Source organism: Cibotium barometz, chromosome 32 (assembly GCF_041138505.1).
Source record: "Cibotium barometz isolate CiBa-2024 chromosome 32, ASM4113850v1, whole genome shotgun sequence".
Lineage (NCBI taxonomy): Eukaryota > Viridiplantae > Streptophyta > Polypodiopsida > Cyatheales > Cibotiaceae > Cibotium > Cibotium barometz.
In genome coordinates, this window is record NC_141077.1 from 36,319,942 (window position 1) to 36,392,030 (window position 72,089).

General features: G+C 40.6%; 1 protein-coding gene across 1 annotated transcript; it reads right to left on the minus strand.

The window, feature by feature from the left end:
• Nucleotides 1–10,362: 10,362 nt before the first annotated feature.
• On the minus strand, nucleotides 10,363–58,240 carry LOC147620143 (homeobox protein knotted-1-like 7). Its single transcript, XM_086772592.1, has 7 exons — nucleotides 57,820–58,240; nucleotides 57,412–57,689; nucleotides 26,214–26,334; nucleotides 25,824–26,008; nucleotides 25,596–25,727; nucleotides 10,656–10,785; nucleotides 10,363–10,504 (listed from the first exon to the last, which is right to left on the minus strand). Exons 1-7 carry the CDS (start codon nucleotides 58,238–58,240, stop codon nucleotides 10,368–10,370), a joined length of 1,404 nt encoding a protein of 467 aa, XP_086628718.1. The 3' UTR covers nucleotides 10,363–10,367.
• Between the last annotated feature and the right edge of the window lie 13,849 nt (nucleotides 58,241–72,089).

Genomic DNA, 72,089 nt, shown 5'->3' on the forward strand with positions numbered 1-72,089 from the left:
TTGTGGAGAAGGATAGAAGGAAAAAATGGTTTGATCGCCATTTAAAGGACAAGGACATCAAGATTGGGGATAAAGTCCTGATGTATGGAGTGCAAAACGAAAAGAAGAAGCTCAAATATGCTGGTAAGGGACCGTATAGAGTATGTGAAATTACACCGCAAGGTACCATCAGAGTGGAGACTCTCGACGGAGTTGAAACCATTGGATTCCTTAATGGGAGTAAATTCAAAAGATACTATGACCCCCTGAGCCAGGAGGAGTTACACACAATCCATCAAAAGAAGGCAGCTAAAGAACATGCTGAGCTTAAAAAGATACAAGCAAGAGTCGAAGCCAAAGAACATCAACAGCGTGCTAGGAGACAACGAGAAGCCAACTTGGGAATTACGCAAGTATTTTTCGAGGAAGCAGAGGAGGATGCACTGGAATCTGACCCACCTCTAAGATACCCAATTGAGTTACAGAGTCCTTACGGGGAGGTGCTGTATAATGCATTATTGGATACAGGAGCTCAACACAATTTGCTATCATATGGCGTGTGGTGTCAACTGGGAAAACCACCTTTAACCAAGAGTTCTATCCAAGTCCAAGGAATCAACAAGAAGAAAACCCCTGTCTCAGGAATTCTGCACACTCCGGTTGCTTATGACAAGGGAACCATAATTCAAAGCTTTTTGGTTATGCCTGTTGGCACCATGGAAGGGACTGTAATCTTAGGGCGCAAATGGATGATGGTCACCAAGTGCAATATCGATTGGGCAACCAAACAAGTCACAACGCAAGAACCAACACTAGGTCTGACCGCTCAAAATCCCGCACCTAAGTCATCCACTCAAATATTAGATAATGAAAAATCACAAAGTCCAGTGGCAAAACCATCTTCGATTGTAGGCCACCCCTCTAACGCTTCAACGCCAAGAGTGGAAACAGGCAAGGCGGTCCATAAAGCTTCGCTTACTATGCCAAAGAGTACATACAAATGGGTCCCCAAAGCTTCGTTAATAGCTACTTCCCCTGCTCAATCTCGTTCAGCCACCAAGAAGCCTCGTAAAAGGAAAGCAGCTACCCACCCGAGAAAGGGCAATGTAACATCGCGATGGATCCCTAAAAAATTATTAGTAGCCCAAGGGTACTATGAGGGAAATGACCAGATTTGGGTCCCTAAACATAAGCTGAATCCCTCTACATCACCTATAAAACCTTGCAAACCAATTGTTGCCACCCCAACGATAATTCAAGATCGTGGTAAGGGAAAGGTAACAGAGTGCTCCACACCACTTCTTCCAGAGTTAGTTTGGATTCCCAAATGATATCGATCATTACCACCTAGCTCAGGAAGGGGGGAGCCACATGAAGCTTCTAGCTCCTCATGCCAGGCACACGCTGATATAGAAGTTTCTACATGCTCTACACCTACTCTTGTCAACACCCAACAAAAAACTGATGAGTCTACGTCTCCCCTTGTAATAGTATCGTCGGAAACCATTTCCTCCATTCGTCAATGGGAGCGTACACTACCATCTCTACAATTGGATGTGGCCACAAGGGTCATAAAAAGCTATCTGCCCACATCACAACCTATGACCCGCTGGACAAATTGGTTCCAAGAGGCTGCAACATCATTGCAAATAATATGATCTACCCAAGGAAAGGGGGAGCATGTACTCATGCTCGACATTCTAATGCTTCCTCCTTAACCTTCTCACCTGACCATGTAATTGCCAAATTCAAGGGGATGTATATATATAGCTTCATACATTATAAAAAACAAAAAAAAAAACAAAACAAAGAAAAGAAAAACAAAAAATAGTAAAAAGAGCAAGAGCACAAAAAGAGGATAAATATCCGTATACAATCAAGAACTAGATTGACCTGTCTCACAAACCTACTGATGCTATATCTGTGTTTGCAGATATGGCAGATGCACGATCATCATACACTTCATCCACTCCCGCCTTTGATGAGAGGTATCATCTGTACCTTTCTCAGATATTTCACATGTGCTATCCTGTAATTGAAACTGAATGGGATCATATAGATGTATTAGCCAGAGAGGAAAATGTTGAGGAATTAGAATGGCTAATTCGCCTATTAACCATGACTGACCCCTACTCCGTAGAGGACATATCCCCGATAGCCCAATGCTTTCCTTTTCCACAAGATGACTATCCTCGCATCGTTACATTCTTGATGAGTCTATGTGGATGGGAAAATGAAAAGGAAATATCTGACAATGATGAATGGACGGATGAAACTCATGGCACTACTGAGGTTGATTTTATTTATTTGGATGATGCGGATAGAGGCTTAGCCTTAGGGCTAGAGCCAGGACTCTACAACATCCTCTTACCGTATCCTCAGTAGTAGTGTGGTGACTGGTAGGTAGGTTAGTGTTTTCAAGTTTTTTCTAGTTTAGATTCTTTAAACGAGTCTTGAATTTTCACACTCATGTGCCTCTCGAGGTATAGTGCTTGTTAGTTGATTGTATAGGTTAAAAAGTTTGAGGTGGGTTCGCTTCCAAGTCCAGAGACTGCCGCAACGTTCATCAAAATATATCTACATCAAATTGCAAGCTGTCTCGTCAAATCAAGGAGATCTCCAATTACAGGTGTAATTCTTCCATACCCACTCTCTTTCGTTTTTACTGTTCAATCAATTGCATAAACTATAATGCATGACCACATGGAAATTATCAATGTACTACTTAGTTTTTGAAGTTGCTTGCATGCTAGTGTAAATCATTAATGAGCTTAACTTTATTGGAAATATTCCTAGGCAGCATGACGTCTTTAGTTAACCTTGGAATACGATTGTCTTAGGTCTAGGGTCAAACCATCTTAATGTTTGAACACCTGGCTGTGTGTGTGTTGACCTCTAGGACATAGATTTTACCCCTTGTCGAAAAGATGTAAGAACACATTTTAGTTCAGGAGCGAAGATCAAAACAAACTTTAAAAAAAAAAAAAGCCTACAATAAATGGCAATACAAGTCTATGATGTGCTTTAATGTTGGCCTATCGCCTTATTGATACTTGGTAGGCGAGGAGTATTCTACTCCAGACCGATGCCTTGGTTGGTAGGGGGTAGCCTTGCCTAAAGTGAGCTAATAGATTCCTGGATAATGCCTTGTGTTAAACATGGTACCAGGATCGATGTTAGTTTTGCCTTAGGAAGGTCGCCATTGTGTATAAAAATTGTCATGTGCAAAAAAAAAAAAAAGAAGGCAAAAGGCTCCTGTAACTCTGATGTTTCTTGTGTCCCTAGGCTCGTGGTAACTACTTGTTCTTAGAGTAGACACAGTATGGTCATCTGTTTATTTATTAAGCTTGGTTATTTTCCTTGACTTAGGCCAATTATAAACCTTGATTAACCTTTGACACCTTGCTAACTCTTGAATTCCTTTCAATAATTTTAAACTCCTATTAATTTGCTACACTAGCTCACTCATGTGACTTTTAAACTAAGTTCTCATAGCAACATCCATTGTGGTCTCACATGCTTGAATTTATACACTTTATATCTTTTGAATTCTAGCATACCTTCACTCTACTTCCCTGTTTTGCAGACGGTCTATCACAACAACCCTCTTGAGCTTACCATACCATAGCTTCCGAGGACGGAATCTACATCAGGAAGGGGGGCATGTTAACCCATGGCGGACATTGCGACATACTATATTTTACGTCATTAATTTAAATATTCTGAGTCATGGGCTGGGCTTGTCGGCACCATATGTTAAGGATGAAGGGATTGGGTGATCGCCGATGAGAGGCGCACCTTGGATATCAGTAGGATAAGGGTTAGGGTCGGCCGGCCATGTATGGGCGCCCAAGTGTGAACGGCCAAGTCACCTATATGAGTCAAATGTAACCCTAAAATCCTCATTCTCATGTGTTGTGAATAGAAGAGTGCTCTTGCCTTATCTCCTTGTTTTCCTTCTCCTGCGTGTGTGAGAGAGAGAGAGAGAGAGAGAGAGTGAGAGAGCGATCGATTCTGAGTCCATCGATTCTGCTTGGTCAGCCATTCGGCATTGAAATTTGGTGTCCGTAAATTCTACATGGTCAACTATTGTCAACTATTAAGTTGTGTTTGTCAACTTGGCCTGATAAGTAGATCACAACACTTGCATATTCAGCATTCAACTTTAGCTTCAATTGTACTTGATCATTGATCAGCCATTCAACTGCATCTGTCGATTTTGCCCACTCAGCATTGAATCTTCGGCTTTCACCTCATGGCATTGGACTTCCTCGTCCATCAGCTAATTAGTCAGCTTTGCTAGGTTAGCCTTCAACATTTGGGTTTCCCCATTCAGCCATTGTGCTTCATTAAAGCATTCGGCTTTAGCAATAAGCTATTCAGCTGTTTTGACTTCAGCTTTGAGCATTCAACGCTTGGCTTACGACATTCAACGTTCGGCTCTTCATTCTCCTTTAGTGTTTAGCGCTCGGTTTTTCGCTTTCAATGTTTGGCTAGGCATTTCGTATAGTCAGCTTTCAGCGCTTGGCTATTCAACTTTCAGCCATCATTAGCGTCGTACGACATTTGATTGTGGCCTCCGTGTGTCAGTAGCTTAGCAAACAATCAACTTTCGGTGCTTGGCATTCAGCATTTAGCTTTTACCCATTAGTGTTCAACATTTTATTGCAACTTCCACATCAGTAGATAGCTTTTAGTCCTTTAGCTTCAAGCTTTCTTGGCCGGGTTTACCCATCAGTAGTCGCCTTTCTACTTCGACACTTTGCTTTCGGTCAAATTTTGGACTTCCGCCTTCCGCCTTCGGCATTCAGCATTTAACTTTCAACTTTTGTCACAGCTAATTCAATTAGCCGATTGATTGGCATTTGACTTTCAGCTTTTGTCAATTGATTCAGTTAGCCAATTTAGTGTCCATCCATCAGCCGATTCAGATTTTGTCCGTTGGCTCCTTTTACGTTCATCCACCATCAGCAGCTTGCTCAGTGTCTGCGAGTCAGCTAATTTTGACCTGACAACTCTGCCTTAAGCTGTGGACCTACTGATGCCACATCAGCTTCTGACCTATTGATGCCACATTAGTTTTCAACTTGCTGGCCTGCTGATGCTACATCAACTTCTAACTTATTGACTCCATGTCAGCACATCTGACCTGCAGATTTTGTGAGACCGCCAATTTCGCCTATAGCTTCTGACTTTGTAGATTGTTGTTTTGGTTATGTGTCGCTCATTTTGGTCATTCTAACTACACCTATCTTATGCGGTTATAATGTCAATTTTTTGGTTCAGGAGTTGCCACCTATGTAGCTCCCACACAAACTCCTGACATTGCTAACCAATCAATAGAGGGAATACTGGTCACATGTAGGATTATCAGTTATTAGTTCATTTGATGCAGAGTTGCATGATGTTATTATGCCTGACATTGATCCTGGAGATGATCGATACTCTGAAATAGGATTATCAGTTGGTGCTATGCCTAACATTGATGATCTATCCTCACTTGATTATGCTTTATAGTAGTTTTCAATAGAGTTGTCTCTATGGCTTATTGGCATTTAAGGGGGGACACATGATGTGCATTACTGATTGGTGAATGTTTTTACTTATGCAATTGACCCCTAAGTTGTACTATGTCTTGGAGACATACCTGTATGTAGTGATGTTATACTTGTTGAGATGTATTACTTATTTGAACCAGCTCCTTGTTTGAGTCACGGCCTTACCTTTGCAGCTCATTAACATGGATGCTAATGGAGTTAGAATGTTACATTGTGTTCAGCTTGGTTGCCTTGTCACTATGCATAATTCAAAGTTTATTTACATCAATCTGTGTGGGATTCCACATTCTTTTTACATTTCCATGCTGAGAGGTTGCCTTATACTCTCATGGTTTGGTTGGATGTATGCCTTGCTACCCCCACTTGTTAGATTTGTTATATTCACCCACTCCTTTGCTGATTCTAACTTGTTAGCTTGTCCGTGTGAGACAAAGGTTATTTTTTAGATGTATTGGCACTCAATGGACCTTGACAATTTATCTCTTGCTATTGTTCATAGTGCTCACATTATCTGTTTCTTCCTAACTCAGCTCAGCCTGTTTTAGATCTAAATCACTCCTTTGCTACTGCTGCCATTCAGCTAGATTTAGCATTCCAACTTTTCCATATTGCTCTAATGCCATGGATGATGCGTTTCTTGAAGAGGATGCAGCCATTATGATCTCCCACTGACAGCAGTCGGACACGCGCTGCCTCTGGTCATTCATCTTATTTTATTGATTTCACCCTTGTTGCTTCCACATTACATGAGGCGACACCTTCTCTTCTTGATGCATTGGAAGTTGATCATTAGGTTAGAATCATGCATTCAGCCTTCTACTCTTGTCATTCAGCATATTTAGCAAAAATTGGCCTTGATGATTTGATCATGACATTATAGCATGCATTTGATGTTCAAACATTAGGCTTTTACACTATTTAAGTATCTAGTTCATAGCAATCAAGAGGGGCATCCTACTACCTCCAATCAAGCCTTTGATGTTGCGGCTTATCAGCAAACTGTCAGATGCCTTATTCCATATGTTGTACCCATCTTATTCCATGCTGTACCCATCTAGAAACTCAGTATGCAGTGTCATAGTTGAGTAGATTTTAGCATTGCCCCAGCTTTGGCATTGGCATGCTATGAAGCAAAAATGGTATTTCTTTACGCTTGCCACCTCCATTGATAGCTATTGGGTATGATGTTCTAACCAATAGTGGCAAACCATTTTTGACAATAGGCCACACTTCAAGTTGTGAAGCTGAGTACAATATAACATTCATACCTATTGTGGAATGTGTGTGGCTCCACCGTTCGCGACAGATCTTGGTATTAAGACAACTATCTTCTACCACCATTTTTTCTTTGACAGTTAGAGCACATATAAAGTCATGCAGACATAGCACATTTAGGTCCATTATCGTTATTTTAGGAAAGGCTCCATGCAAGTGAGATTGCCTTGACTATGTGCCTATAAAGGCCAATGTAGAAGATGGGCTTACCAAAACTCTTTCCAGGTAGTCTGCTACACCCTGTACACATTCACACCATTCACTTTAGGGGGTTTATTAAGCCTGGTTAGCCTGGAAGTCCATGGTGTGAACAACCCTACACATGGGCACTTTTTACCCTATGATGCTAGCAAGGTTTTTTCCCTCGTGTGAACACACTCTTGTGTATTAGCCACATTAGCCCTAGGGCTAGGTCTTCTATTAGTTCTCTTGTATTCCACTTATTTCTTATCATTATCATCAAGTACTTTCCAGCTTTTCTTCTTGTCTTTGTCTCTCATTCTTTGAGCTCGATTCGACTGTGTGTGCATGTGTGTCTGTATGAGTGTGCAGAGCATCTTCTCCCTCATCCAACACCATCCGCATGTCACGATCCCAAAATGAGGACCCTCATTAAACAACCACCCTCTTGTATTGGTCAAAACTTTACTGGTAGCTATCTCCACAAAAAGTACTTTTTTCTTCATGGGCTCCAAAATAGAAAAGTCATTAAATAAATTTCATAACTTGGATTCACTCTTCTGTTAAAAAATATGGAGTAAGAAACAATATTAAATAATACTAGATCACTATCTTTGGCAAACAAACTTGTATTAACTATTGCCGTAGTCACACTCCTAAATGCTTGATATTGACTTCTCTATTTAGTATTATAATTAAAATTTATGATCATCTAGGCTTATAGACACCAAATGCGAGCAAGTATAGTAGCTATATATCGCATTAGATATCACATAAAAATTAGAACTTCTTAGATCATTCAATTCCTTACAGTGGATAGGTTATTCTAGTGGACCAAGACAATAAACCCTAATTCAATTCCTTAGAGTGGATAGGTTATTCTAGTGGACCAAGACAATAAACCCTAATTTAATCCTCGTGTTGAGTTTACTATGAAACCATAACTTTGATCCCTAAGTTGACTCAATGATCTAATATGACCGTGATTTCACCAAAAACCTTTGGCTAACCTATGGCTCATCTCTTTTACTCATATTAAACTATCCCAACATATGGTCAAAATAAGTTATATTAAAGAATCTAATGATCTTTATGGATTGGAGTCATGAGTACGCAAATATCCTTGTGAGTGATCGAAGTAGTCAAAATTTAATTAGTTCTTTAACTCAAGCCTAAGTGTAGCAAAACTTAAAGAAATGTCTAAACATTAGAAAGTGATTAACTTCATCAATTAATCCTCTTTTACAACTCCTAAAATACATATGGGTACCCTAAGGATTTTGCGGTTATTGTCATTTGGATGCATGCCTAGGTTCCAAATCTTTATGGGTGTGGTATAAAAGCTTTAACTTCATGTCGATTAGATATTTTAGAAATGTTATTGAAATAATTTCTTATTAATCTATTATCATCTAAATACACTTCTTTTAAAAATTGGTTTGGAGGGAATCTACACATAACCATAGTAACCAACATCGAAAAACCATCCATGTCCCAAACCATGAGTAATCACACCTAAGGGTGGCAATTCTGTTAGCACTTGCCATGCACTCAAGCTATAAATTTTACAAAGAACACTTTGAGTAGAATGAATCAAGTGCTCCTAAAAAGTGCCCTCTTTTATAGCCAAGGATAAGCTAACAAAGAAATATTGTTTAAAGCTTTTCTCTAACCTTAGGTAATTGGGTCAGTTAACTTAACCCTCTAGTATCAAGCCAAACCCCTAACACTTTAGACATTCACTGTAGAATACCAACACATTCTAGTGTACACCCTACTAATCTTACTTCGTGTGGCTAGATCTAAGGATGTAACACTTAGGGTGTTTTATTTCAAGGGTTAATATATCAAAACTTATTAACTATGAGAAAGACACCTTTAATATAAGGCATAAGTTGTTATATTTTTGGAGTGTCACTTTTTTATATAGATGTGAAACATAGTAGCTTTGTGGACAGACAAGGGCAAAGGACCTTTGTGCATAGAGGAGGGCATAACACCTTGTGCATAGAGGGGGACGTAGCACCTTTGTGCACAAAGGGGGCATATAAGAGGGGATCAAATAAATAGTTATCTAATGTGAATTATTTATGTAAATTTATAGAGGGGCGTTTTTTAATTTAAAATCCAAACATGTATACTAATAAAAGGGGGCAAAAAATTGTGTTAAGAAACATAAAAAATTAAAGATAGGGGTATTTTTAATACATGCTTGAAACATAAAAAATAAAAATTAGGGGTATTTTTTAATACTTTAGTGTCCTCAGGACACTTTAGTGTCCAATTACAGAACTAGTGTTAAATACATGCTTAAATGCATGTGCCATATGGGTTTTTATAAAGTGACCTCCTCGAGGTTATACTTGGATCATTTTCCTTTTTTCTTCTCTTTAACTTCACACACACACACACACACACACGCACACACACACACACACACACACACACACACACATTTCACAACCATGGGGCAAAATTAGTATTTGATATTTGGATTCTAGAAAGAGGTTATAGTTTATTTATTTTGGAAGTTGTTGATTGGTGGTGGTGGTGGTGGTGGTGGTGGATGTACAAGTGCAAGGGGAGAGTGAGTGAGTGCAAGTTGAGAACAAGAGGACTTTTAACATGTTTCCTTGTTTGGAGATTCCATGCATAGACCACAATCTTAATGTATGTAATGTGACAAAAAGATGCACACACCTATGTGTAGTATCACACCTATTGCATCACCATCACACCTATGCATACTTGTGTACCTCAAATGAGCTCATGTGACATGCCATACTAGTGAAAAAAATATCATGATGAGGAATGTAGGGGAAGAAACATGTCCTTAATCAAGGTAATCATATTAAGACCTTGATTGAGGTCAACAAATCTCCCTAGATTCTCAAATGGCCATTTTTTGTTGATAAATACCTTGTTTAAGGTATTACTACCCTCTTGCTACCATGATTGAGATGGTTAATATCAATTGAGATTTGCAAAAATAGAAGTGATGTTAAAATTAAGACACCTTATTACGTTACTATCTTGAAGTAACCTTCTAGGAAGATGTTATTTGTTGAGCAAGTTATAATATGGACATATGAAAAAGTTAGAAAAAAAGTTCTTTATATAACACCATACTTTGAAAGTGTTTTCTTGAATGATTTTTTTTCCCATCTAGTAAAGCATCTTTCTAGATAAATTTACCATTTAAACTTTGTAGCACACATAATGAATACACATATATACAATTTAATAATAATGTTAAAATGAAAAAATTGTTGTGTGAAAAATACTTACATGCATGACGAATGTAATAACAAATATGTCTTTCACAAAATATTTTTGAGTATGTCTTACTAGAAGCCTTCTAACTTTCATTTCACTTTATAAAGTCTCTCCCAAACTACCTATAGTATGAAAATTTGTATCTTGCACATTGCCTGGTAGCTTATCTACTTCACAACTCAAACTTAGCGAGATGTTTGATGCTTGTCCAACACTTGCACTTGTGGATGTATCATCTGGATTAGAAAAAGTACAAAAAAGATTGAAAATAAAAGATATCCATTTCTTGTAATAACTTAAGGAAAAACAATGTGTTTTAAAATGCTTCAACATATACACTATGTTTAAAATTTGCAAAAAGTGAAAAATAAAAATAATAAGGCTTACTTTTTGGTAAATTTGTTGATGAGGTTGGGGCATGGCTATGCCAGTTGCGCTTCCTTTGATTGATAAACCAATTATTGATTTGCTTAAGCTCTAGACCTGTTTCTTGTACCAAGCGTGCTTTCTCATCTTCCTGGAAAATAAAATATAGTTATTGAGAATATCAAAAAGTAAACTATCAATATTTGATGTCAATTAGTTTTACTTAACTACATATGGAGCCAAAAACCATCAAATATGTATATGATGTGTGCAAAAACATTTGTAAGACAATGCTCTCTCTCTCTCTCTCTCTCTCTCTCTCTCTCTCTCATTCTTATAAATATTTTCTAAGATACTGGGTTCATGGTACAAAAACAACTACTATCAAAGACAAAAAGGTAACACTTCCTTGTGCTTTTATGTTACTACATGATGGCATGACTTGTTATTACAAGCTACACAAATGACTCCACTATGTTGAGAAACTTCTCCCACCATTTCTTTGGTATGTTATGAATAGTATAGATTTACATTTAAATCTTTTGCTTAGAGATATTAGGTTTGTAATTTCATGCTTAACTTATGACATTTCCTTGACCACTCTTAAATTTTCATGTATCTTTATGCCATGAAACTAATAAAAACTAACAATGATAAGACAAAATCATGCTTAAGGGAATACCCCACATATACCTTAGAATCTATAAATCATGTTCATGTGTATTTAACAAATATCAACCCAACTTTCCTACACTCAAAAATATAATTTTTATTTCATATGGTGTTAGGTATCTAACCCTATTTTCCCACAATCCTAGAAAACATGGTGTGTGCAAGCAAGAAAAGCCTCAATATGGATGGATGAGATGCATGACAATAGGGGTGATAAAATAGAGATTTGAAAGAAAAATAAGCACACACAAACATAAAAATAAGAGTTAATTTTTTTGAGAAAAAAATAAGAGCTGAACACAAAGCCATAATCTATTTCTTGTTCAAAAAGATCCAAATAAGAGTTAAATACGAAGCCATAATCTATTCCAAGTTCAAAAAGATCCAAATGCTTCCTTTTCATACTTATCATACCCATGCATCATTGCCTACATTACTCATCCTCAATCTCACCCACTATAAGACATTTTAACCAAATGCACTCACCTAGCTCCTCATAATCTCACATAAAAAATGCATCATTTCTTACATCACTCATCCTTAATCGCAACCACTTTAGGAAATTCTAACCAAAAGCACTCACCTAGATTCTCATAATCTCACAGAAACCAAACAATTAATCACTCTCATATTCACAATCGTATGCTCATCCTTAATCTCACCCAATTAAGGAAATTCTAACCAAATGCACTCACCTAACTTCTCGTAATCTCACATAAACCAACCAATTAATCACTCTCATATTCACAATCATACCACATAACCCACTCTTGCTGAATCTTAAATTTTAACAACTCTAAAGTATGATTTATTTTTCCTATCTAGCATACCATTTAATATGCTCTTATAAAAAATTCCAGACACCCCCCACAACAATGACCAAAGAGAGGTAGTACCTCTTGGTAGTGCTTCATCCACCATCCAGGAGTCGAAGCACGACCCGGTCTCTCCTCCCCTCTATGCGATTCTTCCCCCCCCCCATCCTTGCCTTTGCCTATGCCGTCTCCTTTAGCTTCGCCTCCCATTGTTTCCCCCCTCCCAGCCCCTGCTTGCCATGTTTTACATCTCTCCCCCCTTGTGCATGCCCCCCCTCTAGTGCCAACACCCCCCCTTTCTGCACCGATTTCCCTGCCTCCCCTTTCTTCTAGCGCCCCCTTCCCCCCTTCCCTCACCGCAAGTGCCCCCCCTCCCTCTTGCTTTGCTAGTTTGCCCTAGCCCCTCCCCCTTCCCCTTTCTTAGCCTGCACCCCCCTTATTTGTTTCTTCTCTCGCCCTGCCTCCCCTCCTTCCATGTCTCCCCCTTCCTTCTTGGTACACTCTCTTCAGTTTCCTTCACCTCCTCCGTCGGTTTCAACATGCAATTTTCTCAGTTCTCCAAGGATTTCTTCTCTCGCCCCGCCTCCCCTGCTTCCATGTCTCCCCCTTCCTTCTTGGTACACTCTCTTCAGTTTCCTTCACCTCCTTCGTCAGTTTCAACATGCAATTTTCTCAGTTCTCCAAGGATTTCTTGTATCAAGGCAAGTCTCGACTTTTTCTGGTCTTCACCCTAAGGAGGACTCTATCGGCAACCGCTTTGTCAACCCCAATCGAGGCTGCATTACTTGCTTATCATTTTTTGAAATGGACCTTCAGCTCCTCGCTATGACTCTTGTATCATTAGAGGCCTCCACTCTAGTATGCAAGATTGTTGGTATGCGGACAACTCAGAGATCTTTTGCAAGTGAGCCTCATTGGTGGGCCTGCAAAGATCATAGACATTAATCCTCTAGGGCATGGCTACTATTAGGTGGAGTTTGACTTGCGCCAATGGTGTCATATCGAGTCATGAAATCGAGCTTTGTTGCACTGCGTACGACCCAGGCCTTCTTTGCACGGTGGACATCATGACTTTGATCCCATGTCCGAACCTCTGGGGCTGGCATGTCAGGATTCCTAGTGTCACTCTACTTTCAAGGCCTTAGGAAGGAATACCTTGCTCTTCTTTGGTGATTGGTGGAGCCATAGGGAGAATGATGGAATCCCCCCACTGTTGTCTCGTCTCTCACATACGGGCAGTTGTGATTCCATTCCCTTGCATATTGCCTCACTAGAGACAGTGCCTTATGTCATATCTATCCCATGCCTTCGGGGCAACTCCATCATTCAGTGAGTGGAGTACTCAGGTCTCCTGGGCCAGTGTTTCATTTATAGGAAAATGGGCCACCTAACTAAAGCTTGCCCTTAGCATGAGTCTAGGAAACCACCTTTAGTGGTCCCCCCTCGATCACCGTTTAGATCCTCACCAAGAAGCAGAGAGAGAAGGAGCCTGTCAGGCCAGCAGAGCACTAGGATCTGACTATTGATGACCTTGCTATATCGGAGAGTGGCAGACGGTTGTTGGCACACGCTTGAGTTGCAAAGCTGAGCGTCATATTGCACGTGAGGACCCCTGGAGGAAAGACAAGCATGTGAGCTCTAGGATTCTGGACAGCCTTGATCCACGACCCCAAGATATGCAATAAGATAGAGCAGATTTGGGCAGGATTAGATTTTATTTTAGGCTTTGCTACTGCATGCACCTTGGATATGCGAGCCTTGGTGAGATCATTTTTTTACAGAAGGCAGCTCAGAACAAATTGGAGGGATTATGTGAGCAGGAGAGGAGTATAAGGAGGGGTCTAGCTTCTCTTCAGTGGATTTAGGAGAGCTCCCCCCCAATAGCCATTGGATTGAGAGCCAGCTTGCCTTTTGCTTACACAGAGATCAAATCCATTGAGGAGAGGAGGGTGGAGTATAGATACCATGCCACAACTTCCTTTTCGACCCAGGATGGCAATAGAGTTACGAGAGAGTTCTTTGAGATAGCAGGTTTCCACAGGAGGACCACAGGAGGAGAGATGGTATTCGCAGGTTGTATGGACATGATAGAGACATTATTTCTGACCTCTTGCATGTGAGAGCCATTGCCACTGATTTTTTCTTCTCTCTCACACGAGTGCCTCATTATCCCCACAGGTAATGGATGCACGACACGAGAGGGTCTAGTGCACACAAGAGAGGTGGTTCCCCTCGCTCTTCAGTCCTTCTTTTTGACTACCTTCAGTGTAGAGGAGCTGGCAGAGGCATTGAATCCCTTCAGTAGTAGTGTAGAGCGGCTAGTGGAGGCATTGACTCCCTTCAGTGCAGAGGTGTTGGCGGAGGCATCGACTACTCTTCCTAGGGGCAAATGCCCAGGGGCAGACAGGCTCCCAATTTCTTTCTTTCTTTGCCACTCGGATCTCATGGAAGGTGGCCTTTGAGCAGCCTCCCTTCAATGAGATTATGATCACATGAGCCATGTCATCCCAGAGACTTCTCCTCTCGAGCATGTATTGGCCAGGTACATCAGTTGATCCAGAATCTGTTATGGGCCAGTAGTGATGGGAGGCCTGCCAGGGCCAAAAGTGGCATGGAGAGTGATCATTTAGCCACCAACAACGACATAGAGGTGGGATAGGCATCAGTGACCTTGCTGTTCAGAGCCGTGCCCTACTGGGCAATCTAATTGTTAGAGGACTCCTTCCCGGTTGGTGATCCTTGGAAGGACTTTCTCTTGGCCGAGATTTCAGCCCCTGCACCCTGAGTCTAGGGGGCCCTTGGCCATAAAGTACCAGATGGATCTTCATAGAGATGCAGGCCCGTGATTTTAGCTTAGCTTCTTTTGAGGCATATTTGCAGCTAGTTTACTTCGAGCTTGGGATCGACCCTTAGGCACATTGCTCTCATAGCCTCAGAGGAGTGGCTTTGGTAGCCATTGGTCTGGAACCCCCTGACCTTTTTACCCAGTGCCACATGTTGGGGGCCTGACCTCATGTACCATGGGGCACGTTGAGCGTAGGGCCTGCTAGGCCCCTTGGAGATTAGATTGCACACAAGCAGTTAGCCTCAGAGGTGTAGGAGAGAGGCTTGATAGGGATCCGGGGTAGAGATAGGCTTAGCATCGACATCAACTCTGCTATTCCCTCAGGGTGGATGACTCCTATCCCAGAACCAACACCCCTGGTGTGGCTAGGCGCATTTACCAAGCATGATATTCTTGTGGCAGTCCACAGAGTGAATGAGGGGAGTGGCTTGCTCACTTTTTCTATTGGATCCCATGGTGGTAGATTAGAGAGATTTGAGCCCCCCTTAAAGGATTTCAGAGGGGCTATACCTTATAGAGGGTGAGGGTGATCAAATTTCAGGCATGAGAGTGGCATAAAGACCCACCATCAGTGAAGGTGGCCAGGGAAAGATTTTGGCGGCTATGGGATATGGGAGAGTCAACCTCTCATGCACCTCTAGTGGGACCTAGGTGAGTGGACTTGGCATGATCTTGTTGAAATGGGAGGAGACTCTAGATTCCCCCTTCTTTACGTATACAACATGGCTAGGCCACAAGATTCAGATGCTAGAGATTGATGGCACCCTAGTAGCAGCATTACATTGGCAGTCATAGGGCCTCTCACAACGCTTCCTCTTAGAATTTTGGAAGAGGCTCTGGGATAGATTTTGACCTTGAAAGATCACGCTCTCTCTCTGGCTAATGGCACACAGGAGCTCAATGTGGTTGGTCATTGGAGGTCGACCAACAACTTGCATGAGGTGCGGCCACCCAACACCATATTCATGAGTTTGGGAATCTCCCAAGTCCCATTTTTGTAATACTAAAAAGGTGGGACCCGATTAACATGTCTATAAGTTTCTTAAAACCCTATCATGTGACCTATCATTGTGTTGGAAAGCGCTTGAAATGAGGGATCTATTAAGCTTTAAAGCGTACAATTTGGAGTAATGGTGTTCAAGTTATGGCAAATCCAAAGTTTTGACCACGTGTCCTAAACTTATGGGAAATTCCCATATTCCCCAATATGGTGTTACCCTTAGGAGTCTTAGAGTGACATTATCTTTGGGATTGCTCGAAGGTTCATCAGGTTTGGCAGTGGATTCTCCACATCTTCATGATGGATAGGGCCTCAACTCAGATCATTACTTGGGGAACTATCTCTTGGGCACCATAGATGGTGAGGCTGTCAAGGATTATGGGGAGGATGGAGGGGGAATTTCCCTTTAGGTTTCTTACCTCCACCAGTCTCACAGCCCCATCTATAGACCACTGGGAGACCGGGCTCATGTCAGAGATGGGAGATTTGCAGTCGCATTGTGTAGCCTTGAACATATGGTGAGCTAGATGCAACAAATCCATTGAGGATACCCACACTTCGCCTATGGAGTCCATCAGGAGAATTTGGCTCAACATCATTCATACCCTTTGTGATCAATGGGGGAAGTCACAAGGTGGCTCTGATCGTGCGGGAAGCGGTGAGAAGCTTTCTTAAGGCTCTGGCGGCCTGGCCCTTTTCTCATGGATAGAGGAGGTGATCCCACTTGGCATTGTAGACCATCCTTGTGGTTATTCCCCCCTCCCCCTTGTATGAGATAGCCTTCTCCTCATAGAGGGGCCAGCCAGAGGGGAAGTACATCTTCTCCACCCCTTTTGATTATTTGATCCCCACCATATACATGAGGCGAGGTTGTATCTAGCCCTTTGTGGTTGTATTTAGCACATCATGGCTTTTTTTATTAACTAATAGAAGGATCTATTTCTCAGGAAAAAAAAAGGTAGTAGCTCTCAAGAGAGCAAGGGTAGCCACTTCTTTAGAACCCAAAGTACTAGCCTAAGGAGCATGGGAAATTGAAGGAATTGTAGTGGGATACCCAATGACACATACGGCCATGTGCTTCTAGAACCTTTATCAAAAGCATTAGTTAGAGTACTAGCCTATGGGTATGCGAGACCATCATCTATGCACTAGTACATCCTAGAGCTGAAACCAAGATACGAAGCCCTAATGGCTTCAAAACTAACAGTCGAGCCTGTAGAACCTACATCACAAGCTCACATTCCTAACAAAATGAGAGGTCAGACTGCCTAGAGGAATGAGAGACAAATACGATCATGGCCATCTGAGGATTAGAGTCTCATATATATCCAAACTAGTGTCAAAATTCAAAGGATCAAGGGATCCCTACAACCACCTCATTGCATTTAGATAAATTTGCATGATTGAGAGAGTAACCGATCCCTCAACTAAGATTGATGACTTCGGATTGACCATAGTAGGTAATGCTTTGTTGTGGTTTCAAATATTGGAAGATTCACAAAAAGGGACCATGGAGGATCTCGGGCTACCATTTACCATAGGCTTCTCTCGAGGTGAAGACTAGTGTCAAGTATAGCTCTGTTACACAATTATATCAATTCAAGCATCTTAAACACATGTCAGAGAGGGACTGTATCCAACCACCTTAAGAATGTCAATAGAATATGCCCTATTGAGGAAAAACCAGGCCAAACCAAGCTAATCTTTAGAGGGTTTGAGAAGCAAATAATGACATAATGCATTGTAAACTAGAAGGCACAGGATGTTAGTTGAGTGTTGCCTAGATGTGATAGACTTTGATGACAACTTTATAGGCATCCGTTCCAATGAAAAGCAGAAGACCATACTCATTGGTTAAAATAGAACCTAGTTTCAAAAGCTAGGACACTAGAAAAGTGAAAAAGCCTAAGAGCACAGAAGACATTGCTAAGGCAGTGAATCAAAGGGCTAGAAGAAGTGTGGAAATCCTCTCCTAGGGAGATAGGCCATTCACATTTGGCTCCAAGATGGGAAATGACTTGGTGTGTAGTTTTTTTGAAGCAACCACATGATTTATAATTGCCCAATCTTAGAGCAAGAGGGAACCAGTGGTGGGTGCGGGTATTATAGGAGGTATGGAAATCATGAATGATCTAACTGCCATGCACAATGAATGGCAAGAATGATAGGAGTTCCTACATTATTGCTGCAAGTCCTTAGCGATTAACTTTACCAGCCCCACCTACAACTATCTCAAATGCTACTCATGTAGCAACAATGAACTCTCTTTGGGCAAGAAACCCAAATAGAACATTGGATGTACCTTCTTCGATGTTTATGATAGCCACTAACACTGCTAGGGACCATGCTCATGAGGCAAGTTGATATAGAACACATTCCAGAGAGGAACCTCCTAGCATGCCAAAATTCTAAGTTGACTATCCAAACTCAATCTTGGGAAGCCCATAAAGAAGTGAATACAATTTGAGACAACCAAGACCAATGATGTGTGATATGTAAAAATTAACTACCTTAATACAAATAACATCAAGAACTTATAGGCCATGAGACATTAATGGCACGAAGGAGAGCCCCTCTTTCTTGTTTTAGATGTCAAGGGCCCCATAGATTGGTAGAATGCCCCATGAAGGCAAATCTTGAAAGAGGTACAAATCCGCTACCTTTGGATAGATGGTCTATTAGGTGTGGCATACATTAGTGAGACTATCCACATTTCCAAATCCATTCTACCATCACACCAAAACCACCTCTAGCAAGTTTTGGGATAGTCAGTGTCATATGCCAATCTTCTTTAGAAGAAAAACAAGAAGTACTAGCAACAACACATAAAAGATTATGACTAGGGCACATGCCCAACAAAAGTAGGATCAGGCTATGATCCAAGCATAGAAACTTCCAAGAGCATTAAAAACAAGAAACGAGGCAAGGATCATAGTAGTAAGGGAAAAGCTACATTTCCCTCCCTTGTTGAGACAACAAAAGTATCCAATCAACCAAGGAACTCAAAAAGTCCTAGTGTAAATGAGACAAGGAAAAAGGACCCAAAAGACCATCCAAGAGCTAAATAACCTTGAATGAAGAGAAGGGATTAGAAAATCTTGATTAGACTGGTCTTGAGAACCCCAGAACTCCGAGAGAAAGTTGGAAGAGCTTCACAACCTCATAGAAAGGAACAAACATCCATGTGGTTAAACCCAATTGATGATCCAAGCTGTGTCAAAATACCATTATCCCTAAATGCTAATTCAAATCACTCTTAATGTGAAAAATAAGGTGAAGAAAGTGAAGTTGGATTGATCATAATGGATTGGAAGGATGAGCTTCTTGAAATGGCCAAGAAAGTTGTGGAAGTTAAGTACAAATTCATAGGACTGGAAGAACCCCTTCCTAAGAAATTACAAGATTATCCTAACCCGAGAAAGGAAATTACAAACTTAACCTAACCTGAGAGAGTAAATCTCGAGTTTAAATAACACAAGGAGTTAGTGTTGTGCAGTGGACCCAACTAGAATAGAAGGGCCAGTGGGACCCGATTTGCATTTTCCCATAGAGAACCCCTATTATAATAATGCCATTAGAGCCCATAAGAGAGAATTACACGAGGGGAACTAGGAGAGGAAACATCTCCGGGCAATCAAGCATTAGGAAAGATATTTATGAGACTGGTCAACTTTTCTATTTATTAAGACAAGGGTAATATTAAGGTTGGTCCAAATTCGATCTAAACTAAGATGGAGCAAAAAGCATGCCTCAGGTTATGACCTTAGTCTCGACACACTATCACTTTGGTGAAACCATATGTAGCTATTATCTAGCCTCATAAATGAAACTGCTAAGGGATTATCATAAGTGTTTGTTTTTATTTTAAAAATATAAAAGTAGGACACCACCCTACAAAGGCCCAAGCAATGGTTCAAAGACCTCATATAAGAGTATGAGATGACACCATCCTACATGGGTATGGAAGAGGAGTCAATGATAGTCCCAAATGTCCTATTTCCAAGGCTGCATTGAAAGGAGAAACAAGATCCTTGAGAGTAATCACTATAATCATGTCGAATACTTGGCATGCTAGCCAAAAACTTAGGATGAAGACCATCAATGGATTAAAGAGAAGCTTAAACCCAGAGGAGATAGACCAAGGTGAAAAGGATAACTCATGATGGACATTCAAGGATGTAACAGTTAGTGTGGTTGGGAAGTATTACAAAGGGAGATGATGTAACTGGTGATGTACTAGTCAAAAGGATAATCTGTGTGATGTACTACTTAGTGTGGTTGGGAAGTCCTACAAAAGAGATGATATAAATGCTATCATTCCAATCAAATTGGGAGGAGTGAACACCATATTGAATCCTTAATAGGGAGTAGGAGAGGGAGCATTGTGACCAAAGACATGTGGTAAAGATGGGGAAGAAAGCCCCTTAGAAGAGCCGAAATAGTCCTTAAGCTATTAGGATGAAAATTTAGGAACCCCTATGGGAATCCTGAAGAATGTAGAGGTAACATCGTGTGTGGCCTAGCCTGTAAGCATAAATTTGTTGTTTTTTTTACTTTGCGACGCTCACCAATTCTGATGTGATTCTTGGAAGACCATTTATGTGCCACTGCTGATGATTCATGATTGGAGTTATGACACCATTTATCCAGTAAGGTAAACTTGAAGGACCATAAGTACAAAGAAGTCAACAAAATACCTATCGACATGGGGTTAGATATGATGGCTCGCTTGAACTTAATACATATGCACCACTTTAATTAAAAGAAAGGCAAAATATGCGAGTCGAAAGATAAAGCTTCCATAGCTTCGTTTGACCCTGAAGAGAAGGAAAACTGGATGGACTTGCTAGCTACGATGGATGTATGTCCTACACCTATGGGAACGTAGTTTTGTGATGAGAACGGTATGGACATGATTCCAGTCAGGACTGTGATCCCATTGCTTCCAAAAATAGAGACATAGTTTTTCCAAGGAAGGAGGAACCAAAAATAGGGGAAAGTCTTCTGATAAACCAAAAATTGTACCAATCAGAGGCTTTGAAGCAAGTCTTGCACCAAGCAACTTCTTTGATAGTAGTAAAGATAGTGAAGACAAAGTAGATTAGAAGTGTCGCTAAAACACTAGGCCCTTCTCAAAGAATTCCTTAAAAAGTGAGAAGCTCTACTCAAGAGAGCTAAGAAACCAGTGAAAATCAGAGCTAGAGACCCATCAAGCCTCGAGGGGAAGAACGTGAAAAACTTGAAGGTAACCAAGGAGTTTGCTCTAGCTAGAAGGATCTAATAAAAAGACTAGTATAAATGTCATGAAAATAGATCCAAAGAGATAGCTGAAATGCTAGCCCATGACTACTCCTATGATACGGTTTCAATAGACTACAAAAAAACTTTCAAATCTGGATGGAGAAGATGAAACAAGGGAAAGGGAGAGTCAAGAAGGATTTTGAGCCTTCAAGCCCAACAACCAACGTGATGAAACAAGGGAAAGGGAGAGTCAAGAAGGATTTTGAGCCTTCAAGCCCAACAACCAACGTGATCCTAAAAAAGGACTCTAAACAAATCCCTTCTCGATTCAAGAACTACAAAGTGGAAAATCAAAAGGGGTGTGTCCCACCACCAAAAAAGAAAAAACTTGAGGAACCAGGAGTATTCTATGAATGTATGCAAAACAAGTGAATTTAGCATTGCCTGGGAGGAACCCAAATCGGTTTAGATAGTCAAACCAGCTTGTAATACAGAGATGTGTTCCCTTGGAGCTATGCAAATTTGAAAGGAGTCCCTCCAAAAGTCTACTAGCACACAATTCCTTTAGTGGAAATAGAGATGTGTTCCCTTGGAGCTATGAAAATTTGAAAGGAGTCCCTCCAAAAGTTGACTAGCACACAATTCCTTTAGTGGATGGTGCTAGGTTAGTAAAACAAAGACCGTACATATACAATGAGACCTACACCAAGGTAATCAAAGATGAAGTCCATAGAATTATTAATGTGGGCTTTATTTGTGAGACTCAGCACATAGATTGGGTGTCACCGATTGGGTGTGTCACCAGACTTGATTGTGCCTAAGAAGAATGGTAAGATCTACGTGTGTGTTAACTTGAAAAAAGTAAATGCAGCCAAACGGTAAGAGATCATTACACACTACTATACACTGAACATGTGCTTTTAAGAGTGGCATGAAAAGGAAACTAAAACTTCTTATGGATTTTCTAGATACAACCAAGTATCCATTAACCCAAAGAACCAGCATCATAAGATAGCATTTGCTATAGAATGGGGACCCATTAGCCTAGCTAAAAGCATGCAAGTGCGATACATCATTGTGGCTATATGTGACCAAGTGGGCTAAGTTTAAGACCATAGTAAAAGCAAATGTAGGATTGACCGCCAAGTTCATTTAGAAGTACATTATCACTAGATTTGGCTGTGATTTGGAGATAATTATAGCAACCAAGGGACCAATTTCTTAAGTGATGTGGTGGAGTTTCTCTTAGAAGAATCAATGGTAGTACACCATAAGTTGTTCCCATACTATCCACAAACTGACAGGCTAAAATCATGAACAATTCCTTATGCATTGTGCTTTACAAATACAATTAAAGCATCGAGGAAGGATTGGGCAAAAGCTCTCATCCACTTTATGGGCTTACAAAATTGCCTATGAAAGCTCAATTGGGACTAAACTATAGTATTTGAACTTGATGCTATACTCGTGGTTGAATTTATGATCCCAACCTTTGCGGGTGGCAAAGAAAATGAAATGGATGGGCAATGAGTTATTCGAATTACTCGTAGAGCTTGAGAAACTTGACTAAGCAAGGCTACACTCAGTATAGTGGGCATGTATTCCAAAAAGAGAGAGAAGAAAAATGTGGATCGATGTCAATATAAAAAACAAGAGATTCAATTAAGGGAACGTAGTCCTACTTTATAACATTAAGGAAAATAAAAGGAAATTGAAGTTGAGAGGGATGGTTCCTTTCAAGATCTATGAACTCACGACTAGAGGGTCAGCCCACCTAGAAACCCTTGATGGAGACCAAATGGAAGGATTCCTCAATGAGAGTAAACTTAGAAACTACTATGGGCTATTGTCTTATGAGAAACTTCAAGCCATTCACAAGGCTGAAGAAAGAGGAAACAGGAGGTCGAGATGAACAGACGAGCCTAACAGGAAGCTAAAGCCTGTGCAAAAATATAAAAGCAAAGGAGCTGAAATGCGTAATGATCATGATGAGGAAGAGGTCAAACCTGCAAGGCTTTGCCTAGAGTCCTCGTAAATAAACATAAATAAACCATAGCTAGACTTTCTTCATTAAATTTAAGATCGTGATAGAACTTAATGTTATATGAGACTTGCATCACACTAGGGAAACCTGCCCTTGTTGATCTGACTGAGGCTTTGATACAAATAGTCTCATTTCTTTATAATGACTGTAAAGGAATGTTAAAGCTTAAGATTCACATCAATTGTTACTCCTAATCTTATTGTTACGACCAAGGTTCTAATACAAATAATCTCAAGTCTTTATAAATAATGAATGCAAGCTTCGAAAGAAAATCCAAGAACTAATCTCTTCTTTAACTTTGTGTGAAATCCTAGCTTCTCTACCTGCTGCTGAACCCTCTAATGAGCATAGTGGAAAGACTATACTCCCGTCACAAGAAGGCCCAAGGACAATCAAAGCCTCTATCTTAACTTGGGTGGAAGCCAAAATTATTAAAATGATGAAAAATTCCTTAGCTCGAGTAACAATGCTAAAGACACCGTTGCTTAAAGCAAATCAACTAGGCATAACAATATGAAAGAAAAAAAGAATGACATTAGGTATGCAACCAACTCAAAAGTCAAGTTTTCGGAGGCCAAGATGCACCAGTGGCATAAGAGTTCAAAAGCCAAGTCACCAAGGGCCAAAATGAGCCTAAGGAATAAGGGTCAAGAGTCAGGTTGTAAAAGGCCAAAATGTTCCTGATTCTAAAAAGGTTCACATCATTTATACACATAAACACAATTGATATTTCACAAAAGTTGCTTGTGCTGGAGAAACAAGCCTATGCGGCATGCGGTAGGCATAAGAGTCAAGTCCAATTGAGTCATGAGAGTAGTGACGGAGAAAAGTTCTTAATATAAACAAAAGGTGCAGTACAAACATTTTTAGTGAACCTCACAACCAAAAGCCCAAGACCCTCTGCTCACAACTTTGCTTACATCATATGCATGTCTAGAACATTATTTTAAAAGCATTTAGGTATCACACCTAAATGCTATTGACATAAGCATTAGGCACTCTTCTATCCTTTGATCTCCTAGGCACTTGTAAGATGCCACATCACTCATGCACTGAATACACAAGCTACAAGTCCTCAATATCGAAAGCTTGTGGACCCCCATTGAGTATCTTATACACATGACAAAACTACATTGAGCATGACTAGGGTACTAACATTACATGGTATGGCATTAGGCACAAAAAGTTATTGAGACTCACGCACCAACAGTTGAAAAATTCCAAAAGCTTCTTCTTGGATCGAAATGATTCAACTCTCAAAACAATTCTACTTCATGAATTGCTTATCCAACTCTAGGATCACTAGCTTTAAGGATTGTCCAAAGTTTGGAATCGTCATCATGGATTGATGATCCTACTTTGATGATTTTTACCACGAGGACTATAACTGATGTGCACCACCTCAAACTGTTGGGTGGTGAGCTCCAAAGCTTGATAAACCGATCCAAAAGATGGGCTTCTTACTTTCCACTTCCCTTTTATTTGTATGTAGATTAGGTGTGGATCACCAAATATATTTAATTTTTTTAAGTTCTAAATTCTTGGCTTTCTCCAGAACAAAGATAAGAGCTTGATATTATGCTTGGTTACAACTTGTAGAGGAATTTGAAGCTCCAAAAGTGAAGCTAAGAGACATGTAAGAACTCTATACCCAAGCATACCCTTTATTCTTTGATCTAGAATAGGCCCCATCAAAGTGCAAGGACCATTTACTCATTATGATAGTGATATTCCCAAGTGACATTAAATTCCAGAATGGGGAGGATGAATGGTCTAGGAGATTACATTACTTCAGCTTACCAAAATATGGTAGTGAATATTGAAGTTAGCATGAATGTGTGTGTGCATATTGCAAGCCTTAAGTTGGGCCTCTACTTTAATTCACAAATTCATTGCACTAATAGTCTCTGTCATCCTCTTCCTTTGAGTCGAAATTACATGAACAATTCTTATTTTATTTTATGATTGAGTATATTCACAAGTGAGTACTTATTGTATTTGCAAGTCATGTGCATGGAGTATTTATTAATGTGTATGTTGACAAGTCACGTGCATGGAGCATTTATTAATGAGTATATTTGCAAGTCATGTGCATGAAGTAGTTATCAAATATTTTTGTGGATAAAAACCAATGGAGAATAATCTACTACGTTTAACTATATGGTAGAACATCATATGTGGAACCCAACAGTGCCTACATGGTAGTTGGGTTAGATTAAACACAAGATTATTTAGATTATAAGGTAATCCTAAGGAATTAATGCAAGATTAAGCAATCTAGGCTGTGTAAGTGTGGAGACATGGACCTGCAAGAGCTCCTTGATGTTATTATGAAGTGACATACCGTGGGATAAGGCCATTTGGAATGAGCATTCCACCATTTCTTAAGAATGGCAGTGGTTTCAGTGGGTAGCTTGCCAGCTCGCCGTTTCCTGAGAATCTCCTCTCTAACATCTGCGATCCTGTTCTTGTAACCCTAGAAAGAGATTAACAGAAGACGAACATGGTTATGGGGGTAAGAGAGGTGGATGGCAAGGTGTGAAATCAAGGGGGACAGACTGTGTAGTCTTGCCTGCTTCAATTCCGACTTAAGCTCTAATCGAACTCTTTCCATGAGTGAACGCTCTGACTCTGAGGGAATAAGTGGCCCAAGCCCCAGACTATCAATCCCCTCCAGAAAGTCTATATCATGGCAACCCATCTTCTCTTCTTCATCATCAGACATGGTTGCACCACTGCCTTCTCCTGGCGAGATTCCTGAAAGCAAGGTTTAATCATTCAAATGTCTGTGTGTGTGTGTGTGTGTGTCTGTGTGTGTAAGTGTGTGTGTGTGTGTGTTGCTTATAGTTTCACCTGTGTGTCTGTGTCTGTGTAAGTGTATGTCTGTGTGTGTGTGTGTGTGTGTGTGTGTGTGTGTGTGTGTGTGTGTCTCTGTGTCTGTGTGTGTTGCTTTTCGTTTCACCTGTTAGATTAATGAATGCCTTCTCAATCTCCCAGCATGACACCACTGCGTCCATGGCTTGAACACGTACATGTTCTTGTAATTGCTCTTTAAAGGAATGTAAGAGCACCCCGTAACTCGCCTGGCATTGTGAAGACGAAGCAGTATTATTAATTATTTTGAATAGTTTCTTAGGTTTTTTATTTTTTTTATTTTTTAAATAAAGAAGGGTGTTTTTCTTTTTTGAAAAGAAACTATTCAAAACTGTTTGAGAATGAATAAGTAATGTCTCAAGTCTGGTAATCCAGCACATGCTTGATTTCTGGTGGATCTTCAAAAAGTGGAATTTCTTTGAAAAATGCTTCTAAAATATCGATTTCATTGTTTTTTTGACATTTACTTCAATTTTTATCTGTTAAAAAAAAGTTCAAAAACGGGTAAAATGCGCATCAAAAATCAAGCTTGACCCAACATAACATCACTGCACGTAATACTTTCCCATACTGAAATTTTAAAATACACATTAAATAAAGCTACAAATCAAGTTACTTTATGAGTCACATAGATGAGTCAAATAAACACACTAAATAAAGCTACAAATCAAGTTACTTTATGAGTCAAACTTTACACACACACATAGATGGGTTATCTACTCTATTCATTCTTTTTTTTTTTCAAAAAAAAGGCAGATGAATTATAGAAAAGGGATCCAAGGTTACATTGGCCACGTGTTGGCTGGTGATTCAGTCGGCCAAGTGGCACGCACCGTACATGTGATAGCATGTGCTAACGCGTGTGAGGGGAGAAAAATAGTGGCTGCATGATCTGAATCCTTGCGATGGCGTCTTTGCATGGCGAGCCCTCCAACCTGGAGCCTGTTCATTCTACGGCCTTGCTGGTGATGAGAAGCCTCTCACCTCTCCTCCTTCCACTTGCGGAACGATCTCCTCTCCCTTCTTTCTCTGGTCTGCCTTGCCGCCGGCTCCTTCTCTCAACTCCGGTCGACGGGTGAGGCTTGCAGGGGAGCATCATCTTTCTGTTGGCGTCACTTCCTCCTTGTCTCTTCCAGCACGGAAAGTTCTGGCTCTGCCCCTGCTTCTCCACTCGTCGGGGGGAGGATGGTGCTGGTATTTTTATCTGTTTTGCAGGCTCCCTCAACGGGCCGCTGGGCGATAGTCCTTCTGTGATGTTTCTTTTCCTTTCTTAATGATGAGTCCAGATGGCAGTGCCCTCTGGCAGAAGAAGGGGGCTAGCTCTGGGGGGGCATGAAGTTTCCTCTCCCTTTTGGCTGGTTGCCTACGATCCATTTGTAGGAGCCCTCATGGGGCCCTTGATCTTTCATCTTGGATCACCAGGATGCCTTCCTCTCACGGTTAACGGTTGAGATAATTCAGGAATCCTCTGCTCTGATTCTTTTCCCTTCCTTGCAGGTGCAACAGAAGAGGTAGCTGAGGCTGGTACAGGACTCTTCTTGATTTGGGGCTCTGCAATCAATGGCTATGGCATATCTGCGGCCCTGCGGTCTTGGTCTGACCTGAGAAGATCTGCCGGTTTGAGTGCGTCTCTCCAGATTTCCTGGTGGGCAGGCCAGCGGTGCCTCTCTGTAACCGCAGGTCACTTTGCCCTAGCTGCTTTTTCAGCTTCTCTTGGTTGATTCTTAATGCCTGCATGTCTGATGTATCTCCTCTTCTCCTGTGGGGGGGAGAGATAGGTTTGTTTACTGCATCCTTCTGATAGCTTCTATTAATGCTCTGTCTTTTGAGAGGATTAGAAGGATCTTGCCTTTGGTTTTTTCAAGTAGTTCCAATGTGTAATCTGATTTTCTCTTTTGTAGTTTAATCAACAGCCTCTTCTCTAGCTTGAATAGGGCTTGTGTCTGGTTGTTCCAGTATCTGATGCATGTTGTGGTTAAGCAAACAGCTAGAGGAGGGCCCTTGATTTCAGGGTTATCAAAAGTGGCAGCTAGCCTCTGAAGCCATGCATGCCATAGGTACTCGCACCTTATTGCATTCCACAGAGATGTAGAGCATCCTATGTTTTCTCCTAGAATTGTATTCTTCCAGTTTACATCTTTCCCCCATCTAAGAATAACTGCATGTAACTCTTTGTAGGAATCTGAGATGTGTTTGCAGTGTATAAAAATGTGTAGATCATCCTCAGGAAGGCCACATCTAGAACATTGGTCTGTGGCAATGTTGAAATTGGCTGCTTTGCTCTGAGTCCAGATGGCTCTGTATGCAATCAACCATGTGAGACAAGATTTCTTAGGATCTATGTGTGGACTCCACAACTCCTTGAGGCAGCTGTACCATCTTTTCCTGTCCCAGGCTATGTTCCATCTGCGGTTCAGAGTAACCTGAATAGGGGGGGACTTTTCGAGAAAAGGAATGGGTAGGAGGGGTTTATTCTTTAACCAGCGAAGGGCCAGGATGTTGAAGTTGGGGGGTCTGCTGATTCTCCAGATTTCCTGGGTATTCCATTGGAATGTTCTGCTTTGTATTAGGTCTAGCTCTGGGGTTCTGCAGTCGTATTTGGCTACCAGCTCTGCTCTTGTGAGCCAAGTATCGGTGTAGGGGTTATAGATATCTGACCAAGTTGCAAGTCCTTTTCTGTGCAAATTAAGGGCTATTTTCTCTTCTTCTGGTTCTAGTAGAGGATGAGGGAGAATAGACCACCAGCAGGAGTCGGCGGCTATTAATCCTTCTGATTTCTTGTCATTGAGATTGATAGACAATAAACCTTTAGATCTGAACCAGGCTTTCCAGATTGAAGTAACTAGATGACTCCCTTTAGGGGTAATGGGGTGTTTGGATGCTACTATGGTGGTAATGGGTAGATTTAGCCATTTATTGTGTCCGGTGATTGTAAATCTGGGGAGGTCTTTGACCAGGAGCTGAGCCCAGTCTTCAGTTGGATTCTCCAAAGCTCTGATTATCCATTTAGCAGCCATTCTGTCAGCAAGCAGACGAATGTCTATAATCCCCAGTCCTCCCTTGGCTTTGGGGACCGTGCAGATATCCCATTTAACTTTAGGTCTGCTTTTGTTCCATGGGTCACCTCCCCAAAGGTAGTTTCTGCATAGCTTGGTGAATTCATTGAGATCAGCATCAGGAGGCCTCCAGCAACTGAGGAAGTAGATCGTAGAGGGGATGATAAAGTGGTTGAGGACCATAATTCTACCTGCTAGAGAAAGTTGCTTCCTTTTCCATCTCAGTAGCTTACTTTCTATTTTTTCCATTACCCACTGCCATCTTTGCTTCATTGACACCCTGAAACCCATGGGGATTCCAAGAAGCCTGAAAATTTTCCCATCTTAGATGCTATGACATCCTGTTTCCATGAGCCACGAGGGGGGGGGGGGGTACAATGAGAGTTTTGATACCTGTTTTATTGTGATTGACTTTGGATCCTGAGGCCTCACAGTAGGTTTGGAGACAGCTCCAGAGTACCTTGATATTCTCCTCTTCATTTGCTATGAGGCTATTGGTGTCATCCGCGAACATCTGTGTGCACATTTGCTCTCCGTTAGGAAGTTTGATGCCCACTAGTTCTCCTTTGATTATCTTGTCCTTTATCAGCCAATTGAGCCCATCTGCAGCTATGGCATAGAGGAGGGGGGCTAGAGGGCATCCTTGTCTAATACTTTTTTCAAGAGGGAAAGGGTCTGACAGCTCTCCATTGAGAATAATTTTGGCTTTGGCATTCCCAAAAAGAGTCAGCACCATATGGGCGAACTGGGGTCCCAAACCCATATCTCTTAGGGATTGGAATTAGGGATTGGAGGATGTAGTCCCACTGGATTCTGTCGTATGCTTTCTCAAAGTCGATCTTGATGAAGAGGAAATCCTGGCTGGATTTTTCTGCATAGTCGAAACCTTCCCAAAGGGCGATTATGGAGTCCAGGATGTAACGACCTTTGATGAATCCTTTTTGTTCCCTTGAAATCCAGTGTTTCATGTGTTTACTCAGTCTAATGGCTAGCGCTTTGGCTAAAATTTTGTAAACACTGTTAAGCATAGTGAGAGGTCTCCAGTTTCCCATGATCTCCTTGGGGTCTTTTTTATGGATCAACTTGATGAGACCTTCATTGATTTGTGTTGGCAGTGCTCCATATTTCAGTGATTCATGCCATACTTTGAGGATGGGGCCTATTAGCACCTCACAAAAGGATTGAAAAAACTCGGCAGGGAGACCATCCTCACCTGGGCTCTTGTTAGGTTTGAGGGAAAAGATGACCTCTTTGAGTTCCTCCTGAGTGATATCTTCCTCTAGGGAAGCAGCTATGTTGGTTGGGACTGTTATAGGTCTGACTTGTTTGATTGCTTCCATTGCGGCTGCCTTGGTTGGGGAGGGGGGACCTTCTTCCTGGAAGATGTTGCTGTAGTACTCAGTGATCAACTTTTTGTTCTCAGATTGGTTCAAAGCCAGGGTTCCCTCCTTATTTAAAAGCAGGGGGATATGCTCTTGCCTTTGTTTGACCTTGAGAGTTTTAAACATTTCTTGGCTTGGTCTGTCTGCTTTTCCTGTCCACCATTCCCTGGTAAATAGCTTAGTGTGTTGCAGAGCTATTTCTTCTTCTCTTTTGATCCTGGCTCTGATCTGGTTGGTATTGGTTGGGTTACCAGAGGCCTCTTGATGTTGCAGTTGCATTTGGAGCTTTTTGAGTCTGCTGTATCTATGGGCTGAAACCTCTTTTCTGACCTGCCTGAGCAGGTTTTGGGTAGACTTGACGGCGAGGTTCCAAGCTTTGGCCGGAGAGAGGTTATTGTTGAAGAAGGATTCCCAGATGAGTTTGACTTCTTCTTGAACTAATGGCAGTTTAAAAAGGGCTGGATCTGTGTGAAACCAGCAAGCTTTGTGTCTATGATCCTGGTTGTCCATTGTAGTATGACAGGGTAATGGTCTGAGATGCATGTGGTTATGTCTACAACACATTCGCATCTGTTGTATTTGGAAAAGATTTCACCACTTGCGTATGCTCTGTCTAACCTGGCTTTTCTGACAAGGTCGCCTGAAGAGTAGTTCTGCCATGAAAAACTTCCTTCTTGACCCAGATCTTGCAAATTGAACTTATGTTTTACCTTTTCCCAAGCTTGTTTCTCTGATCCAGCCAGGGCTAAACCTTTGGATTTGAATCTGTCTTTGAGGGTTTCTACCATGTTGTAGTCCCCCATTATCAGCAATGGTGCTCTTAGTCTAAGCAGGGATTTCCAGGTCCTGGTCCTCAGTTTCTGAGGGCCGTGGGCATACACACCTACAAAGGAGAAGTTGTTCATGTGGAGTACTATCCACTGGTTGTTGATGTCTATTTGAAAGTCTTTAAGATCCTGGATGCTATCATAATGGATGCCTACTGCCAGGCCCCCGGCTCCATGAGGATGTAGTGAGTGTACCCAAAAGTGTTCAGGGGAGATGGTGTGAAGCCTTCTGTTCAGTTTTCCTCTCCTGACGTCTTAATCTCCACTAAGGAGATGAAGTCCAGATGTCCTTTTGTTTTGATCCATTGTTTTACTAACTGTGCTTTCTTAGAGTCTGAGAGGCCTTTGATGTTGAAGCTTGCAGCTTTCATTATCTTTTATTTGGGGGTTTGTGGGGTCCTCCTTTCGAGATTGACTGAGGGGTGGAGCCCAAGTGTGCTCTGCCTCTCTTGAGTTCTTTGCTTATCTCCATGTCATTGGGGTTTCCGGTTGGTGGAATGGGGTTCTTTTCAGTGGCTGATGTGACTGTTGTGTCCATGTCAGCAGCATCCAGATTGTCGATTTCCTTGTCTAGCCTCAGCTTGTTGATGGGGGTATTTTCAATAGTGTCATTTTCTTCTTCCGCATCCCCTGGATGTGGAACAGCTGCAAGAACAGAGTATCTGTTTGGTTTGACTAGTGGGTGGGGGGGCTTGGGCTTGGTGGCTGGTTTCCTTCTATTGACTTGAACGAATTCAGAATCTTTTATGGCTCCGAAAGACTGCGGGGGACCGAGTAGTATCGGGTTGGCATGACTAGGGTTGAAGGGGGGGTCTTTTTCAGCTACTTGGGGGAGGATGATCTGTGGGTTTTTTATGGGACAATTTCTGATGAGATGCCCCTGTTTACCTCAATGAAAGCATGAGTTGGGAAGGTGCTTATAGAGGATAGTCTGTGAATGAGAGAACTCACCACATCCTATTTCTATCTTGTCTGGGAGGGGGAGGGAAAGGTCTAGCTCGACTAGGACTTGGGGGTGCCACACTGGGTTGTAGTCCGAAAAGGCTTTGGTTCCTAGAATTTGACCTAAGGGGGCTAAGATAGCTTTGATCCAGGGGTTTAAGTGGATGGGGAGATTAGGGAGCTCTGGATACATTGAGGATTTGGGACCGTCTGGATTGAAGTCCTTAGACCACCTCATGAAGCAGAAGGGTATGTGTCTAAACATCCATTGGCCCGAATTGATGACCTTCATTGCCATGCTTGGTTCTTTGAATAAAAAGAGGTAGTATCCTTTGGGTAGGGCTTGTGTAAGAGTCACCTCTATTCCAAGAGGGGACCAGCTTTCTCTTATCCAGGCTCTCATAGCTTCCTTAGATGGTCTCGGCCCAAAGAGGAGGCCCACCAAGCATCTTTCTGTATAATCTTCTACTTTGCTCCTTACCTGTTCTATTGGTAGGTTCACATGAACAGTGATGGTTGCGTTATTACCTCGGTCGGTGAAGTTGGCTGTCTCTTTCGGAGGGACTATTTCTGCTACTGCCGGTTCTTTTGCTGACGATCTGGGAGCCTCTTTGTACTGTTCCTTGTTCTTCATGTTTAAGAGTTGAGCTTTGGCTTCTTTTAATTCCTGTAACAGTCTTGAGTTTTCGTCCATTACTGCTTCCATGATAGTCTCTCCACTCCACGATTTTTCAGGGATGGGGTTCCACGGGGTTGGGGGGGGGGGGGGGGGGCTAGCTGAGAGGTTGAAGGAGAAGCTATGTTGAAGTGATTGCTGAGCATTGGACTTACTTTTGCAGGTGATACTGAAACGGTCTGAAGTCTAATCAGGGACGGACTCCTCCGCTCAGTGCCCATGCACTTGGGAGGGCATCCGCCCGCAGAGAAGGAGAGCCTGCGCTACAGATTGAAAGGGTGGGAAACAGAGGGAGACACAGAGCTACCTAATCAAGTTTTTCTCTACTCTATTCATTCTATTATTTATTAGTGGCACATTAATTAATGCCCGATTAATACGGGCATTCATTAATATAACTATAACGTAACCTTATTGTAAAGGTTACATTATTGTTCAGCCCATCGAAGGCTCATTATAGGGGAAATCCTGCAGCTCTCCCTAGACTCCTCCATTGTGCCCTCCTTTGCCTTAGCCATGAGAGGGGAGCAGTGAGAACAGAGATCTACCCCCTCCCTCCGCACAATGGTAACACCAACATCTCTCCCCTTGACCCTCCCTCACCTCCTCCATTACAATGCAAGCTAAGATCGACTATAGATAAATCCCCAGCCCCCTCCCTTATCTCACTAGCTACGGTAAGTTGGGTGGTTTTGTCTTCTAGTAGACCCCATGGACAATTTTTGGTACAACCAAAAGTTAGCACCACATAGATATAGGAAAGAACGTCTTCTAGTAAACCCCATCGACACTAAGTTTTGGTACAACCAAAAGTTAGCAGACACGTTTGTTTATTAGCAGACACGTTTGTTAGATATGGGAAAGAATGTCTACATATTCAAAATAGTCTACAACATTGCAGTGATGTGAGCCAAGTGATAAGTGTAAGATTGTGCTGTAGCCCAGGACTTGAGTTGGATTCTCTTGCACAACACTTAGCTTCTCAACACCTAGCTTCATACACATTCTTACACATGCTAGTCCCCTCATACATTTTTAAACCCAACACTTAATAAAATTTCAAGGTGTAAGGTAGGGGTGTAAGCCATTTTATATGTGCAATGTACATCTGCAAATATCACATGCTCCTGATATTCCTCTAAATTTTTGACAATTCTATGGAACTCACTAAAGATAATTGTAGAAGCTTGGGATCTTCTAGACACCCTCTCTAAGATGGTGATTTGCCAATTAATGTCCATCCCTAATTATCGACAAAACAGAGAGAGAGAGAGAGAGAGAGAGAGAGAGAGAGAGAGAGAGAGAGAGAGAGAGAGAGAGAGAGAGAGAGAGAACTAGTATTGCACACAGGTAACCACATGATGGGTAGCATTAAAAAATCTATATAAATTGACATAAAAAAATGGCCAGTGCCATTTTCTCCACACCAGTTCACCAATTAGCTCATTAGATAGAGCAACTCATTTACTACCCCCACCTCCCTATTGCTATTTAGCTCGCTTCAAATAATCACCCACATAAAAATGAGAAAAAGATGTTTTCCTTTGACCACAAAGTGCAAACACCCACCTTCCTACTATGTAGTCACCTAGTAGGCACCCATACATAAATGAGTTAAAGGTGTTTTCCTTTGATCAAGTGTTCACAAGTGCCTCACATGCACGTCAAACCCTCTCTCTCTCTCTCTCTCTCTCTCTCTCTCTCTCTCTCTCTCTCTCTTTGTGCACTCACACACTCTCTCAAAAAATTCTCACCAAAAGTTACACCTCTATCTTCCTCACACAAAGATAGACATAAAGATAAGAAAAATTCTCTCAAAGTAATCTTTCACAACTCTTTCTTTCTCTAGTGGGCCACTCAATAAAGAAAAAAGCAACAAACCTAGAGAGCTCTCAAAAAGGCTCACAAAAAAGCTCCACCAAAAGCCTTACACTCTAGAAAGAGTTCCCAAGGAAGGGGGATCGACCAAAATCTCACCTAGAGACTCTCAAAGCAACTGAACAAATCCAAACTCATACTCTAAGAAAAACTCGATGCTCAATGAGATAAGCATGACATCGCAAGTCAACCATGCTAAAAAGTGATAATGAAGAATTAATCTCACTCAAACAAGTTTGCAAAGGAACAATTGAGAGTCATGAGAATGAAGAAATAATCGCACTTAAAATACTTTAGCAATAAACACAATGTGATGAGATTGACTCTCACAATGTAATTGAGATTGACTCTCAATTATCAACATGAGATCATATTAAGTTCTTGATCAAATGAAAAAAAAGAACATGTATATAATTATCCTAAATGAAAAACAAGTACATGTATATAATTGTCCTAAAAGATCTTCAAAAGAATCTCTTCACCTCCTTGCATTAAATAATTATGTGCCACCCTGCATGCCCTATTACCATCCTCAATCTTCCCTCTGTATTCTTCTCATGGTATTAGAGTGCCAATTTTCATAACAAGAGCTCAAAAGGCAAGTAAGAGGCAAGCAAAAGAAGTCGTGTGTGAGGTAAGGATAATTCCATCTCTTTCCTTTTGATTCAGAAGCAAATCTCTGTAGGTAGTTATAGTCAAGATAACAGTAATAGGCATAGCAAAAGAGGGCATTGCAATATCTTGAGGAGCCTTTTTTAGTGGAATCAAAAGCATAATATATACTGTGTAAAAGGCCCAAAGGGCTTTGCCCAGTGTCACTTTGGCCATCCAAGGTCATTTTGGCCCCTGTTTTTCAAAGACACTCTACAAAAGTGTCGATTAGGTAGTGATAGTTTTTAGTTGTGCAGTGTTTCTATGTATGTTTTGCATAGAGTATTATGCAAAATGGTTAATTTGAAGTGCATAAATAGATTTTGGGATTTGCAAATGTATTCTAATGTGTTTAGTTCATAACGGTCAATTTAAAATTCCTACATAGATTTTTGGAATCTACAAATGCACGACAGATTTATGTTGATGCAAATTAGTTAACATAAAGTGGCTACATAGCAGGTTTACACAATATCATTGGTACATGTGTATGTATTTGTTTGACATATTATTCGGTATTATAGGATTACTTTGAGTTCATAAGTTATTGCAAGCTATGTTTGGTCTATAGAATACCATATTTAATGTAGGTGAAAGTTACTGTATATGCAATAATGTCTATAGTGTGAGTGAGAAGCTAGAAAAGAATGAATTCCAAGCATGGAAGTTCAGGACGACAAACTTCCTCATGAGAAAAGGATATTGGGAGTTAATTATAGGTTATGTGAAAAGGAGCTCAAGCTTTTAGAAGAAAATCCCACTCCACACAATAGGTACATGACTTTAAGGCATGGTATGAGAGGGCCACCAAGGTTATGTATTGGCTCTCTATTAGTGTGTTTGATTCTAATATATCAAGAGATACATAATATGTAAAGGAAAAATATATGTAACAAGGTTACTCATTGAAGGTTAAAGGCTTGCCGATATGCTTTCGTCTATATTGGAGCACCTTGACTTGGTCTTTGTCACTTTGAATGGGCTTGGAAAAGATTATGATCAGTTTTGGATGTCTATATAAACTTGGGAACGTTTTCGAAAATTTTAGGGCCTTATAGCACTTCTAATTAGTGAGAGGAGATGAATGTTGGGAGGAAATCATTCTTTGAAGCCTTCAACTTTGACATAGGTAGAGGTAGAGTATCTCTTTACCTAGAGGTCAAGGTGTAGGTTGATATGGAAACAAGAATCATGGACAACAACAACATGATTCACAATCACAAACATGTGGAAGAGTCCACTCTAGAGGTAGGGGGAGCCAGAGAGGGGCCAAGGTGAATGGCAAATAAATTAGAGTTAAAATAGCATAGAGTTTTACTACTGTGTGACAAACAAGGGAATGCTATAAAAACAAAATGTCACAAAAAGTGGAAAGTTGCCCTATGCATCTTCAAGTAAAACAATCTAAAGATAGATGTGAGAAGCTATATATGTTGCTAAAGATAGATGTAAGAAGCTATATATGTTGCTTCTCACATCTAAAGATAGATGTGAGAAGCTATATATGTTGCTAAAGATAGAAGTAAGCAACTATTTGTGATGGAACATATAAGCTTAGTTCCAAGGGAATGTTATAAAAAAAAATGACTCAAAAAGTGGAAAGTTACCCTATGCATCTTCAAGTAAAACAAGCTAAAGATAGAAGTAAGAAGTTATATATGATGCTGAAGATTAAAGTGAGCATCTATTTATGCTTAGTTCCACGACCCCGCAGATGCATCAAATTCAAGTGATGCCATGGCATATTGATTGTGGTGTATCTAGCTAGATTTTAAAGAATTAGGGCATTTGGAAAAACGAAGTTATGTAGAAACAAGTGACGATATAGTGCATCCTATTGTGCATGTTAGGAAAGTCCCTTTATCTATGCAAGATGGAAAAATTAAGTATCTTTGTTGATGCGCTACATGTGTTGAACATAAAAAAGAACCTTGTTTTTGTTCGGCAAATGATTGAGCACAGTCTGCAAACAACAAGTGAGGTTTAACCCTCATGGATGTTATATTGAAGATTAATAACCAATGTCACGTGGTTGTAAAGGAAAATAGAGTTGGTAGAATGTTTACATCGGATGTAAGCATGCTTGAAGTGAAGGTTACAATGTTGGTACACGTGTGATTACAGACATTGATATTTGGCATAAATGCATTATTAGAAATGTCAATATTCATTGGACTCAAGAATATGGAGGCCCAAAGTATCAGTCCTTTAGCAAGCAAATCTCTTTAGTAGTCAGTTTGTCCAACAAATTAACTCCTATTATTGGTCCAACACTATGTTGGCCGCTAACCAGCCTGTTTGGTCGCCGCCTAGGTTACCGCCCAAACTGTCCCGTTGTGGTTGGCAACAAACTATTATGGTTTGAGATTTATTGCTTTGTAACAACCTTGTTAATGGGTTCTTGCAAATGGGTAGTACCCAAATGGATGTAAGCAGCAAAGGGGGATTATTCCCGTATGTGGATTAGAGGATAAGGAACTGAAGGGATAGTTGAGTGAAGAGTTCATGACATGAGCTTTTGCCAATGTATTGTATTGTATTGTATTAGCTGAGTTCAAGGTAATATCAAAGAATGTCACATGGGTTGGTTTCTAACTTGTCTTTATTCTGCTATGCATAGCTCTGTCTATTCTAACATCTATTCCATGTTAAGTGTATTCCTGTCTTTATTCTGCTATGCATAGCTCTGTCTATTCTAACATCTATTCTATGTTAAGTGTATTCCTGTCTAGATGTGAACTCCTATTCGGAATCATGACAGACCTAGGAACTAAACTACTTGCAGTGATGATTAATTCCACAAGCTTACGCAGATAGGTAGCTCAACGTGCCAACGTTGGCTTATCACATTGGCCACACTTACATTATTCGCCGCTCTTCAGACCATGTAAGTGTCGACGGGTCTTGACCAAACATCGACACTTTTGGTGATCCTATTGGGGAATGGTACGCTAGGAAGGGAAGTAGGAAGGTAGAGACTAATTCTAAGGTAGAGGATACTTCTAAGGTTAGTTCTGCACAACAAGTCTGAATAAAAAGGGGAGTAGGAAGATAGAGGCTACTTCTACGCAGCAAGTCCAAATAAAAAAGCTAGTCAGGGTAGATCAAGAGAGGAAGTGCACACGTACTTGTGTCGCATATGTTATAATGAGGGAGTCATAGGAGTGTAATGGTGGATAGTGCATGGAGAATGAAGAAATCTCAAATAAAGTAATGTGGTACTGTCGTAAACAGTCCAAAGCTAGGGAGCGAAGGGCAACTTCATCGTCCAAGAAGACTTTCGGAAGGGATTCTGCACCAGAGCAAGAACTGTAGAATCAGGAACCTCTGAGAAATTAAGAGGGAGAGAACCAGGAGCTTCAAAACTTAAGGCAAGAAGATCAAGAAGAAGAAGAACCGGTAGCTGTGGGAAGGATGTCTCTCAAATACCCAAAGTTCAAGGGCAAGAATGAGGAGGATCTAGATGCTCACATCTTCACCTTCGAGACCATATTCTTGGCCACCCAGGCTCCATTGCTGAAAAGACAGAGTATTTTGCGTGACAAATCTTGGTGGCAAGGCCACCAATCAGAACACGCAATATGGTCTAGATCACTTCCAAACATTTGAAGAATTGAAGAAAGCTTAAGATTCAGGAGAGACAAGACCATCACAGAAGTACTAGAGAGGCTGCAGTGGTTGACTCAGAAGAAGAGGCCAACAGAGGATTATGTAACATAATTTTGCTGGTGTGTCAGGATCAGCCTAACAAACCTGCTCTAGCCACACTAAGTTAGTGGTTTGTGAGCGGACTGAGAGAAAAGCTCTAGACGGTGGTGGCCTTGTATGATTTGGAGACCCTCACCTTTGAACAAGTGGTGGTGGGAGCAAGCAGAGCTGAGGGGATCTTAAAGCATACAAGCAAAGTACCCAAGAAGAAAAAGAAGGACAAAGAAAGAAGGAGGAAAAAACTTCCGAGTCGGATTCTTGAGAAGACACCTCATGATCAAATTCCAGTCAGGAGTTGGATGCCAAAGAGTGAAATCCACGGAAGGAAAAAGGAAGGAAGCAAGTAGTGGATGTTCAAGAAGAATTGAAGGATGCCTTAGCCAAGCTTTCCGGATGACACCCAGGATTAGGACTAAGACCAGACATCTAGTGCACGAAGTGTAATAACTAGGGTCATACAAAGGAAGAGTGACAGATGAAAAGCACATAGCAGACATGCGCTATTTACAGAAAGAGCAACCACACAATTGACACATGTTTTTACAACACTCAAAACAGGAAATGATGTCCATGTGTCCATAGTGCTCTATATTTTTTATACTACATTATATATACAAAAAACAACTTTAAAAGAGAATTATTTCAATTATGATCGACGTTGTGATGTTAGCTAGTTTATTTTTGAAGAGGATGAGATTAATAAAGAGAAAGAGGAATTGGAAAGACGATATAGAGATTACTTTAATAATTTTGAGAGACTTGCATCTGACCACCAACCATAGAGCAATTGTAGATTGAGCAATGCTAGGTAAGCTTGTAACTTTGACGTTTTTGCTCGATTAAACAGTGGTGTTGAACCAAGAGTTCAAATATGTGCTTTCTTAGACATCGTCTTGTCTTGTCCATCCTGTGTATTGGGTGGTTGCAAGATCAGGGTACCCAGTTTTGTCCACTCAGGCACCCTGTAAACAGTAAAAAAACAAGAATTTGTTTACCTTTATTGGCTAATCTCTCCTAGCTAACGAAGTAATTTCCTTTCAAGTTCTGTTGTTGGAACATCATATGTAAAGTTGGGAATATAATTGCATAATCTGATTAAACATTGGATAATCAAAAGTCCTCATTTCCTTAGGTATACAAAGTCAGTGTATATAGCCTGTCCCAAATTTGGACTGATTCCATAAAATGCTAATATATTTTACATATAAACTCATATGAGATTCCCACTTTGGACCTTAGATCTTCACATAATATAGAGTTTAACTTGATTTTTTGAGAAAATTTTAAGCTATTTGTCTATTTTCTTTAAATATTTCAAGGTCTTTAAAGTGTTATATATGTGCCACTTTTTGTACCCACAATAACTACCACTTAAAATGCTCAATCTTGTAGATCAAAAGAGTGGTAGATAGTGAGACATTAATAGAATGTGGTGGTTAGTCAAAATTGCAAATCCAATGTTTGGATTTTTAATTATCTCTTTTCCAAAATTCTTCCAGGCTATCAGAAGGCCTGCAAATATTAATAATCTAATTATTAAAATTATATTTTTGATGTAAATTATCTAAAATCTATAGAGACTAGTGTACTTATAATGGTGCATCTATGGAAAAAAAATTTGGATCACGCTAAGTATGGAAATATCATTTTTTATCATTTCATTATATTTTTTATTAATTTTGATTAATTAGGCCAATTTATATTAATTTAAGTTATATTGGGTTTATTTGAGTGTATGTGTATTTTCTATTGGTTTCTTGATCTCATTTGAAGTACCTTGGCCCCTCACCTCTTGCTATCCTCTCCACTCCAAATCTATAATAAGCAAGGGTTGGTTTTTGTGTATTTTTTTATGTTTTTAGTTTCTTATTTTTTTAATACTTCTTCTATGCTTTTTGTGTAGGGTTGCCTTTAAGCATCTCCCTCCCTCTTTTTATTCTCCACAGAGCCATGATAAGAGAGGTAATGGACTTGCTTTTGTAATTTAGAAAAATAAGCTATTATCTTTTTTTTTTTTCTATTTTAGCGATTCTTGTGTGCTTTTTTGTTTTTTTTGCAGGTTAGATCTTACAAATAGGGTATCTTTACTTTTATCTTTTCACAAATCTACGACCAACAAAGAAGTAAGACTACTTTTTTTTTCTATTTATGTTTTATTTGTAAAGTAATATCATGCTTTGGGTTTTGGCTTTTTTGTAGGCTTTGTTCTCTATTCAATCCGCTTCCAAACTGTGGGGTCTCTACCCCCCTCCACGGTCCCCATGCCGACGGCGGAAGCGGCGTCGGCCTCCTGCGCGGGGTGGGGATCCACACTCGGGGCCTCGCCCACACGGATGTCTGGGACGAGAGGGCGGTCCCTCCGAGACCGACGGGCCTGGAAGACTCCTCTCGCTCGAAAGGCACGGGCGATTCCGCCATGGGAAAAATCTTCTAACGGGGGAATTACTCTAACGAGTCAAAGTTTTAACTAGTTAAACTAGTTACTCTAACGAGTCAAAGTCTTAACTAGTTAAACTGATCTGACCGAACCTAAAGTCACATAGTCAAATCAAGAAGAGACTTGCACTTGGTCCATGGATTCACTGTTTTTTTCCTCATTTATGAGGCACAGCCGCCGCTGATCCCCTCCCACAGAACAAGGTCTTCTCAGGATTTAAACTAATTAATGTAACTAATCGTATCTAGTTGTTTCTCAGGAATCCTCCGGCCCATGGGTTAGCCAACCACCTGACCATTGTATTGGTGGGATTTCTTTATAAAGATTTGGTTGTGTTTTTGCCCGGGTACCAAGGAAAAGAGTTCCCAGGCCCCCTAGCCGCGATTCATGCAAAAATTAAGGTAGGCATACCATGTACATACCCAATATGAAATTACCATTTATAACAGATTCGACTGGCTTTAAGACAATCCTTCAATAAAAATCATAATATTTTTGATCATCATTTTCTAAAATTTCGAGTCCATTATATTACAATAATATCCTCTGGACTCTCCGTTGAAGACCAGTTGGCCAACCAACAGCGAGATCCAGTATCAAAATTTGGTTCCCACAAATATTTTCTTTAGTCCATCTGAAATCTTCCTCGACGTACGCATGGGTGTCCTAGCAACCGCAAGCCTGTGCATCCCCTGGTCAGAACCCTCTAGGATCCTCCTTAGGTGTCTTAGCACTTCACCAACACCATCAATAGGAACTACAAGAGGCAAGGCCACAAAGAGAGGCAAACCTGATAGGAATTGATACAATAGTGAATATGATAAAAGTGGACCAATGGGTAGGAAAACAACAAGAAAAGCCACCAGTAGGATGACTCACAAGGACCTATCAAGACAGTGACAAGCAAGAATTCTGAGTTGAAACAGAGGCAGAAGCCAGAATAGTGGGCAGGTTAGCAAAGGGTCCGAGAGCAAAGGGCCAAAATTGAAGGCTGCCTTGGCCAAGCTTGCTGGAGGACACATAGGGTTTGGATTAAGACCAGACATCTAGTGCACGAAGTGTAATAACCAAGGTCATACAAAGGAAGAGTGCCAGATGAAAAGCATGCAGCAAACATGTTCTATTTGTGGAAAGAGAAACCACACAACTGACATGTGTTTTTACAACACTCGAAACAAGCCATCCGCAAGTGGTGGAAAGTAAACAACGTCAACCGCCACACCAGCAATAGGTCCCAAAGAGCAGTTAACCAAGTCGCCACACTGGGACTTAAAACAACAGACCATATATGGAAGAGGAGGTGGAAGATTTAGACAAAGGAGAGTCGGGCTGATATGCTTATATTGTAGTGCCCTAGGGAAAAGACAAAATGACTATTGCATATTATAACATTATTAGTAGGAACTGCAAGAGGCAAGACCACAAAGACAGGCAAACCTAGCAAGAACTAATCATTAGGGGAAGGTTGAGGTCTATAGGGGCCCTTTAAGATGCCATGTGATTAAAAGGTTATTAAGGAAAAGAGCCAATCATGTGATTCCATGTATACAAAAATGTTGGGTGATTAAAGGTGGTCAAAAGATTCTCTAGAAGATGCCTTTTTGTACTTTTCATTTCCAAAAAGTGGGGGAGGGGAGAAGTTTTTGAAATTTTGGACGTCCATAACTTCTACATATGAGCTCAAAATTTGTCGGAGATTACAGATCCAGAATCTAGTCGTTGAGCTCTTTCCATAGATATGTCACATGATATAGTTTTGCTCGCTCGATTTCAAATTCAATTTTGACGAGAAACTTTGAAATTCAAACTTCTAGCTGTTTGAAGAACAAGAAGGTATCTAAAGTCAAAGAAACTTAACATTTTAACAAAAAGTCATTAAAATCATAATATGGCAGCTTAAAGGGCCCCTATAGACCTCAACCTTCCCCTAATGTATAGCAGTGAATATGGTAAAAGTGAATAAATGGGTAGGAAAAACAACAAGAAAATCAACCACTAGGATGGCTGCCACAAGATTGCAAGGACTTGTCAAGACAGTGATAGGCAAGAATTTTGAGTCAAAACATAGGTAGGAGCCAGAACAGTAGGCATGGCAGAAGGGTTTGAGAGCAAATCACCTAGTTGGTTCAAAGTGCACAAGGAATAGTGCGAACAATGTAGGAAAGCCCACTCCTAAAAGTGAGCATGCTCTCACAAATCCGAACAAGACAAGTCTTGTTAAGAAGAGGGAAGAAATTGCAATAGGCAAGAAGCCACTATGTTGTGAGAAGACGATGAAGAAAGGATGCCGAAGTGCTAACTAGAGTCCATTACAGCCCAGAGTAGTGGAAGTGTCCCATGAAAGGAAACAAAAAGAAATATGAAGCAAGTCCGGATAGGAAAATTGACAAGGGAAGGTTAAGAAAAAGAAAGAGAAGCAAAGCAAGAAGAATGTACAGAGGCCAGCGCATGTGCACTGAGAAGGAGAGGAGCAGAAACCCCATGAAGGAATATGACCTATGGGAGGATCTCAGCAAGATGAAGTTGACCATCACATTGGACCAAATGCTGAATTTTATTCCCAATTACAGGCAAAAGATGCTCTAAGGCCATAGTGCCAAGTGAAAGATTGGCACAGATACCCACACAGGAAACGTAAAATCTGGCCGTAGAGTGCAGGAATGTGGAAACAATCCAAGACTGACACATCTGTTCCGAAGGTGACCACCATAAAGATCAGAGGGGAAACAATATCAAGGGTAATTTTGGATGGAGGATCAGGAGTAAATATAATATCAGATAGCCTGGCCAAAAAGCGAGGAATCGTAGATATGCGGCCTGCTCCATTCAAGATCCGGATGACTGATCAGAGACGAGTCCAACCAGTTGAAATCATCAGGGGAGAACAAATCGAGCTGGCGGGATGCATGCTCACTGTTGTGTGTTCATAGTCCTAAAGATGACTGAGATAAGGGGTGAATATCCCATGCTGTTGGGAAAACTATGGCTCAGAAGTAGAAGAATCAAGCACAACTGGGATATGGATATGATTACAATCCGGAGGGGAAAAAAGAAGGTATGCATCTCAGTCACATAGGGAAAGACAGGTTAAATTTGGCCAGTCGACCGTTGCATGTAGAAGGCCTAAATTACTTAGAAGGGGTAGAAGATGATGAGGAAGAGTATATCTTGAAAGAAAATCTAGATCTATTGTCACTCTTTGAGGTGGACATTGAGTGGATTATATAGAGATATGATCCAGAAGTCCTGCTCGCTCATCTCAAAGTGCTCATGAATGAAGAAAGTACAACGGAAGATGAGGAAGACACTCAAGATAGGATAGAAGAAATGCATGCTGAGTAGGAGAATGCCATGGTTTCTCTCAAGTAGGAAGGAAACCCACTAAGGAGACAGAATATTAGGGTCCAAGAAGATGAGCTTGAGGAAGTAAACCTAGGAGATGATCAAGAACCCATAACAGTTAGAGTGAGCGAAAAATTGAATCAATAATTTAGAGGAACACTCCTGGAGGTGTTGAAATCCTACAAGGATGTGTTTGCATGGAACTAATTTGACATGAAAGAAATTGATCCTAGCTAGCACAAGATCAATCTAAAAGAGGATGTAATTCTTATCAGGTAGAGTAGGTATATAATGAATCCCAACTATGCCAAGTAGGTCAAAAAGGATATAGATAAGCTATTAAGAGTGGGGTTTATCCATCCAGTTGACATAGCTGAATGGCTATCACCCATAGTAGTCATTGTCCCAAAAAAGAACAAGAAGCTCAGAGTCTGTATAGATTGCTATAAACTGAATGCCGCCACCATATCACCATTCATAGATTCTCTACTAGATGCAATAAGCAGGACATGAGACATACTCATTTCTAGATGGGTGTAGTGGGTACAACCAAGTGCAGATGGCTCCGGAGAATAAGGAGAAAACATCCTTTGTAACAGAACGGGAGGCTTTTGCCTCCAATGTGAAGACTTCTGGGTTAAAGAATGCTCCAGCCCCACATTCTAGAGGATGGTTCAAGAAATATTCTATAAACATTTAACCACCTTCATGAGGGTCTTTGTGGATGATTTCATTGTGTTTGGAAAAAAAGAAGACCACATAAATCACCTTATGATGTGCTAGAGAAGTGTAGAACATTGAGCCTCAATCTAGCCAAGTATACCTTTTTTGGCACCCGAGGAGATCTCTATTGGGTCACATAGTGTCTATAGAAGTACTGGAAGAGTAGATTTAGCTAAGATCGAGAATATTATAAAACTATAGCCGCCCTAAGAATGCCAAGGAACTTGCTAGGTTCTTGGGGTTGATCAAATGGCATAGCAGATTCATGAGGTTCTTGTGGGAGTGAACGTGGCAATACCCCTGTACAGTTTGACCATGAAAGATATAGAATATGTCTGGTCAAGATCATGTGCCAAGAGACATTCAGGGATCTGAAGCAGATATTGTCATCGTTGGCACCGATTCTTCAACAACCAAGTTTTGATCTGGTGTTCCATGTATTCATGGATGCTTCTAATTTTTCCATTGGAAGTGCTTTGATGTAGGAGTCACAAGAGTTTTGACCGGTCTACTATGCAAGCATAAGGCTGTTAAAGCTAGAAAGGAACTACTCCATCACATAAAAGGAATTATTGGGGATGATCTATTCAATTAAGAAGTTCAGGCGTTAATGTGTTTGAATTTCATGTGGACCACAAAGCACTCTTGTACTTAGTAAACAAACCAGACCTGGCAAGAAAATTAACCAGATGGATGCTACTGTTATAAGATTTCGAGTTCACTATCAAGAACACCCTAGGAAACAAACATGTAGTCTAGAATTGAGTCAAGAGAAAATCCAGATGGGGTGGAGGATGACTTCCCAGATGCTTAGCTCTTTATCACACAGAGAGAGACCCAACTAGTATGATGAGATGCAATTCCTCTCTGACTTGTCCTTTCTGGAGTATATGTCCAGAGTTTAGAGGAAAAAGCTGACTCTATGAAGCAAGTTGTTTATGATGGTGGTAGGTCAACCTTACAAGATGGGCATTGACTAGATCCTAAGAAGATGCATCCCCGAGCATGCACAACAGGCTTTGCTAGCAGAAGCACATCAAGGGACAAGTGAAGGGTACTTTTCTAGAGGGGTCACCAGACAAAAAGTGTTTCAAGGAGGATTATGGTGGCTGACGACATTATTGAAAGATGTACACAAGTTTGTAAAGGAGTGTGACATGTGCCAGAGTCCAGGGTAGTCAAGTAATGTAGACAAAATGCCTCACACCCCAATACTGCCACTTGAGCCATTCCAGAAATAGGGTCTGGACTTTGTAGGTCCATTCAAGCCAGCATCTTAGAGAATAGGGAACATATACATACTGGTGGCTTTACAGATTACTGCATGAAATGGTTAGAAGCTAAGGCTCTGAAATACTGTCAGGCATCGTCTCAGTAGCAAAGTTTCTGTGTACGAAACTATCACAACAAAATTCCGATGCCCAATAGAGATAGTCAAAAGTCACTAGTCCTTGAAGATACATTTGAAAATAGGGAAGACTCATCCAATCAAGATGGATGTTAGCTAGATCCTTCTATGGTAGATTGGGCATGCGTGAAATATCATCATACTGGTAGTTAGTATCTGGGTGATTCTATATTAAATACTAAAACAGGATAGTGTTATTGGTGTATGCATATTTGGGGCCATGATAGTTTTATTGGTATTATAGGTGATTCCATGTTACATATATTGAGCTAACTAGTGTTATTGGTGGTTATGCTTGTGCCTATTTTATATTGTCATGTTACATAATGAGCTAGTTTTATTGATATTATGGGTGATTCCATGTTACATATTGAGCTAGGTTTATTGGTATTGCGGGTGATCAATGTTACATACCGAGCTAGTTTTATTGGTATTGTGGGTTATTCCATGTTATATACTAAGACATACTTTTATTGGTATTATGGGTGATTCCATGTTGCCTATTGAGCTAGTGTTATTAGTGGTTATGCTTATGCCTATTTATCATGTTGGGATTGATTGTAGAGCAATAGGTGATGAGCACTACAACAGAGCTGACTACAGTGTCATGCTCAGATTGACTGTGAGGAGTTCAACTGATTGTATGTAACTAACGTAATTTCAATTGTTGAGTAATAGGTGATGAGTACTATGATGGAGCCGACTAGCAGAGTCGACTAGGGCATCATAGTACATAATTATCATTTGCAGTATCATGTATAGTTACTTTATTTATTTAGTCATGTTACAAGATTTTGTCATTAAGTTCGCCACCCATTTTATTACGTTATTATATTTTGTGCATAATGTGAGTGCAATTATTTATGGTGACAAGATTAGTTGCATGAGTTATGGATATTTTTGTAAAGGACAAGCCTAATTTTTATAAAAAAGCTAATTATGGTTTCTTGGGATAATTTGGAAAGAAATATAAGAAATTACCGCATGTGTGAAGAGCCACTCATGTCAAGGGGGGGATTTGCACCAATGCTTAGATTTTCTTCATGCTTTTAATATGTGCTTTCATATTCTTTGCCATGGTTTGATCTATTTTCACATGATCATTCAATTCTAGTTTGAAAGGTAAGTGAGTGGTAAGAGATTTCTCTTTATAACAAAATTTTATCTCTCTCTCTCTCTCTCTCTCAATATCTCTCTCTCTCTACCTCTAGAACACACACACACACACACACACACACATATAACTTTGATGTACCCCCTTGGTTAGGTGTTATTTTATTTTACTTTACTTTACTTTAATTTTAATTTTTAGCACACACACTCAAGAATGTGTGCATGCGCACACACACTTACAATCTTTCTCTTCAAATCACCCCCCAAAAGGACACAGTAGCTGTTATGGTGATGAGCACATGGGCACCCGATTGTTCCCAGTTTAGACATTGGATGGTGGTGTGGGGCTATATGGTTAGGAGATAGCTTATGCAGACTCGCCTTTACCAAGTAGGATTCATGCTGATATGGGCTAAGTGACTACATTAGTGAGTGTTGGACAACAAACTGAGGATACACTATTCTCGAGTTACAAGGCCCGTTTAAGGGTCCATACAATCTCAGATGTTGATTGTGGGAGAGATGTTTGAACTTGTGTGAGCAAGGGCCATGGTAAAACTACCAAAGTACCAAGCTTGTGAGTATAATGTTCCTCATCTTTGCAAGAGCTCATCACTCCTCAAGTGGTCCTCTTGCATGTGTTATCACACCATCGCTATCATTGTGGTATGGGTGTTAGGAATTGGTGAAGCAAGGCCTTGTGTGGTTGGCCTCATTCCATCTCACCTCCTAGACTTACAAGAACATGAGACTCAAGCAAGAAAAGAGACATGTGATGTAATTATGGATAGTTTTGCCTCCAAAACTCCAAGCATGGACATGCCTACATACGCTAGCATACTTTTGCAAGAAAGAGATAGTAACACTCAATCTATTGCAAAAAAATGGGAACATTATTACAACATGAGAAAAGTTAATTTATATACTTCATAAGTTCTTTTTCACAAGGCCACTTAGGAGTGAGAGACTTGAGGGTCCCCATTTCTCTAGTTCTATGTATTTAGCGACATATGATCCTTATAAGTGCAAATTGTTCTCATGAGGTTATGGGGAAACTTGCAAAACCACTAACTCAAGCTGTTGTGCTCAAGAGCCTCTCTTGTGGTCTTGGAATCTTGTTCCTAAAATGGTCCTATCATCCTCATTATCACATTGAGGTAGCTCCTCACCATCATCATAAAAAATCACCCTCATTATCACATTAAGGTAGCTCCTCACCCTCATTATCACATTGAGGTAGCTCCTCACCATCACTGTAAAAAATCATGATGCCCAAGATATATATTTTTTCAAAGGATGTTAGAACTTAGTAAAGATATTTTGATTGATGGCATAAGAGGGTCATCTTTGATATGTTTACATTGGGCATTTTGTGAATGTACATGTACATTCACACATGATTGAAAATTATAGGCTTGAGTTGTTGGAGTACTCCATGTAAAAGATAACCTACTACTTATTCTTGATCATGTCTTCACGATTTGGAGGAAGTGCGGTCCACTAGAAGTAAAGTTATTATAGTAGACTTGGAAGATTATAATAATAGCAGATATTTCTTAGTTGGTCCATTATCCCTATGGAAGCGATAAACTAGGGGTGTTACTAGTGAGAAGGAAAGAAGTTACTTTGATAAGAGGTTAGTGGTGGGGAGGTCTAAAAATTAGGGTTTTCTTAATGAAGGAAAGAAATCACTTTCACAAGAGGTTAGTGGAGCTCTAAAAGTTAGTTTCACACATTAACTTCATATTAATCTACCTATGAGTAGGACTCATAGTAATATAATCTCATAGTACAATACATTGAATGTATTTGGCCTTACTCCTTTCCATTGAGAATATATTTTTTCCTTCTCTTTTCTTTTTGTCATTCTTTCATAAATTTATATTTGGGCCTCTTTATTTTATTTTTTATGTATGTTTCAGATGTGTGTGAGTATATAGACAATGATTTTGGAGCAATCATCAATCATTGATTCCAGATGGTTATAGAAGAAAAATTATCAAGGGATGTTAAAACTAGCAATGAAATATTAGTAAAGCAAGTGGTGAGGGAGATTCCAAAAGAAGGATACAACCATTACAACAAGAATGGATACACATGTTGCTTGCTTTTTTGGGATACTTGTTTGGTATAGTTGTTGATAATACTCCATTTTTTGGCATTTCTTTTAGGCTTTATTGTTTGACAATTGATATAGTGTTCTCTCTCCTCTTGATTTTTTATTGTTATGTATAAAAATATTCTTTGCCTTCCCAGAGGTTAATCTTGCAGCTTGATCCTTGGGTGGTTGATGACATATAATTCTTTGAGTGTGGTAACTCTTAGCTTTGTGGATCCCCCATGCATCCTTAATAAAGAAATAATGCATGTAGCTAATCTTGGGGTAAATGATTTGTTGGTGAAGGTAAACTTATGGGGAGAGGTTTTAGACAAAGGTTCTTGTTTACTCCCATGATGATTTTATCATCATGTGAGCAAGAAGGTTATTGTGCCCATCCCTTTTTTTGGGGGGGGAGGGTTTTCTAATTTCTAATTGCATATTGTTCTTATTAAGATTGTAATGAGTGATGGCTGTTTATTGTTTATTGAAGGCTTGTGATACACCACATGCTAGATTGATATTTACTATATCTTGGATTGGTTCTATAAAGTGAAATGAAGATTAAGAATTTCTCTTACTACTAGCTAGGATAAATAAGAGATGCCACAATTATGAGAGTGGTTTTGCCTAGTATGCTATGGATATTGAAATGGTCAGCCTAAATGATTTATAATATTATTTTATATATAGAGGAAATATAAGACTAGATTGGATATTGAAATGGTCATCCCTTAATCATTTATAATATTATTTTATATGTAGAAGAAAGATAAGACTAGGTTGGGCCATATGTTTTTTTTTGGAAAGAATATGGATTTTATGGATTAGCAAGGAAAGTATTAAAAACAATGGAGAAAGTAACAAGAGGAAGAACCCAACCATAAAAATCTAACGAAGTCCAACTAAACTACATAACCTAGCCTCCAATTATAATATAAGGATAACCAATCATAATACAAGTATAACTAATCATAAAACAAGGATGGTAGAAATATCCTCAAACCTAGATGGGGCTCAATAGTAACTTGCGTGTGTACTTAATTATCCCTTATTACTACAAGCACTCGCCAACAATGAGATAAAGGAGAAAGGGTACTAATATGTCTCCATTAATGATGGAGTCATCAATTCCATAAAGTTTACTTAGCATCCCAAGTAGTATCAAGCTTGAGAGGCTTTACACACCAGTAATAATAACAAGAGATTAACCAACACATGAAGGTGGAAGTGTGCTAGTGCATAAGAGCCAAACAAATTAAATAACACTAGACCAAATTGTGTTAAGAACAAGGGAAATAGTTTTTTATCCCTTGCACCTCCCAAAAACGACCTTCACATCAAAGAGTGTTAAATATCCCTTGCACCACCCAAACAACCACCTTCATCAAAGAGTGTCTATGAAGTCACTAGTAAAAGAACAAACAACTCCCAAATCTTCAACAAGGGAACCAAGGAGTCTAGAGTCAGTAGCCCAAGTATTGAATTGATCTAAAAGACCAAAACCAGGGATTGAATAGGGCCAATAATTTATAATTCCAAAGGAGGAAAGTATATCTACATAATAGTCAAACATTAGGAAATCTACATAATGGTCAAACATTAGGAAGATATTACTTTCTATATGTCTTGATGTGATGAATCTAGGTATCTAGTGCTTTAGGTTTGGGCTTGAAAGAATTTCCATTCACCATAAATGTGGAGTATGTTGAACTTTATGATCCTTTAACAGGGTTAGCATTTGAGAGCATGAGCTTACGAGCTGTCTCATGACATGTGAGACATTAACTATTCAAAGACCCAAAGCTTTCTTTGAGATTTCTTGAACCTTGAGTGCCCAAATTGAAGACGAGAAAAATGTACAGTCTAATCTCGATCAAAAGACGACTGTGTGACTTGCAAGGATGTACGGCTTTCTTTCTAGTTAGGCAAATGGCCCTTTTCCCTTCCCGAGATTGAGTTATGCGCCAAGCTAATTGATCATTGTGATGGCCCTCAACCATTACTAGGGATGGCCCACACAGTGTAACACAGTCTGGTAGCACATCTACTTTGGGTACAAAGGGCCATGGGTTTGAAACCTGTGACATCGATTATTGCCTAACTAGGTGGGTAACATTTCACTCCGTCCTTTTCCACACGGGAGAAGTCTTTCTCTATGCCAAGGCAGCTTCCTATGGCATAACTCTGTCTCCACAGATCAAACAAGCATTGTAACCCAAAACTTCTCTGAAGATATGACCTTCTGAGTCATCTAGGCATTTTGAAACCATAAATTTCATATATAGAGTTGTAAAGGCTATGCCTCCTCTAGTAGAAAATAGAGTTGACCTGGTTGAGAGGAGGTACTATAGACCGTAGGGCTTCAACCTCTTGCCATAAGAATTTGGCTAGGTGTTGTCAAGCACTCATCGAGGAGGCTTTTCAAAGTTTCAGTTATGGAATGATAAAGCCAAGTCCCTTTTATCTAGTTGTTAGGACATCATCGTCTCATGTCGAAGAAACGGGTTTGATTCTTGTAAAATTTCTTGGGGAGGCTAGCGAAGGGTCCCTAGCCTCCTTCGTTAGAGGATTGGGAAAGAGTTCCATAGGACAATGGGGTCCTGTAGTCTCCATGATGAGTGAGGGCTAGTTCCTTATGGTTTAGAATGTAAACATCCCTTGACCCACCGCCAGCCACCATTCCCAAGGTATGTTGAGAAAACGTGGTGCTCATGCTAGATCAAGTGTGTGGAGAGGAGAGACTCATAAAGTACAAGAACAATATCTTGCTTATTAAGTTGTTTATGAATATAGCTAGGCCTTGCTCAATTCAAAATGCCTCATAGCTCCACCTTTAAATAGATGAGCAAATGGACCTTTAGTCCATTCACACTCACACCCTTCTCTTCCCCTTCTACATAACCTTAGTCCCTTAATACCCCCCCCCCTCAATACCAACTATGAAAGGATGGAATAGGTGGTATTGGACATAGGATGCCTTTATAACATTAGGCATACAAGGTTTGGAATATAGGTGTGATTACATTGAGAATTAAAACGATTTCTCAATAGAGGTAGAGGCTGATACAAAGTTGGCCTCTGACTCTTTGTTAGGACATTTAGAAGTGATATGTCCCGTTTGTTTACATTTGTTACATTTTATTTTGTTGGGATATTTGATCCAACAATTATTTACCAAATGACCCACCTTTTTATAATGGACACATCTTACTTTGACCACTTGATGTGACAAAGCTTATTCGATAGTCGATGAAGTGGTTGCATTTGAAGATTCAGCTGCTCCCTTTGGCCTCTTTTCTTCATCAAGACATGATTGAATGACTTCTTCGAGGGTGGGATTAGGTATGTTCTTCAGGGTGGTGACCAAGGTGGGGTACACCTTCTTGACTGCTTTGAGCAAAACAGCCACTGCATCATCTTCATCCATTCTCGCATTCACTGATGCAAGTTGAGCCATAAGGCCCTTCAAGTGAGAGATGAAGGCTCCAATGCCTTCTCCCTCTTTGAGTTCCAAGCTAAAAAATTCGATTTTGAGTGAGATCTTGGAATTCTTACCACACGAGCTCCATAGAGCTTATCAAGCTCATCCCATTTCTCCTTTGGAGTCGGAAGCTGGTCCACATGGTGGATGAGTGCCTCATCAAGATGAAGCATGATGATGGCTTGTGCCCTCTCATCACCTTCAACATCTTCAGCCTTTGCTTGATCAATAACCTTGGTGCCGGAGATGAATGGCCAAAATCCTTTGGACATCATCTTGTACTTGACAAGGACTTGCCAAGTGTGGAAGCCCTCTCCCGAGAACTTCTTGATTTGAGTGTCCTTTGACATTGGGTATTGAAAGAGATTATGAGAGAGTAATGGGCTGATTATGAAGAAGAAAAAACCAAAAATTTATGATATTTAGGTTTAATTAGAAAGAGAGAGGCTTATGAGAGTGCAACAACCCTAATCAAGTTGAGAATGTTGCATAAATAGGAGATTAAAATAGTAATTTTTATGGTTTAGTACTTAGGGTTTGTGCTTAATTACTAATTTTGATGAGGATTGGCTTCATTAGTGTTAATGAACACTTTGGTTGGTGATTAAGATCACCATTAGTGTGTATAAAATATAATTAGTACTAATTTTGATGAGAATTAGCTTCATTAGTGTTAATGAACACTTTGGTTTGGTGATTAAGATCACCATTAGTGTGTATAAAATATAATTAGTACTAAAAAGCATATTTTTAGTGTCAAATGATACTTATTTTGGTGATTAATTCACCATTTAGTATTTAATAACACTATTAGTGTTTAAGAATACTTTCTCTTTGCTGGATTAACAGATTAATTAGTGTTAAACAATACTATTAGTGCTCAAAAGCACATTTTGAAAGCTTTGAAAGCTTGAAAGTTGATGTTGATGATGAAGCTTGTTGAGAATGAACCTCATGTGGTTGGCCACTCTTCAAAATCAAGATAAAGATCAGTTACACTCAGTCACAACACCACTTGAGTGATTAGAGCAAGGGAGGAGATGATTTGAGCAAGAAAAAACACCATGTTGAAGCTTTAATGGAAAGCTTGAAGGAGAAAGAGAGAGGCGACTGGTTTTTTTACTGTAGCAGGAGATTTAGTGCATCAAATGAGCTAAGATTTGAGCTGTGGAGTCCTCATTGAGTGGACTACCAAAGCCCTAAATCTCCTTGCTTAATGAAGGCCTACAGCTGGCGTATGGCTGTACGGCCAGTGCTGCACATAAAACTGACGTCGAGTTACTGCAGGAGGAATGCCGCCGCGTGGAAGCGATGAATGCAGCAATTGACTGTACGCATTGATGCGCCCACGAGTCTACTACACTTCATTAGTTGAAATCTCCTCAAGATCTTGCCTCTACAAGCTGGTAGAAAGCCTCCACCAGTAGAGGGTTGAGCTCCACACAAGAAGTAATAAGGAAAAGTGAAGATTTTTGACCTATTCTACACCACAAGTGGTTCTAATCAACCAAGCTCTAGATACCATGTTGAGAAAACGTGGTGCTCATGCTAGATCAAGTGTGTGGAGGAAAAGTGCTCACAAAATACAAGAACAAACTCTTGCTTATTAAGTTGTTTATGCATACAACTAGGCCTTGCTCAATACAAAATGCCTCATAGCTCCATCTTTAAATAGGTGAGCAAGTGGACCTTTAGTCCATTCACACTCACACCCTTCTCTTTCCCTTCTACATGACCTTAGTCCCTTAATAAGGTAATGACATCGTCTCATGTGGGTGTCAGCACCTTCTGAACCCGATAAACAGTAAGACATTACATTCTCTTAGTATGGCTTCAAAGTTCACATTGAGTAATTTGCATGAAAGTGTCATGGATGTCAACACTCAACTAAACATGAGATTGGTGTTTCACTTGGAGTCCACAGGTTCAAGAATGGTAAAATTAGACATTTGAGTTTATATTTTTGGGTAATGATATGGTTCAGAAGATTATCTTCCATTAGCTAATTTTTCTTACTCCAACACCAAAAGCTGCACAAGTGATGTTTCTATACTCCATGGCCTAATGTGTTGATTGAAATCAAGGCGGAAATCTATTGAAGATCTCTTGTAAGGGCAATCAAATTAGTTGTTTAGCTCATCAAGAACCTTCAGATAGAGTTGAGCTCTAATCAAATGTCTTATAAGTTCTTACTTGGACTTGAATGGTCAATAGAGGTAGGTTCATGTTATAAAATTCAATTAAATTCATGAATTGAGAAGCTGAATGAAGAAATAGAACTATTCCTTATTTGAAAGTTATTTAGAGAGAGAAACCTGCAAGCTAAGGCTCCTGGATGCCTTCTTAAGAAGTAAAATTTCAATTTCCTTGCTAGGAAACCTCAATATTTCATGGGGAGGCCTAGTTTGAAGGACGGAATTCAAAGCTTTAGGTCAAAACAGGATCTTGGGCATCAGTGGGATGGGACACAATGGTTTTGGTGTAGTGCTAGTTAGCAATTAAGTCTAGCCCTCGAGCTCGGGGGAGCTCTAGATGGAGATATGGATGGGTGTGGAGAGCTACATATGACATAGCCATGTGGATTGCATGCCACGTGTGGTAGTGATCGTTGTATGCACACAATAGCTTTTTTCAACCCGCCTACACCAAATATTATTTCCAATGTGAAGCCTCTTCCTCAAAGTCATGCACATGCACCCAATCAAGTTGGGCCACCTTTAGTGCAACTGCTTTGGCTTTGTTAAATATCGAGGTGCCTGCATACGTGGCACCCCGCGGGCCGGTCATCCGGTCAATGGCCGATGACGGGCCCATTTGTAGACATATGTCCATAACATGTTATGGACGTGTGTATATCACGAGTGTGTGCGCGGTGTAGTGGATAGGAGCTTCGCTTCCCTTGGCAAGGACCTGGGTTCGAATTCCAATAAATGCACGGACATACGAACGTGTGTCCATAACTCTTTTACACCACTGTCTAGACCGAGGCGGTCACCGGCTAGGTGACCGCTCATGCTGGGGCCCGCGGGGTACCAAGTGCTTTTACAACCATCTCCTACTCTAGACGTTCATCCTCTACCTTCCATCACACTCTTTGTGCATGAATTGCCGGCACATATGCACATGCTACTGTTCCTTTTGTTTGTAATTATCCTCAAAAGGAGTCCGTCTCCTTTGTTATCCACCCGTGTTGTTCAGTCCACTTCTCCCATGGCTTACTACACATAAAAGCATTCTTGCTCTTGGCATATCTTAATTTGATATTTTGTTTGGGTTATAAGAGATTTTCGTGGTAGCCTGCCATGCCACGCCCCGCGCTTGGATCTCATCAATCTCCTGTAGATGTTCCGTGCCATGTTTATATTAGCGATCCTTAGTTGTAGTGCCCTGCTAGCTGTGGCAAAACATTGCTGGCCATGGCGAACTGACCTTGAATCCATGCACGTAAAACAGCTAGAAATGCAAGTGATGCCCTAGAAGAGCAAAGGGGCAGAGTCGCACATAAAATGACCTTAATTTTATCAAATACAGCATTAAGATCGAAGGGTTTTAAGAGCTTACCATGAAGCGATCCAGCTCTTCTTTCTCCTCGGGCGACTGCAGCTGATCAGCGCCGAGAATGGAGCTGTATCGGGCTGCCACGTGGTGCGCGGTGGTGCTAAGCTGTGCGTCAATGCTCTGCAGGTGATCTACGGGGGTAGCTACTCGCAAGCATGCCACGTGTGCGGCCAGCAGCTGCTCGTACATGGGGTGTGCAAGGATCTGAGCCTTCAGTTTGGCAAGCTGCCGGATGTACTCCGGCTGCATGCTGTACTGCTGGATGACGTTAAGCCTTAAACCTGCTAAATATAGAGTAGTGATGATTAGGGCAGGTATTTAAGGCCAACCATAGGGATTAGGCTAGCAAGACCATAAGAATTTAGAAACAATTAGTAGAATTTAGAAACAATAGGTCGTCAATATATATACCAGTTTGGTGCGTTGCATGGGGTAATGCGAAGGAGCTGGGTAAGGGCATCCACTGATTAATATAGGTAGCAGTATTAGGATAGTTTTGATAGTTAGCAGTAGCTTGGTTGTTGCTGAAATGAGAGCAAGGTGACGAGGCAAGGCAGCCGCACCATTTCAGGCGAGCTGGCGTAATAGGATTGGGCCACGCCATTTCGGCTTTGTTGTTAAGATCTGTGGTGACCATAGTGGGTGCTGCAAATGAGGGTGGCGGTGCAGCTGGCTGGGTGAAGGCATCGTGGTGGCCGCCACCGAATTCTATCGCGGTGAAGCCTGCGGATGATGCCGTCGATTTGGCCAACAGATGATCGCTCGCGGATGCCTCCGCTTCATTGCTGCTCGTGTTTTCCATAATGCTTGGAACCTCGCCGTCTGCCGCCATAGCTGCTGCCCTCTTAGACTGTCTCAGAAAGCCCTAGGTAAGTTATAAGGGTACTCTCTCTCTCTCTCTCTCTCTCTCTCTCTCTCTCTCTCTCTCTCTCTCTCTCTCTCTCTCTGCTTGCCACAAAACCACAAACACTCGGCTCCAACCCTACACTTTAGAGGCTCTATAGCTTATCTCATGATATGAACAGGGTTGTTGCATCACATACTAGCTCTTTAGCTTGCTGTAAACCTGTCATATAGAGCCCTAGATGACTTCACACCTTCCCTCTTAGCTGAATGCTCATAATGTTGGAAATTGCGGAGAACAAGATTCCCCACCCACCATCAATCCTGTCAACAAACAATATGTAGAGTCTCTTATAAAGCTTTGCGTTCTGTACAGGAAAGAAACCCTGAAATGGTACCAATATGTATAGGAGGCAGCCAAGAGGAGAAAAGTAACACGGTCTTTCAACTGCAAGGGTGGTGATTGACAAGAGTATCAATAACCACGCTTTCAATCAGAATTTAGAAAATGGGAGGCCATGTCCATACATATTATTAGTCACTTTGAGAAACACATTTACAATGGATATATTCCATTCCTATTGGGGTTTCCACATAATAGCTCAAAAACTCTTAGCTCTATGACTAGACTTGGTATGTCTGACTATAAACATTTCCTTTTCGAAAAATATATATATATGTTTCCTCAAAAAACAATAAGTATGTGGTCTGATATATGATCCATTCAACAATAAGTGCTGCGCCAATAGCTACCCGAATTTAACTTATTGAAACTTAAAACTTCATCTTAACTTTACAAGTCTATGCAACCTCTCTCTATACTACCATTAGTCACTAAATTTTGGACACCATATGTAAAACTTATATTAATGTGTCCTTTTTCGAGCAATATAATTACTTATACACCTACCTCAAATAGAACTAGTGAACTACTCCGGCCAACCTTTTACATGACAATCAACCTTATTAATCAATGGTTACTTGCATCTACTATCCCTCCATTTCATCCTAAACTTTTAAGGCATCAATCATCCTTAAAATAATGTTTTCTGAGGATAATTGTTAGTCACTTGCATCAACCTCAACTAGTGTTTTATTGATGTGGATATTTATTAAGTATTTGCATCACTCTTAGATTACTAACGTATATTTCACAAGGTTTGACAAATGTATTAAGTAATCCCTGTACCCATGGTTGGTTAGGTGCCTTCACAGTTAATCTATACACGGATTACTCATCTTTAGTTATAAATCAATAATCCATGATGAAAGATTGAATCACTATAAAGAAATCATGACCTTGCAATGGACCATGATCATAATACAAGTGACATAAGAATAACATAGTGATGAGTAAGTTGTCTTCTACTACGTCAGCTTACTTTATTTTATGAGAAAACTGAGGTAGATATTCCTTTTCCTAGGTGGTTTTCCTTGCCTAAACACATAAGTTGCAATGTACTCTACACGAAAACATCAATTCCCAAACATTTGAGAATGGCTAGTGGCCAAAACCACTCTCACGTGAACAAACTCTAAGGGTCTTTACACATACCTGGAAAAGAGGGAAAAAACGAGGAGAATCCCAACAACAAAAGGGGATGGTCATTTGCCCCACAATTCTCATGAATGGGGGAGTCTCCCCCATCCAGGCTTGATTTTTGACGGGCACCGTTGCCCTTCAAAATTGATGGTTTGGGTGAAATGTAGCAATTTTTTTAGTATTTTAGTGAAATGTTTTATGGTATTTTAAAATTTTGCAAATATTTTACAGCTAAATTAATGCTAAAAAACGGGCTTAATACCCGTCAAAAAGCAACCACCTGAGAAAAAGACCCCACCAATTCTCATGAACAAGGAGTCTCCCCCATCCATCTCACCCTACTGAGAAACGAACCCCCCCTCCTGCGCGCCCACCCACCCGCCCGCCCATCCTCATGAATGGGGAGTCTCCCCCATCCATCTCCCCACCACTCGGGAAATGGGGAAATTTTTGTAGAGTTTGTAAACACTAAGATGTTGACTCTTAAACCCTAAGTTTTTTTTAAAAAAAAATAATTACTAAGAGGTCGTAAGAGGGGTCAAGTATGGGCTCTAGGTGTTGGTGACTTACTATTAGGCCAACCCTAGCGTGGATTGATAGTATCGTGCACCAGCTACGAAACAAACGTCCTAGGCAGGCAGTATATCATGTCGTGAGGCCCGAATCCAGCATATACACATCACCATTTGTCCTACGGTAGCAAGCATGCACCTTTGAGTCGCATTGATGCAACTGGCCCGTCTAGGCACCCATAAAGCTTCATTAATGAGGGCGGAAGCGATTAAGGTCACAAGAGGTGTCGACGTACACAAAATATATCTTAGGTTAAGCATATATATAGGATGCTGGATATAATTCGCAAACTAGAGGAAAGTTCAATAATTAATCTCGAAAATACTCAGACAACAGGAATGTAGGCCATTTACTCTCGCTCTCGGTCGCTCGCTTTCTCTCAGTATATACTCTACACACACACACACACACACACACACAGTCTTGTTAAATGTCCACCGCCTGCGGCTCTGAATATAGTCCAAGGACGTATAACGGAAACAATCGAGAGTTCTCACCACCCTGCAAGCCATCATCATCATGCTGAGTACCGCAGTGCAGCTAGTAGTGACTTCTGTCCACAATTTCAGTTCCCTGTCCACAGCTCCGTGAGTGCTTTGCGTAAGCCCTTCCAGTGCTCCAGTTTTCGGTGCAAGAGGTTACCTGTCTCTCTCTCCGACACCATCATCACCACCACCATCCCTCCCCTTCCTTTAAAGTGCTCTTCCACAATGTTAATTCTATTACAGCCGATGATGCGCTCCTTTTGCTTTGAATTTCTTGCACTATACACGTAACCTTTGTTTGCACTTCTTCAAGTGTACACTTAACTTACACAACTTGATTTCTCTGAGCCTTTGTATACATAAACATACATACTAATGAGGTTGACCATCCTCATCGAGGATATTCCCCACTATTTTTTTATTATCAATAGTAAATATTTATATATGTGTGCTAAGAAAAAGACAAGTTATTTTTTTTAATCAATAGTAAATATTTATATATATGTGCTAAGAAAAAGTCAAGTACACTTTTAAGTCATACTAGTGTCGCGACCCGTCTCCGACGGGCAAGAAGCATTTTGCATTTAGGTACATGCAAAAGAAATATATGTAAAATCACTCTTCCTTTTCTTTTAGAAGCTAGGCACATCGAGTTACATACAAAGACGCATAAACATGTACGTATGTATATACATGTACGTATGAGTACGTGTAAGTGAAATCCATTGAAACCATACATGCCACAACTGGAAGATATGTGTAAGTGTGTGTGCGCCTATGAATGCATGTGTGCATGTCACATACACACATGTAAATATGTGCCTGTGTATGCGCACACACCCATAATATCCATAGATACTGGTCACACTCATACATATATGTATACATCGCCCTTAACTTGTCAAACTAATATATAAAAACATCGTGATTGCCATATATATCCATATAGAAGCTTCTAGTATTACAAACCCATAAAATGATGAGTATCTTAATACACATGAACACAACCTCAAAACAATCTCCGGACAACTAGATTATCTCTCCTTGGTAGCCTATATCTCGTGCCTCCATCTAGCAAAATGTATGCCATAAAAAATATTAGCATTGAAAATATAACTCTCGTAGAAAAAAGTTGGATAAGGATAAAAGGTTACATTTGGTAGATCAATATTTGAGGCGAACGGCGTTTTAACAGGCTTGTAAATAGCAAATCGAAAAATTATGTATTGTCTAGTGCCTATACACTGAAAATCTAACTTATCAGGCTTTTCATAATCCACAAACATTACACGTACATGAAGTTGATCTCCAACCTTCCACAATCGTAGATTGTAAATTCCTAGGAGCCCAAAGCTCTCATCGTAATTGTCTCGACCATACAAACCCAACAATAATCTGGGTTCTAAAAAGTGAAGATATTCCCTATTTGCAAATGAATGTTTCAATAAAAATATAAATTAATCAAACAAAACACAAAAGCTACATAAAAAGAAAGTTTGTATATATACCGTAAAACACCAGTGCTCTCTAACAATTCGATAATTAGAGAAGCTGTTACTTGGCCTTCCCAAAATGGAGGGTCTACAATTCAACCATGAATATTAAATAAATCTTGGAAAACAATAATATCTAAATTATAGCAAACATATAAAACATTTACCTTCAATATCTTGTCCATCACCATAAACGAACGAAAATCATTTCCTTGCCACATCCATCCTAAGCAATATATCCCTGATATCAAATATAACACACACACACACACACACTCTCTCTCTCTCTCTCTCTATATATATATATACACACATACACATACATATACACACACACAATATAAGAGCAATGTATATAAAAGCAATCCAAAAGCAAACAAAGACTACACTTGCACATCTTCACAAACATTCTCCAATCAAATGCTTCCTTCATTGCACAAAGATAGGTATAAGTGTAGTCTCTTACATTTGCAAACTGTCATTTACATTTAAATTCTTCAACATGCCATTTGCAAAACCTCCTTGTAACATTGGTTGTGAAGAGTTCATTTGAATCTGTTGTGCCACTTTCATATTCCACAATATGCTTTACACACACTTTCACTGCATTGGATGATTTAACACGTGACATAGCGACGTACAGTTGTCCATGTGTGAATACTTACGTGGCCAGATAAAGTCCCAATACACTCAATGTTTGTCCTTGGGACTTATTTATTGACATACCAAAAGCTAACCTGATAGGAAATTGCCTCCTTCTCATGTCAAACAGCAATTGAAGCATAGTAGACACAAATGTTATCCTGGGAATAAAGACTATGTCTCCAATGTTTGTACCTGTAATGATTTTCACTTCTATCACCTTTGAGTTAAATTGCTTGCATATCAATCTGGTACCATTACACAAAGTCCCCGTCGAGGGTCCAAATTGCGGAGCAAAATGATAGGCGCATTAATCTTTAGAAGTAAGCAGTGAGGAGGGTAACCACCACCTAAGTTCAAACTGTTCAAGTACCCAATTGGATACAGTGTTGCATCATTTTCGCAAAGAAACAATATAATCTGCACTAAGGTATTCTCTTTCAAGACCAGGCAACGAACTCAAGGCTAGTTCATTGATCTCATCAACGTCTAAATTTTATGGTGCAAGAATAGCACGGTCTTTGAAGAAGCATGCATAATCCTCAAATCTATGAAGATCTTTGTATACCCATTCTACCAAACTTAAAACAGAGTTGCCATGGATCAACATTCGTTCGCGAGCGATGAAATTACTACTCTGCCTTCATTGTTTGGCTGACCTATAGTGCCATCCCCAATTTGTAATGTCCATTTGACAAATTCATGTTCTATACCACATTAAGCACTATGTCTAACCCGCATGTTTTGGGTGAGCTTTAAAACACTCACATATCTCCAAATATGTGACTGGCATAACGTTGCATCAACAATATCTTTGCGCAATCCCTTTGGCACAACTGGTAAGATGTGCCTAAAGTCACCACCAAAAAGTATAACTTTTCCACCAAACACTGTATCACTTTGCATAATGTCCCTCAATGTCCTGTCCAGTGCTTCATATGCGTACCTATGCATCTTTGGAGCCTCCCAAATGATTAACCTTGCAAGCTTCAACACCTCAGCCAATGGGCTATTCGCTTTGATTCCACATGTGCTAGAAGCATTGAGTACCAATGGAATTTTGAAACGTGAGTGAGCTGTACGACCATTCGAGAGTAATAATGCAGGTATTCCAAACGATGCACATGCCAAGGCAACATGTTTCTCTCCACGCAATCGAGATAGCAAAGCATTGTAAAGATAAGTTTTGCTTGATCCACCTGGTCCATCGAGAAAAGAAACACCACCCTGGTTCAAAGAAACGGCTCTAAGGATAGTATCTAATGCTCTTGATTGACAACTATTAAGACTCCTTTCCATGGAAACAGACAAATCAGCCTATTGAATAGAATCAAACATCATCTCTTTCATCAACAAACCATTGTTGACAGTGGAAACACTTGATCTATCTCGAGTAGGCAACCTTGAAAATCAACTAACCGCTTTCCATACTGGTGTAAGAGATCTTTCATGTGCAACAAAGCCTCATTCTTTGCTATAGAATGACAAACACCAATATCAACACACCCTCTTTGCAATGAATGCGAAAAATATTTTGAAAGTTCAGCGGAGAGCTGCCCAGGGTATATAGACTCATAAAAAACCATTATAATGACAAACAATTGACGTAACTGAAATCCTATATTCTGAATTGCAGCTTCATAGAGACACATGCACCACTCCTCATCACTCTCCAGCATCTCTCTAGCTTCACATGCAGCTTTAAAACATCGATACAAATGTCCATTCACTGTTTGTAAATCCTCAAAAGATTTGCACCCTTTGCACACTGTGAGTAGCATCTGTATAAGTAATATTGCTCACCTGCACTCGGACTAACATTATGCATACATCCAATCATATTTTCCCTTTTCCTTTTAGTCCATGAGCGAAGAGCCAAATTCCACACCCACTTGCAAGGGAAATCAACATATAGTATGCTATTTGCATCTAAATACAATTGATTAGCTTTGAACCATTCAGTGAGAGATATTCTTTGGTTTCTGTCTCACAACTAATCACATCACGCAAGTCATCCTGGTCATTGAAAAGCACATTATTGTGCATGGGAGATGAACATGTAATCTTTGTATATCGGGCTTTTCATCGTGCAAATCATATTGATATATGCGCCAACATGCCTCTGAACCAGAAATGTACCGTCGTGCATCCAGATATTGACTAACCTCATCAATAACCCCATTTCTGTCTTGCAACTCTATAGTAGCTCTATCATGTCCTTTGTATACATACTTGTACAAATATTTTATAGCTGTAATGGTAGAGCATACTTCTATGTTAATATGGGCTTTGTACCTCAAAGAGAGAAAAGGGTTATATGGAACAACCCATCCACTATCCACCCTATAATCCTTTACCTGGATGAAACTACCATCATCTCGTCGCATGTAAGTTGGACACCCATTGTCATCAACGCTACTACTCTCTCAAAAATTACGAGGATACCGATGTTTGCAACTCCCATCAACCATGTAAGGAGAGTGCATATTCAGTTCACTACATGGTCCATGGACATTGCAATGACTAATTATGTTGTGCAACTCTGGAAACATCACCTTGTCAGGAAGTTCAGCACACACCAACATATCATAGTAAGGGATCTTGATCGGTACTTTCCAAAATCAATAATATATGTGTATGTGGCAAGCCTCTGTTTTTAAATTCAATAACAGAAACAAATCCCAATACCGTTCCAAATATTGATTTTTTCACCTATAAGTGCATCATGTTCTTATGCTTCTCATAAAAGACCCGTGCAGTCAAGTCGGGTCAATCTTGACCTGACCCGGCAATAAAGCATTGGTTATTTCATCCCACTTAGGATTGGAAGCAAAGGTGATAAATAGGTCAAGTTTACCCATCTTTCTAACAATAGCCATTGAATCGCATATATCTAGGCCCCCCAGTATATATAGATGGCAGTACCACCCTGCGTCCAGCAATGCCTGCAGAGACTCTATTAACTCCATCACTTAAATTAACCATATCTGCAAGACCCTGGTATACTTTGCACGCAATGCTTTCTGGTTATTGCGTATCCATACTAATCTAGATTCTTTCACGCTACTAAATGCATCAACAATGTAATGTTGCAAAAGACGAACACCGAGTAGAAGGCATGCATTTGTATCTTCCCTAATCTGTAGTCTATAAGCATAATACTGTCGTTGAGTTACGGTGTTTGTATCTTTGTATCCTCCGTTGATCCTTCTCTATTGAGTGGAATTCCAACATGCCAACCATCCTCTTTGTATCTTTGTATCCTCCGTTAATCCTTCTCTATTGAGTGGAATTCCAACATGCCAACCATCCTGTCCTTGAGGAAATAGAAGAACATATAATAGAGGCATATATGAGTGATGCAAGTTACATATTTTTTTTATAGCACCTGTGCATGACATTATTTGAATGTCTCTATGCCCCACATGAAAATCATCTCCTTGACCCGTCATGATAGCTGCTACCTCACTTCTTGTAGGGACCAAGTATTGCCATGAGGTTGATTGAGCTTCAGTTGATGACCATTCTCAAATCTGCATGTGGACTTGACAGCAACATTTCTCTCATTGAACGAAGTGCACGGGCGTATGGATTATGTACATACATCATTGTTTGCAACCTTTCAGCAATGTTGTAATTTAAAGAGGACATCCCATGAAGTCTATTCTCTAATTCATGCTCTGTATCATACACATAAAGCTGAGCAAATCGAGGAGCCACATCTCGGGTTCCATCAGGTATGACAGAACCAACATGATGATAGGTGGTACCATGGATTTGAAACTTGAATACTCATCCTCCCCTAGTGAACTGAATATCCAAGTGAGCACCCAGTGAAACAAATGCCAAGGCATTATTATAAGAGTGTATATTCTTTGTATATTCCTTACTTGCATTATCATTACCAAGCAACAACTCGACCAATGCAGGAGGTGGATTTTCCAATGGCAATAAAGAGACCGTCCGACTTCCACAACAGTGTTTGCCCACATATTCTCCAAGCTTTCTGTCGCCTCACACTTCCAAATCATTGCACCACAAAAATGACACTTGCAAGAAAGGGCTCCTAAATGAGTGAAGAGTGCAATCTCCAGAATATACCACCATAGTTGCTGGGTGCTTAACATTCTCAGGCAAAGAAAACACCCACCTTATAGATTGAGATTTAATATCTTTCACATCACCAACGTCAAATATTATAGAATGTAAATTATCATCCATAGGTAGCTCATTTAAATCAAATGAGAAAGGGCCCTGCGCCAAATCTCTATGTGTCCGAGCATTGTGATGTTCATTGATAGGTTCTTGAAGAACCGTAGCATTGAGAATAGTTCTGTTTCCAAGTGGATTCCATCGTGGGGTTCACTATGCTCCTCATTTTCAACCCTTCCAAATGTTTCAATTCTAGCTATGGCAAAGTAATCCATAAAATTAGCACCATTTTGTTTTCGAATGCCAGTCCTTGTTTGTGACCGTTTACGATGGCGAGTCATGCATGTTGCATCCAAAATTCAAAGCTGACAAACTTGGTTCAAGCTCAAGTATGTACAGCTCCTAGCCATCTTTAATCTCCTTAGAAACACAAAATTACGAATACTATTTTCCTTAACTTCAAACAACATAATACTTGAGATATACAAAGAGAGAGACAATGACATAGATATACATACATACATACATACATACATACATACATACATACATACATACATACATACATACATACATATATATATATATATGTATATATATATATATATAGAGAGAGAGAGAGAGAGAGAGATAAAGGAAGGCAGAGTTAAAACATGTTGAGAGATAGAAGAGAGAAGTATTAAATTTAAAAAAATAGAAATTTCATATATATTGCCAAAATGAAGAGCCAAAATTTCTAAAGGTCAGAACATAATTTGACCCTTGTGTTAACCTATGAGACGGACATTGAGACGTCTGTTTTACGTCATTAATTTAAATATTCTGAGTCATGGGCCGCGCTTGTCGGCACCATATGTTAAGGATAAAGGGATTGGGTGATCGCCGATGAGAGGCGCACCTTGAATATCAGCAAGGTAAGGGTTAGGATCGGTCGGCCATGTATGGGCGCCCATGTGTGAACGGCTAAGTCACCTATAAAAGTCAAATGTAACCCTAAAACCCTCATTCTCATGTGTGGTGAATACAAGAGTGCTCTTGCCTTATCTCCTTGGTTTCCTTCTCCTGCATATGTGTGAGAGAGAGAGAGAGAGAGAGAGAGTGAGAGAGCGATCGAGCACTGTGTAGCAGCACGGCAGTGGAGAGGCAGTAGAGCGGCGAGCGACGCCGGCTCCTCCTTCACTGCTGCGACGCGGAAATCGTTCACGGCGACAGCGGTTAGAGCGGTGAGTGACACACCTTTGCATTCTGTTTGAGCTTGCTTTCCTGGTTGTATGCTTGCAGCCATTCGTGGCTCGCATACGGTGTTCGCGGCAAGTCCCCAGCTACGACCTGTGCAGCAAAAGCGCACATTTTTGGTGCCACTGTCGGGGAGTTGCTCTGCACCAAGCTCCAGTTTGCAGCTCGGGCTGCTGCGTGAAGTTTAATTTACACTGTAGGAAAGCGACTGTGTGTTTGTTGTTGAGGTGTTTCCGTGTTTCACAATCTGTTTCTACAATTTGTCTTCTGTATTTCTATTTCTTTTGTTATTTTTTCGCTCCGCGTGTGGACGTGCGTTCTGTTATCTGGTTTTCTGCGTGCCAGGGGGGATTTCTGAATCCCCAGACCTGTGATGTGTGCGAACTGCGCCGCGGCCAAGGCTGAACCCTAGAAAGAAACCCTAGAAAACTTATCTCAGAAAAAGAAAAGGAAAAAGAAAAAATTAATTTTGAAAAAAAATGAAAATAAAAAATTAAATTTTATTGTTAAAGAAAAAACCAAACGTGTGGAGAGGAAAGATTTTTTATTTGGAGAAAAAATTTTTGAAAAGAAAAACCCCCAATTGACCCTGACCCCGCCGGCCTCGGTCTCGGTCTTTTGATATATATATATAGGAGAGTGAGCCTCCATAGCTTTCTTTCAAGTGAGAGCTTATGGGAAGTTGAGCCCTATATGTAGCCCACTCCCCAAGGAGTAAAGTGAGCATGTGGGATAAAGCCCTCACCCTTTCCTCCACAAGCAAATAGGCTTTCACCCCTTCCCCCATAGGGAAACGGACTGTTTTGAGGACCACGAGAGCTCCGGATAGGCAAACACGGTGCTGTAAAGCACGCTAGGACCCTTTGAACGATACGCTCGTTTCGAGCTATCACACGTCCTAGTCCAAGTTTGACCGTAAGTAAGGGGGTCAAAAATGAGTTAAAAACAATCTAAAAATAATCTAAAAATAAGTAAAAACGAGGTGCGAAATACCCAAGAAACCACTTGTGTGGGCTTCAAGGGTAGTTACCAACACACGTGGGGTAACCACGTCACATGCATCTACGCTCTGGTCGGGTGCTAGAGTTTGAGCCACTAGAAAGCGTTTCAGTCTCTACGCAGGCTCACACCATCCCTCCACGTTGGCATCTTGGCCTTCGGCTGGAACCCAAGGGAGTGCAACCCAAGATCCATGAATAGTGGATAGTGACTCGTCCTCTGACTCAGAAGCCATGGAAGGGCACCCTACCAAGAACCCTGAGGAGACAAGCCAAAACATGCCAGTTTGGGCTCCACAACCCGAATCTAGCATGTTTAGTCGTCTAATAGAGACCTTTAGTAGAGCTACACGCTCTGAACATGCGACAAGCGAAGTAAATGAAGAAGGAGGGGTAGTGGATTCGCCATTCACATCTCATGTGGACCCTACCCTCCCAAAGAGTGTCCATGTGGATATTCTACCCACTTCGTTTAATGAGGGCCCTACTGAGCTACCACATTCCGATGCTCTTCCTAAAGTAGAGGTCCCTAGAAGCCAATCCATAAGAAGTGACATTGCGTCCACTTTAAGAGAACCGTTTGGCACACCAAGTCTGGATGGGATATTTCTCAATGAAAATTGGGAATATGATCTACACACAAAGACTCTAATGGACCTATACACGGGTTACACATACCATGTAGGTTGGTTAGAAGTCCTACGATCTACATCTAGCACCACTAATCTAGAAGAGCAACAGCAAATGATATGTGAGGTTATTCATAGAATTATCCAAATTGAGAGGCAAAATAGGGGAGTGAACCTAGTTTCCACTGGCCCTATGAGGTTTTTGGATACGGGCAAGGCCAAACAACCAACCCTATCACAATTGGAGACTCCCTCGGTGAGTCCCATAGACCCTTCATATGTTGTTTCGCTTGGAGTCTCAATGCAGGTTGAGCCCATGAGCAGTAACTTTAGCTTTCCAACCTTGGCTCAACTTTCCATTAGGAAATCCGTAATGCCTACCCTAATGATAAGCATAGCGAAAAGTGCACCTGTTACCGCTGTAGTTAGTACGACACCGCTACCTAGTGGAACAGTACCTACAACAGTGCGTGCTAGTGCCTATCGACCATATGTACCTATCGCTACTCATGCTCATGTAGCTCCTACGCCTCTTAGTATGCCAATGGCGTATGCTCCACGACCGCCTTATCACAACCCTTATCCAAGAGGAGCTAGGCCTAGTCACATATCATATCCTACGTCATTTGCCAACATACTCAGACCAACGCCAACTCCTATCAGCCAGGCTATCCCAGAAGTGCCTCCACCAGCTATGCCTACTCACCTAGGTGATCTCGCAGCGTTTGCTCAGACGATCGGACGATCTATTGTGGAAAACATGCAGGGCATGCCTGAGAGAGAACCTAGAAGCAAGGCAGTACAAGTTGCTAAGCTCACTCAAAACTTCAGTGGTAACGAAGATGTGAGGAAGCACATTGAAGTCTTCGAACACGTGTGTGATTCCTTGGAAGAGCACAATGAGCTGCATAAGTGTAAAGCCTTAGGCTTAACCTTGAGTGGGAAGGCCGAAGATTGGTATCGAACCTTAAGGATTGAAGAGCGCACTCACTACCCCACTCTCAAGAGATTGTTCTTGAAAGAATACATACGTGAGGGTGTGCTTTGGGGAGTAGCATCTCAACTCCAAAAAGCTGAACGCGAGGAAGGAGAGTCAGTGAGAGACTTTATAAGTCGATTGAAGCATCTAAATTCTCACTGCACTCCCGATGAGCGCTTCAATAATAACCAACTGCTCGATAGATTCATCCAAGGATTGCGCCACGAGGACATATACAATGGCCTAGTCTAGAGGTCTTACAACGTGGGAAGCAGTCACTGCCAATGCAATCCAGTTAGAAGACAACTTGATGATTGCAGGTAAAAAGGTGTCTTCGGAGACAAAATCCGTTAGTTCGCAAGTATCTGGGCACGAGCCAATGACGGTAAAACCTATTTCCAAGGAGCCCAAGATATCCGAAATGTCTGTGACCAACCTTACTAAGGCTCTCCAAGAATACTTTAGGGGTAATCGAGCTCCTCAAAATAGCCATCGGTACCCAAGAAGAGAGCAACAATGGTGTTCGGTTTGCTTAGGACCACATAGCACGAGTGAATGTCCCACATTCAAAGTTAAATTCAATGGGAATTGCAATGCATGTGGTAAGTATGGCCATCAATCTAAAGATTGCCTAGTACTTAAGCAAATGTTGGCAAATCAGGCACCACTAGCCTGGTCAAACACACCTCAAGTACCCGCGTTAATGCCTGCACAACCTGTCAATCAACCGTCACAGCACCACATAGTTCCAAGGAATCTGAATGTAGTCCAGTCTGTGCCGTTACCACCGCCAGTGCTAGGACCACAACCTCCACATCCAAGGATTACTCTAATAAACCAGATGGGTTGTGAGTCACATAGCGCGTGTGGGGATTATGAAGAGGAGATAGACCCCACTGCTCCATACGGGATTGATACATTTGAAATGACTCCCCAGTACTACATGGAGGATCATTTTGGGCAAGTTAAGCCTGTATATCAAGCGGCTGCTCTCGCCACAAGAGGGCAAAACCTTAATACCTTGGCAAGGAGACCACCTCTTCAATGCTACGATTGTGGTGGACCGCATCGTGTAGCAGAGTGCCCTAATAGGGTACAAAAGATCGCT

Bases quoted from the DNA above. Each gene is read 5' to 3' on its own strand.
- LOC147620143 (XM_086772592.1), bottom strand. From the start codon at position 58,240: ATGGCGGCAGACGGCGAGGTTCCAAGCATTATGGAAAACACGAGCAGC. The intron at 26,009-26,213 runs GTGAAACGAAAA...CCTTGCTTTCAG, and splicing joins GGCATTCATTAATCTAACAG to GAATCTCGCCAGGAGAAGGC. The intron at 10,505-10,655 runs GTAAGCCTTATT...TTTCTAATCCAG, and splicing joins ATCAACAAATTTACCAAAAA to ATGATACATCCACAAGTGCA.